The 69265-nt window shown below is 37.9% G+C and overlaps 3 protein-coding genes across 3 annotated transcripts; 1 reads left to right on the plus strand and 2 right to left on the minus strand.

Moving 5' to 3' along the window:
• The first annotated feature begins 10660 nt into the window (after positions 1-10660).
• On the plus strand, positions 10661-14744 carry LOC133817197 (uncharacterized). Its single transcript, XM_062249637.1, has 2 exons — positions 10661-12172; positions 12257-14744. The coding sequence occupies exons 1-2, from the start codon at positions 11919-11921 to the stop codon at positions 12417-12419; spliced, it is 417 nt and encodes a 138-aa protein (XP_062105621.1). The 5' UTR covers positions 10661-11918; the 3' UTR covers positions 12420-14744.
• LOC133820914 (uncharacterized) lies at positions 14609-16287 on the minus strand. The gene is made up of 3 exons (XM_062253480.1): positions 15888-16287; positions 15192-15700; positions 14609-15076 (listed from the first exon to the last, which is right to left on the minus strand). The coding sequence occupies exons 1-3, from the start codon at positions 16285-16287 to the stop codon at positions 14609-14611; spliced, it is 1377 nt and encodes a 458-aa protein (XP_062109464.1).
• A 17498-nt stretch (positions 16288-33785) lies between these two features.
• On the minus strand, positions 33786-34742 carry LOC133820935 (uncharacterized). The gene is made up of 2 exons (XM_062253498.1): positions 34482-34742; positions 33786-34361 (listed from the first exon to the last, which is right to left on the minus strand). The coding sequence occupies exons 1-2, from the start codon at positions 34740-34742 to the stop codon at positions 33786-33788; spliced, it is 837 nt and encodes a 278-aa protein (XP_062109482.1).
• Between the last annotated feature and the right edge of the window lie 34523 nt (positions 34743-69265).

The following is a 69265-nucleotide window of genomic DNA, read 5'->3' on the forward strand; positions in this document are numbered from 1 at the left end:
AAGTGTTTTAAGGATAAAATACAATGAGGGGTAAAACGGTATTTTAGTCCTATCTCATTGTAGACCGTCTATAGAGGATTGAATGAAAATTATGGTTGTAACAATGGATAATTAATAGCGTATCTATATTTGTTATAGAGCGTTCTATGAATTCAAGAGTGCAATTCCGAGTCTATAGTGGAGTCACGAGGAATTAATAAGTTAGTAAATTTATTTGTTAGATTTATGATAACTTATTGGAGCTTGATTTCATAGGCCCATGGTCCCCATTGTACCTTGGATAAAATCATCTAGATAGTCTCAATTAATTGATTTAATTATCAATTAGAATTATCAAAGTTGACCAGGTCAATTTTGGATAGTTTCACAGAGTTGTGTAATTTTGAGAAGAAAAGAGAAATTATGGCAGATTTATTAATTAAGATAAATTGGTATCTAAATTAATAAATAAATTTAAATCAAGGTTCAAATTATAAATAATTAATTTGATAAAGGATTTAAATAATTATTTAATTAATTAAATCAATAGATTATAATACAGGCCTTGATTTTAAGTCCAATGGGCTTATAATCAAATGGGAAATTTCACGGGCCTATAGCCCATGATAATTTTGACCTAGGGCTTCAAAATGGCTGTTATTTTATTGATTTTTTTAATTAAATTAAATGACCTAATTGTGTCTATAAAAGGAGTGCTTAGAGAGAAGATTTAAGAGACGACAGATAAGTCACAAGTCAGATTTTCTGATAGTTTTATATTCTCTCTAAACACAAGTCCTTTTCTAAACCTCTTTGTTATTTTCTTTTCTTCTCTCTATATCTATCTCATGTGTTGAGAATTGCCCACACTAGTCTAGGTGGTTCTAAGGATACATTGGAAGATCGTGAAGAAAGTAGAAGATCGGTTCAGTTTCTTGATAATACTCTGCGACAGAAAGGATACAAGAGTTAGAGAAACTGAAGGAAGGATTCTTAATTCCGCTGCGTATACTGTAAGTATTATATTATTTGTTTCTCATTGAATTCAATTTTAGAAACATGTTTTAGGTTATCTCGTATTAATTTGTTTAATATTAGATATACATGAAAATAAATAAAGATCCTGTATAAGTTTTTCCAACAGTCTGGGGATTCAAAGAGGAACTAGGGTCGAACCCTAATTTTGCCACTTAGGTCGGCCTATTTCATTCTTTTGAATTGTAAATGACCTTTTAATGTTTATTTTGGGATCCCATGTACGAACTTAAACTTTTTAATGAAATGATTACTTCTTTTGACCAAAACTTTTAATCCTAACTTGTTAATTACCTTAGGTTACACATTTATGACCAAATGACTCGATTAGCGAGTCGATCACTATTTAAAGTACACAGTGTAACGGTCTTGGCTATCAAGGGAGTTTCATTAAGATTCATAATATATTCCCTAATTAATTAGAATAATTATTTAGATAAAATAATCAAGTTATGAATAATACATAAATAATTTTTGTGGTTAACATGGGAAAGCATGAAACTGAGACAATGCTCAATCTATAACAGTTTTTAATGATCTTTGGACGACCACACTAGGAGCACTCTTAGTGATGGCCTATTATGTTGCTGCATGATTGTTCTTATGAATTAAGTAAAGCCTAAAACATAATGTAATGAACCATATAATTTTAATAATTAGGGAGTAGCTACATCATCTTTAATTATATAAAATTATATATTAACCTGATTAGGATCACATAATGGACATAAATTGTGATTGGTTATATAGATCTAATAATCTTACCCCATAAGGATTTTATTATGTTTATATAATTAATTAGGATATTATATTAAATTTATTTTTCTTAATCTACCCACATGAATTATGATAATTAATTTAATAGTTTTATCATAAAGTTTTTTTAGATAGAAATATCAAACATTAAGTTTTTCCATTGTTTGATCAATTTATCATAATGTACATTCAATCTTATTAAATTAAAATTTTAGCCCACATGCAATTTTTGTTTAATTAGATTTCATATTCAGCATGTTTATACATTGGTAAAAACATGGTTTCATTCAGCCTAAATTCTTTAGATTCTTAAGTTTGTAATCATATTCATGCAGTTTCTCAATCCGCCTCTAGTTTTGCTGCTATCCTAACTGAAGTTCCCGAGCTTAAGGGTGACAATTTCAAAATATGGAAGGAGAGAGTTATATTCCATTTAGGATGCACGGACATGGACTATGCGATCACGAATGATGAACTCGCTGCAATCAAGGAGACCAAAATAAATGATGAGATCGCACTGCGTAACAAATTGGAGTGATCCAACTGTCTGAGTATCTTGTTCATCATGATGAAGGTTCCTATAGGAATGCGTGGATCGGTGGAGCAGCATGAAAAGGTCAAAGACTTGATTAAGGCCATCGACGAGCAGTATCACACATTTGACAAGCCCCTTTGCAACACTCTCATTATGCAGTTCTCATCATCAAGGTTCACTTGAATTAAAGGCGTACGTGAGCACATCACCAAGATGGGAGACATCATTGGATAGCTGAAGAAGTTTGAAGTGGTGATAGCTGACTCATTTCTGGTTCTTTACATCCTTAACAATCTTCCCTCCCAATACACACCTTTCAAAATTTACTATAACACATAAGGACAATTGGAGTATCAATGAATTGATGAACATGTGTGTACAAGAAGAAGGAAGGTTGCTGATGGAGCAAGGAGAAAGCAGTCACATGGAAATTCAGAGAAAGCACAAAGGTCCATCCAAGAATGACAAGGGAGAAAATAAGAAAATACCTCCCCAAGCTAACGTAAAGAAGGATTCCAACAAGTGTTTTTTTTGTAAAAAGAAAGGACATGTGAAGAAGGAATGCGTCAAGTTTAAGCAGTGGATGGAGAAGAAAGGTAATCCAATTTATTTTGTATGTTATGAATCTAATATGGCTAATGTCAATATTATCACATGGTGGATTGGTTGTGGATCAACAATTCACATTTCAAATTCCTTTCAGGGTTTACAAAACCTAAGGAAGCCAGTGGGAAGTGAGCAAAGCATCTTATCTAGAGACAAGATGGGCTCGCATGTGGAGGTTGTAGGAACGCGTAATTTAGTTTTAAGTAGTAGTTTTATTTTAAAGCTAGAAAAGACCTTTTATGTTCCAAGTTTTTCTATAAACTTGATTTCAGTTTCAAGGCTTGTACCTTTTGGTTATTCCTTTAAATTTTCAGACAAATCTTTTAATTTATTATATAAATTTGAATGTGTTGGAAATTATATCTTGTCTGATGGTTTTTACTGCATTAATTTACAAAATAATACCACCCTTAATGTTATGCATGCTCACAGAGCTAATAAAAGATGTGTTATTAATGAGGGTTCCTCTACATTATAGCACCAAAGATTGAGACATATCTCCATTGTTAGGATTAAGAGGTTAGTAAAGGATGGGGTACTTAATACCTTAGATTTGACTGACTTTGATACTTGTGTGGATTGAATTAAGGGAAAGCATACCAACAAGTCTAAGAAAAGTGGTGTCCATAGGAGTTCTGAGTTATTAGAAATCATACATACAGATATATGTAGTCCAGATATGGACGCATATGGTTAGAAATATTTCATCTCCTTTATAGATGATTACTCATGATACATGTATCTCTACTTACTTCATAACAAACGTGATTCATTGGATGTCTTTAAGACATTTAAAGCTAAATTAGAGAAACAATGCAATAACCAAATTAAGATAGTGATATCAGATAGAGGTGGAGAATATTATGGTAGATGCACTGGGGATGGACAAGTACTTGGTACGTTTGCAAGGTTTCTTGAAGAAAATGAGATCGTTGCCCAATACACCGTGCTTGGTACACCCCAACAACATGGTGTTGTAGAAAGAAGAAACCGAACATTATTGGACATGGTACGGAGTATGCTTAGCAGAAAGTCCAAACTTCCTAGATCCTTGTGGACTTAAGCTCTAAAAATGGTTGTGTACATATTAAACCGTGTCCCAACCAAGGCAGACTCAAAAATTCCCTTTGAATTATGGAAAGGTTGGAAACTGAGTTTGCAACATGTACGTGTTTGGGGATGCCCGTCTGAAATTAGGGTGTATAATCCACAAGAAATACACCTCAGGATCAAGTTGTGGATTGTGACTTGATTAGTGGGAGTGATCGATTAAAGGAATCAAATCTTGAAAAAGATTATTCAGAACCTTCCACCTCAGGATAAAGATTGATAGTGGTTCAAAACATCTCTCAAGTTCAAACGAATTTCGAACAACCACAACAAGTCATTGAAAATTCACAAGTCAATGTTGAAGTTCCAATGGATCAAGTTGTTCACAAATTACCTACAATTAATGAACAACCAGCTAAACCACCTGCTCCCTAAGAGCCTGTTGGTGTAACATTAAGAAGATCCACTAGAACGACAAAAATAGCAATTCCAAGTGACTACATTGTGTATTTGCAAGAATCTGACTACAATATTGGAGCCAAAAATAATCCAGAAACATTTTCACAAACAATGCCATGAATGAAGAAATGAATTCTATGAAAAGCAACGAAGTCTGGGATCTTGTTGGGTTGCCTAATAAGGTGAGGGCCATTGGGTGTAAATGGGTCTTCAAAACAAAGAAAGACTGATTAGGCAACATTAAGAGACATAAACCAAGACTTGTTGCTAAGGGATTCACTTAAAAAGAAGGAATTGATTACACAGAGACCTTTTCTGCTGTTTCTAAAAAAGATTCCCTTAGAGTAATCTTGGCATCAATTGCTCATTTTAATTTAGAGCTACAATAAATGGATGTGAAAAATGCTTTCCTTAATGGTGACCTAGAGGATGAGGTATACATGAAACAACCAGAAGGATTCTCCTATAGTGATGGTGAGTACTTGGTATGAAAGCTTAAGAAGTCCATCTATGGATTAAAACAAGCGTCCCAACAATGGTATTTAAAATTCCATGATGTCATCTCTTCCTTTGGATTTGAAGAGAATGTCATGGATCAATGTACATACCAGAAGGTCAGTGAGAGTAAGATTTGTTTTTTGTTTTATATGTGGACGATATTCTTCTTGCAACCAATGATAAAGGCTTTCTCCATGAGGTGAAACATTTTCTCTCGAAGAACTTTGAGATGAAGGATATGGGTGATGCATCTTATGTCATTGGCATTAAGATCCATTGAGATAGACATTAAGGTATCTTAGGATTATCTCAAGAGGCCTACATCAACAAAGTTTTAGAGAGATTTCAGATGAAGGATTGTTCACCAAGTGTTGCTTCTATTGTTAAGGGTGATAAATTATATTTGAGACAGTGTTCGAAGAATGATTTTGAAATGGAAGAAATGAAGAAAATCCCCTATGCTTCTGCTCTTGGAAGCCTAATGTATGCTCAAGTGTGCACAAGACCTAACATTGCAATTGTTGTCGGAATGTTAGGAAGATACCAGAGTAACCCAGGATTAGACCAATGGAGAGCTGCGAAGAAAGTGATGAGGTACCTCCAAGGTACTAAGGATTACAAACTGATGTTCAAAAGAATCGACAATTGGAAGTAGTTGGATACTCAGATTCAGACTTTTCTGGTTGTGTTGACTCGCGTAAATCAGCATCTGGTTACATGTTTATGGTCGTTGGTGGAGCTGTGTCATGGAGGAGTACCAAACAGACATTGGCTGCTACTTCTACTATGTAGGCCAAGTTTGTTTCATGTTTTGAGGCTACATCGCATGGTGTATGGCTAAAGAGTTTCATTTCAAGCCTTAGAGTTGTAGATTCTATTTCTAGACCATTGAAAATGTTTTGTGACAATTCAGCTGTTGTATTCATGGCTAAGAACAACAAAAGTGGCAATCGAAGCAAGCACATCGACATTAAGTACTTAGCTGTTAAAGAACATGATAAAGAAAATGAAATGGTCATTCAACACATAAGCACTAAGTTGATGATAGTTGATCCTTTGACGAAAGACTTGCCACCTCATAAATTCAATGATCATGTAGTGAACATGGGACTTGGTTCCCTTATGTAATTTTTATTGTACAACTGAAGTTATTATCAATGAAACTCTTATTTTGATGTTTTCTCATATTCATGCACATTTTTAATTTTATTTGAGAAAGATTTATCTTCATAGAACTTGAATAAACATAGGGTTTATTCATTAAGTTGCATCGCCACATAAAGTTTACTGTTGAGTAATAAATATATTGTAATACATGGAAGATAATACTCATCATAAAAGATGACCTATCGCTATGATTCATGTGTTTGTTGCCTAACAAGGATAATCATTGGGCTTAAGTGGTACTTTAGTCTAAATGTAGACCAAGTGGGAGAATGTTCTCATATTTTATTTAATTAATTAGAGTTACCAAAAATCATAATTCTAATTAATTATGATTAAAGTCAATATTTGGATTAATTGACAAATATTCTCAATATGGTCAGCATTTAAGGTAGTGACTCAATATTGAGTTACCCAATATTTCATATCCTATTGATTGTCAAATATTCTGACATTAATTGTGGCATAGACCTTGATGGAAGGTCTCACCTATATAAATATAGGGTTCTGGTCCCCAAGCTCATTGCTCATTCTCATACCACATCTAAAGAGCTAGTGTGAGCTTGGAAGTCCATTACTCCATTACCCTCTCTAATACTATTTTCCTTTTTCTTAAGCATTTAGACCAAGGTTATCAAATTAATGGCTAGAGGTATAATTTATCAATCTCTTTTATTTTGTAACAATCATATACAGTTTTATTCTGTATATTAGGATTGTTAATGCATCTAGATATAAATTATCTAACAGACATCTGATATTGTAAGTACTGTTGCTATTGAAACAACCAATGTTATAATCAAAGATATAGGTGTTGCATTATTTTCCATTATAGTTGATGAATCTTAAGACATCTCAGTTAAGGAGAAAATGTATGTTGTCTTGATAATGGAAATGTAATTGAGCACTACATTGGTATAGAACATGTTGCTAGTACTACAACTTTATCACTCAATGATGCAATTTATAAATAATTTTTCAGTTATAGATTAAGATGGCAAAGTTATGATGGGGCTAGCAGTATATAAGGTGATTTTAATAGTCTTAAACAATGACAAAGATAGGGGGATTGGGTGGCCTTGGCCCCCCTAAGATTTTATCTATATTTTTGTACAATGTATTTTTGAAACAATTTATTATAAATATATGTAAAAATGTATATTGACATCCTCTAAAATTAAAGAAAAAAGTATACATCTATATATTTTGTATATATATATATATATTAGTATAATCTTTGTTAAAAAAAAATCTGGCCCCTCTATTTTAGTCCTACCTCCGTCACTGGTCTTAAAGCACTTGTTTATAAAAGAAAACTCATGTAATTTTTATATTTATTTATTATTTTTCATTAATGTTCGTAATTTGATTGTTGATGATGGATCAAGTTCTAAACAAAGATGTGAAGCACATAATTAATTGAAATAATTGCAATCATTTAATTTTGCATTTATTCTACATCTTTTGAGAACTATCTTAAGTGCGACAAATGAATTGTCAAAGACATTACAAAAGAAAGATCAAGGTATAATAAATGCCTTGAGTTTAGTAAAAATATGCAAACAAAGACTCCAAATGATGATGGAAAATGAATGAGGTTCTTTTTTTGGAACAATTCTATTGCTTTATGCAAAATCACAATATTGATATTCCTAAAATGAATGATATTTTTATATTTCAAGGTCGCTTCAAGCAAAGAACTAAAAAATTGACAAATTTGCATCATCTTCGCATGCAAATGTTCTATGCTATTATTGATATGAAACTTCAAAAGTCAAATGATCATTTTTCTAAGATAAATATTAAGTTACTCTTTTGTGTAGTATGTTTATGCCCACATAATTCGTTTTCTACTTTTGATAAGTGTCAACGAATAATTTAATGAAAAAGAGAGATGTTGCGCAAACTTGAAGAATGATAAATGCATAAATCAACGAGAAGGTTTTTTTAGAGGAATTTACATGAAATATGAGAAAATTTAATAAAATTTGATATATATGGTTTTTTTTTTTGTGTGCATTTTTTATGGTTTTTTTTGTTGTTTTCCTTTTTTATGGGCTTTGTTTTCCCATATTTATCAAAATATTTGTTCTGTATCCCATATTTTTTTGTATAAGTTTATTTATTCTATATGGACATTTTTGTGAGAGAATTTCTGTCTTTATTATTATTATTATTATTTTGGTAAACATTTTTGTAAGAAAATTTTAATTGAGTAGTTGTTTATTATGCATTTATGTGAATTTTTGTGAGGGCTTTTCAGTCATTTTAAGTATTTTTATTATTATATTTTTTTTTTGTAAGAAAATCAATTCCCAGTATGCATGCAGGTACTTGAGTACATATACTCTATCACGTTTTTATCTGCATCACGTTTTCTTCATTATATTAGTATATTTTATTCAGCAATTGACAGTGGTGATATTTGTTCTTTGTTTTCGTTCTGTTTTAGGGTTTATTTGAATTTATCGTTGTGGATTTTGTGCTCTCTGTGTGTGTCTTCGTCTCGGTGAGTACCTGGTTTTAGGTGTATATTTTCTGTTTGCTTCAGTATCACGTTTTTTATATATCGTTTGGTTCGAATTTTTTCTTTCCTTCAGCATTTGATTTTTTGTGTTGATTTCTTCTTTTTGTTCTCTTTTTTAGGATTTTTATAAGTTTCTCGTTGTGGATTTGTGCCTCTTTGTGGTGTTTTCGTATCGGTGAGTACCCAGTTTCAGGGTTTATTTTTTTTATTTTTTTTTAATGTATATTGATTGTTAATTTTGCTTTGTATTATCTATTTTTCTGTCGTGGGTGGTTGTTTTTTAATCTGTGTTAATTGTGGTTTTTATTTTTGGTGCACAATTTTATCATTAGTTTTTTAGTGGGGTTTTTGTCAGTTTTTGATCAGTTTTTTTTTTTGGAAGTTTATGGGTAGTTATTTGTAATTTGTGCTCTATATATATGTATATCTGTTATTCTTTTTTCATTTGTGTTGTTTGTTTTTTTTATGCAATGCATTGTATATTTTAATTTCCGAATTTGTGTGATGGATCACTCTGGTGAAACCGGTGGTGTTTCTGGTTCTGAGAAGAAAATTTCTGGTATAGTAGAGGATGAATCAAAGAATGTAGGGGATGATATTGGCGAGATTCTTCCTCGAAGGAGTAACATTACACATCTGAAGTCTGTTGCAAGGAAGAAGAGTAAATCGCCTTCCTCTGTTGCAAGGAAGACAAGTAAATCCCCTTCCACTGTTAAACAGACAAAGGATTCGTGTGCATCTGGTAGTAAGGATGCTGGAGATGATTCTCATGAGACTAAACATGTTGTGGTATGTGTTTATTTATTTAAGTATAATAATAAAAAAAAATTCATCTGTTTATGTTTCTGTTATTGTGTTTCACATTCGGTGGATTCTGTTTGTTTTATTTTTTTTATGGTTGTGTATCTGGTTTCTTGTAGATTTGTAGTTAATTTGCATAATGTTCAATTATGTTTTGTGTTTGTTTTATTGTTATTGTTGTGTTTTTTTTGTTGTTAAACTGTTTTATGTTTTTTTTGTACCTGGTTACATGTGTACGTGGTTACTTTGCAGATAACAGTGGACGATTTTGCTTAATGAGTTTGTAACTAGTTACCTTAGTGAATGAATTGTTTTTTTTATATATATATGTATATTTCAACCATACAAAGTTAAATACATATAAGTGGTTTTATAAATGTAAAGTACTTATCAATTTTTCATGTTTATATTTTTTGAAACTAGTTACATGTTTAATTGTTTTTTTTTTTTCTGCAGGCTCATTTAAAGATAAACCCCTCCAAGAGGTTTGGTAGTAAGGTTCAACATTTTAATGACAAGAGTGTCATTACTGACTTAAAATATAAGTTGACGAAAAGTCAGAAATCATTGTTTAAGAAGACGCCATTTGGACACTTTTTAGAAGTATGTGATATTCATTTTCAAACTCAACTTGCCCAGCTTGTGTTATTGAGAGAGGTGTCTCATGAGAGGGAGGAAGAGGAAATGTGGTTTAAGCTTGGTCGTAGAGTTTGTAGGTTTTATGTTGAAGAGTTTGCTCTAGTTACAGGTCTTAGATGTGATGGTGATTTTGATTTAAGTCGTTTTCAAGAAAAGAAAGTTTTGTTTAAGAAAAAAATATTTGGCCGTTTTGTTGGTAAGGTGTCAAAGTCTGAATTACGAAATGCTTTTATTAGTAAGGATTTAGTTGATGATGAGGATGTTGTCAAATTGGGTATAGTTCATATCTTAGTTAACTATTTGTACGGCTATACTAGTGAGAAGTTGGTTGATGATTTCTTTTTTGAGATGGTTGATCGAGATTTTTCTGAATTAGCAAATATTAGGTTTGGCAAGTTTGTATGGGATATGAGTTTTCATTATTTAAAAACTGCTTTGAAGGGTGGGAATAACATCTTTGATGGACTTTTCGTTGATGGGAAGGTTGGCCTTCACCCTTACAAACTTCTTGGGTTTCCAATTTCTTTTCTTGTATGGATATATGAATGTATATCTGAGTTGAGTCCTGAGTTTTCTCAACGGGTTGGGAAAAAATTTCCACGTTTGTTGAATTGGAAGAGTACTGATAATGCCTTCTATTCAAACTTGGTGGGAAATGTTTTCAACAATCAGAAGGTATAATATTTTTGTTTTGTAATTGGTTTCTTGCTAAATTTGTTTTATTCATTTTTGGATTTGTGTTTGTGTACCTGGTTTCAGTTGATGGTAACCAGTTTCTTGATTTTTTATATATATATTTTTAATTTATTCAGTTGACTATCCTGAATGTCTATCCGTCTTCTGAGGAGAGGAAGAATTTGGCAGTGAAGAAGTTTAAGTTTGAGCCTCTATACTTGCCGAAGGTGTGTGCTGAAGATGGAGACAGTAGTTCGGGTACCCAGGTACTGGTTAGTTTTGTTGTTTGTTTTAGTTAAAAAAATATTATTTTGTTTTGAAATTTATAGGTTTCTTTTTATGTTTTTTTTTTTGGCTGTTTTGTAAAGTATTTTATTTTGTTTTTTTAGGTTGATAGTGAAAAGTTGAGATTGATTTGTGAATCAATCTCATCAATAAAAGCAAGCCAAGAAACTATTATTAGTGACATTGCAGTTATGAGATCTGAGTTCATGGGGAAACTCAGTGATTTGTCTGCAATAATTGCACAATTTGTTGCAAAAAATTATGAAAAAGTTGCAAATACAAGTGATGAAAGTGCTGGTTTTAATGAAGGGGAAAAGCCAGCTGATTTTGATAATGTTTCCAGTCCTATTTCTGATGATTCTAAGGTAACTTGTTTGTTTTTATGCTTTATTGTTTTTTTTTAACCATTTTTAGTTGTAACCAGATTGTTTTTTTTTTTTCTTGGGCTAGGATTGTGGAATTGATTCAGCTGAAGAGTTTGATGGTAGTAAGGTAACTGATTTATGTTTCTTAATAGTATGTTGTGTTTTTGTAGTTGATTAGTGTAACTAGTTGCTATTGTAACCAGTTTCATTATTTATTTTAAGGTGTCGAGAAGGATTTAAATGAAAATTTTGATGCTGTTTATTCTGGGTTGGAGTTGTCAAATGTTGTGGGTGGAGATAAGGTTTTGTAATTTATTTTTGTTTTTGTTTCTTGTATTATTTTATTTAAAATTGAATTTGTTGTAATCGATTTTATTTTTATTCATTATAGGATTTTTCAAAGAAGCCTGAGTTCAGTTCAGTTAGTTTAAGTTTTGAAGAAGTATATGTGGATCCAGAGATTTTGAATGTTATTGATAAAACTGTTAAGTATGCAAAAGGAAAAAAGAGATTTAGTGGGAGTAAGGATGATTGGAAAGTTGTGATGGTTGGTGATGATGATGAAGTTCCTGTTGCTATGGAAAAGAGGGAGTCTAAACCTAGTACTCATGTCAAATCTCATTTTGTTACTGAGTTTGGTTCTTCTGAAGTAAAAGAAACTGTGAAGAGGAAGGGAGAGGAAGTGGTGATTGTTAGAGGATTGCTTCCATTTGAAGATGAAATTGGACAGAATGTTTCAAAAAATGAATGCCTGGATTATATTTCTTGGATTGAGGATAAAATGAATTTTAAGAATAAGTATGTTTTTTTATATTTTGTTTAATATTATTATTCTTGATATTTAATTGTTTGTTAATATATATATTTTTTATTATTTTGAAGGAAGAAGAAATTTTCTGATGTCAATAACATTATCAATCCACCAATGGATTATTCTTTTGTTAAAATTTCTGAGAAGATGTGGTTTTACAAGCTTCAAACTTGTGGAGAGGACCTTATGGACACTGTAAGTAACCAGGTTCTTGGTATAATGTTTATTAATTAGTATTTGTTTGTTTAGATGTTTTTTTTTTTTTGTTGATCATGTTTAAGACAAGTAACCAGGTTCCTTTTAGTACTGTGTGTAAATTGTTTTTAAATTTTGGGTAGTAACCAGGTTCTTGTAGCATTGTGTGTGACTTGTTTTTTTTATTATATATTGGCTAGTTTCTAGGTTCTTGGTATAATGTTTATTAATTAGCATTTGTTTGTTTAGATGTTTTGTTTTTTTTTTTTTTGTTGATCATGGTTAAGACAAGTAAGCAGGTTCCTTTTAGTACTGTGTGTAAATTGTTTTTATTATTTATGGGTAGTAACCAGGTTCTTGTAGCATTGTGTGTAACTTGTTTTTTTTATTATATATTGGCTAGTATCCAGGTTCTTAACTTTTGTATGTTTATTTATTTTTTGTAGCATATCAATGTATGTTTTTATTACTTGAGGAAGAAGATTAAGTTGATTGATGGTTTGAACAAGAGGGTTACAACTACAGACTCTTGGTTTGATGCAACTATCAAGAGTTTGTATGATAACTTTGTGGCAGCCAAATGTGATTCAAGCAGCGTTCGTTTTGATAACCTCATTTCAGATTACATTATTGGTGAATATTTGTTTTGTAACACTCCTTAGGTGTATGTGGATCATGTTCTTTTTCCTGTGCATGTGAAGTTTCAGTTGCATTGGGTTATTAATCACTTTTCCATTAAGAGTAGGATGTTAACTGTCTACAATTCTTTGACGGGGAAGAAGAATGAGAGTATTGCTTTGCCATATGTGAAGGCTTATTCTGTTGTTTTACCATATTTTCTAGATTTTCTTGATTTTTATTGTTCTAGGAAAGATTTGGACTTGAATGTTGGTCCATATTCTGTTGGGAAGAAGGATCCAATTGATTTTAACTTTGCCAAAGACTTGCCGTTTCAAGAGGATAAGTAAGTAACTAGTTTTTGTATATTGTTGTTTATTTTTCTATTTTGTTTGTTTTTAAATTATTTCATATGTTGTTTTTTGTGTTTTTTTTGCAGTGATTGTGGAGTATTTGTTATCAAGTATGCTGATTTGTTTATCCATGGGAAGATTGATGACATCCCGAAGAACATGGCTGCCAAAATTGCTACCTATCGTGATTATCTTGCCATTAACTTGTATAGTCATGCAAAAAAGAAGCAGATTGGTGGGTACAAGACAGAAGATGATGCTCCATCAAAGAAATCAAAGAGGAGGAGGAATTATAAGTAGAGATGTTGGAGTTTTTTTTTTAGCTGTATTAACGACCATGTCTTTTTTTTTTCTTTGTTTAATAGTGAAGTTGTGGTTTGTAACTGGATACTGTTTTAGTACCGGACTTATGTATGGTTTTTTTTTTTTTTGGTCAATGTAAAGAATTGGTTTCTACTTTTGGCTTAATATAAAGTTTTTTTTAATGTATTTTATTTTTATGTGTATGTTTTTTTTTTCAATAGAGTTGGTGATTTTTTTTTTAAAAGTGTGAAGATATTGTTATGTACATGTTTTTTTTTTCATATAGGTTTCGATTATTATTGTATGAAGATGGTGTAACCGATTTCTTCTATGTTAGATAGTAAAAGCTATATGTTTCAGGTAACTGGTTACTGTTTCTTTAGTTTTTATTTCTATTTTTTTAATTATTTTTTGATTTATTTATGTTTCTTGTTTTTTTTTTGTGTGAACGATTTGTGATTATATAACTAGGTTTTTTAAGTAGTTGGTTTCATTAATATATAGTCGTTTGTTAAATTTACTTATAGTATCTGCTTTTTTTTCTATTTTATGTGTTGTAACCAGGTCCTTAAATCTTCAGATTTTGAATATCTTGTGTTGGAACCTAGAAGTTGAGTATCAAGTTTATAATATTTATGTTTTTTTGTTTTTTGTGAAAGATTTGTGGTTATATAATTAGGTTTTTAAATAGTTGGTTACATGTATATGTAATCGTTTGTTAAATTTATTTATAGTATCTGTTTTTTTTCTTTCTATAATATGTGTTGTAACCAGGTACTTGAGTCTTCAGATTTTGAATATCTTTGTGTTTGGAACCATGAAGTTGAGTATCAAGTTTTTAAAATGAAAATGTTTAAAAAGTTTGTACTTTTATTGAAGTAGAAAACATTAGGATACAATTTTATTACATCAAATGAAAATATTGAAATTGTAGTATATCTATTCTTTAGAAAATTATTTGTCTATTTTCTTTGACTTTGTTGGGTTTCGCTGCTTTCGGATTGGTTCATTCCTGCATGTTTTTCTATTATGTCCTGGCTGCGTGCATCTTCCACATTTTATTTGCACCTTCGGTTCTCCTCTAGATCTGATTCTTTTCCTTCTAGGGCGGCCTGGTGGTTTTCTTGATTTTGGTGGTAGGACAATTTTGTTTAAAGTCTCTGGCAGTGTCCATTCGCTTTCATTTGGCAATGGATGAACAGTTGAGTCATATGTTGCTTTCATAGTTGTAGTTTTGTAGTAATCAGCAACATAATCATATGTTTTCAGTCGTGTTTTGGCGAATACTACTATTGCATGTGCACACGGTATTTCGTCTTGTTGGAACTTTTTGCATTCACATGTTTTCTCCATTAGGTTGACCAAAAAATTTCCTTTCTGTTCAACCACAACTTGGTACAGTATAGTGTTTACTGGGAAGACCTATTTATTTTAGTAGAGGAATACATGTTAGAAACTGGATACTGTGATATTTTTGAGTAACTGGTTATTAAAAGTTTTGGTAAATAATATTCAGTACTCAATATATATCAGGTACCTGAAATTTAATGGTGCGAATAAAGTTTTCTCTAAGCACAGTTTCAGTATCTGTTGTTACTTGTGTGAATGTTCTGTTTGCTTCGTTACCATTTTTCCATACCCATTTTTGAACTAAACTTCGAAGGCCCTCCATCATTGTAGTGATTGGCAGCGTTCTTGCAACTTTCAATGCAGCATTTATTGATTCAGCTATATTTGATGTCAACATTGTATATCTTCTTGTTGGAGCATGGCATCTAGACCAAGTTGAATATCCAATTTTTTGTAAATACGGTCTTATGCGTGTGTCAATCTTGTCTATTTCATGCGTGTAGTGCTCAAATGATTGTACCCTGTATGCCTTTGCTGCTTTGACAAAGTTTAGGTTTAGGTCCTCCCCATGGACACCAAAATTGACTTTGATGTTGTTTAACAGGTGGAATATGCATGCTCCATGGAAAGCTTTTGGGTATACATCATCTATAGCATTTTCTATGCTTTTATGCCTCTCTGAAATGATTGCCATACCTGTTTGCAAAATCACAATGGAGTAACTGGTTATTCTGTCTTAACTGAGTAACTGGTTTCATTAATTTATATGACTGCTATTTTTTTTTTTACACTGTTTTCATTATTTTATTGCTGGATTATTATTAAACTGATAATTTTATGAGTTCAGTTTGTTTCAATAAGAATATAAAGAAGAAAACAGTACCTTCTCTTTCTCCATATGTCTCCTTTAGCTTTGTGAAAAACCATAACCATGATGAATCATTTTCAGAGTCTCCTATTCCAAAGGCTAATGGGAATATGTTGTTGTTAGCATCAATTGTTGAAGCAGTGAATAAAGTTCCCCCAAATGATGTCTTCAAGTAAGTTACATCTATCACAATGACTGGCCTACAGTGTTTCCATCCTTTGATGGAATTTGCAAATGCTAGGTACATATATTTGAAGTGATCTGTATTGTCTGCAGCCAGGTGTGTAATTGTACCTGGGTTTGAGACTTTTAGCATGTGAAGGTAGATGTGAAGTTTTTGGTATGAATCATCTTGGTTTCCCCTTGCCAATTCTAAAGCTTTTTCTCTTGCTCTCCAGGCTTTTTGGTACCCCATTGAAACACCAAAAATCATCTAGCATGTCGTTGATTATGTCATGTGGTGTGTGTACTCTCTTTATTGACATGTATTTTGATTTTATTAGTTCCCCAATGACATTGCAATTAGCCTGCCTGTGGTCTTCCATAATGATATCCAAGGAGCAGGTGTGAGTTTTTACATACTTTCTGATTTTAAATGTTTCTGTTTTCCTGAACTTTGAAGCTCTAAGTAACCAGTTACAATTGTCATCCACACAGGTTACCAGGTACTCTCTTGGTTCAGATATTTTTGTCTTGAATTGGAAGTTGTGGATCGTAGCATAATAACATAGAGCAGATTTCAAGAGCTTTTTGTCCTTATAAATCTGGCCTTCTTCAACTTTGAAAATTTTATGATCAGTTATAATTTATGTTTCTTCTTTTCTTTTTCTTTTGTTTTCTTCTGTTCTCTCTATGATAAATTCTGCTACATCATCAACTATGTCTGTAATATTTGGGAAGGTTTGTACCTGGTTATTTCTCGTGTAGGTTGCTTCGTTATATTGTAATTTTGTAGCTGATTGTTCGTTGTTTAGTTGAAGAACTAGCTTTTCTAAATCTGTGTTCTGTTTTTGTGTTTCTTCTTCATATGTAGTGTGTTGAACAGTTTCAGCTATTGTTTGATCAACAGTGGTGATGCATAGTGGTAGCTCAGTTACTTCACTTTGCTTCTTTTTCAGCTCAATGTAGAATAGAACTGAATTGTCAGTGAGTAATTTCATTGGTGGCATACCTGGTGATAACTGGTAACTCAGCTCAATATTTTGAATATTGCATTTTATCTTAGTTTTCACTAAATGAACCAAATTGTTGGTATTATCAGTCCAGTCATGGTGTAGTCATCATACTGATATCTATCTGTCCATTTACCTCCAAAACGAATCAATGTCATTATGGTCTCCATATCTGCAATATAGCACAACATAATTTTTAGTGATGTTTAAAATGTATCTGGTTATGTTAGTGAATGACTACTATTAATGTTGAAATTATTTTAGTAACTGGTTTCTTTTACTGAATCGAGAACTATTTTCCAGGTTCCATAATTATTTATGTTGCATTAAATTCTGTTTTTGTGTGTGTAACTGGTTACTTTAGTGAATGTGTTGTCATTTTTTTTATTTTTCAAATATGCAAAGTTAAAATTATATTGTGTAACTGGTTTCATAAACGTAAATCAGTTTCTATTTTTACATTTTTCATGATAATTTATTATGCAGAATGTTATTATTATTATTATTTTTCGTATGTAACTGGTTACTGTATTTATTTTGTTGTTATTTTTATATTATTTTGTAATATTTGAATTATGTAATGTTGAACTTTTTTGTGATGTAACTGGTTTCATGTGTGTAATTAAAAAAGTTTTGAAACAAGTAGTTTGAGTCAAGAATTTTATCAGGAAGTAATTTGCAGATTCTTTGTGTAAATATTTTGCATGTCGTATATTTGAAAAAATATTTGCTTACCTGTTTGAGAAATCAGAGAAATTGATGGTTTTCTGCTTTTGCTGATGTGAACGAACGTAAAAGCAGGGGATGTAATCGGAGAAGAAGATCTGTTTATTGGAGAAGAAGAAGAAGAAGAAGATCTGCCGGAGAAGAAGAACTGCCGGAGAAGAAGAAGAAGAAGAAGATCTGAAATTGAATTGAATGTTGATGACTGGAGAAAGATGATGTTACTGTCGTGATATTTACCAAGATGAGACGATGATGAGAGTAGCAGCCACCAATTCTTGATCGGATTTTGATCGGAAACAATGGAGAATATGAGGCTGTAATCAGAAAAAATAGTCGAAGAATTGTTGTACGCGAACAAAAAATTTCTTGATTGGCAATGGGTGAAATTTTTTTCTTGATCGAAAATTATGAGAATCTAGTTTGTTAGTTTATGGAAATTCTATATTTATATTTTTGTATTAACCGTGTATTACCATATTTGGCTTAATTATTTTTTTGTCCATATATATTTAAAGTTTAGTTAAGATTCTCATATTTATGTTAAGTTCTCTTTTTTTTTATTGGTTTGGCCTAATAAAGGACCTATATCCACTTAGCTATTTTATTACTTTCGACTCTCAGAGGCCGAAGATCAAGTGAACCTAAATCACTTGAGTTTCTTAAGGTAGTTTAGTTTTAATTATAATGGAGTAAATGTTCTCTGGTATAATGGAGTCTCTAACCTTGGTTTGATCTTTGTTCTCGTATTTATAGTGGGAATTCGAGGGACATTAGGTGCATCGCCACTCATTACTAATTGTAGCTAAATCTCGGGAAATTCAGGTGTAGACCTGACAAATTACCAACTAAAAGAAGAAAATTCATGAGTACACGTTATCTGCCTAGTCTATGAACATATGTTAACTAGAGTTCCTACAGGCAATCAGTGAGGCATCGACCAACTAGCTTCAGTAGGTGAGCAACTTATTCTCTAATTCCTAGTCAGCATAGTTTTGCCACATCACTATGTCAAAAATGAGTATAATAATAAGAAAAAGTTAATGTACTTTACTGAGCATTCTCCCGATGTTTTTTCAACAGCCTAGCTCATGACACTTGATGACCAACTCGAAACGTACATTATTGATATCTGGTCAAGCAAAGAGTTTGTAGGATTAAAAGATCTTAGTGATTTTACAAAAATGATGATAGTGACAAGAAAAAAAAAGTACCCATTAGTTTACATACTTAGTATTTTGGCATTGATTCTTCTGGCTGCTATTGCTACAGTCTATTACGATTAATGGAGGAATGATAGTCTAGTTGCATATATTATAATTGATATTGAAAGAGACCCATTATGAAATGTTTTCAAACAACTCGTAGAGAAGACTTATAGGGTATTATAACAATATTATAATATTTCATATACATTATCATGTTATTTTTTTATGGTTAGTTAGGTCTTGCACCCACTAAATTATAATCCTAGATTTGATGCTGCCTACCAAACACTCATTTTCACTTTCTCTTAAATTTTATTTCCTCTCACTTTCCCACTTTACTAAACATAACTTTTATTACAATTGGAAACTAAATTATGGAATTAGTTTCTCTAAATCCTAACTAATACTAGTCATAACAGTATAACTAACTTGGTCTTCACTTGCTCGGGTTAAGAAAGAAACTCAAGAACAGAGAAAAAGGAGAGAGAGAGAGAGTTGTTAGCTGGGATTTGGGTTATGTATTGAGTATCACAACTGTTAGAAAGTGACTACTCAGGGGAGAGTGTGAGGAAGAAATACACTTGTTATAGAGAGGAATATCTGATGAAGATTCAGCTGTATTGATGTACTCATTTGTTTCGGATTTGAGCTAATAAAGGATAAAGATAAGTGTTCCTAAAATTGGATTAGGAATAAGATCAATTTGATCTTATTCTGAACCAGTAAATGTGATTGTGTTCTTTGCCATTTTATTTCATTTTCTGTACTTATTTTATGTTCTTATTGATATTATATATACTGAGTTACTATTGTGTTTAATCAAACTAACATTTTGTTTGCATTATTGGGATCTTGAAGCTGAAATCAATACAGATTTCCTACAAAATCAGAGCCAGGTTTGACAATCTAAAGCAATCAAAATCCTAGTACTTCCACATCAAGATTAACCAATAACAACATCACGCTAAGAACATGCCGACAATAGAAAAGTTTGAACTTGAAAATTTTGATGGTTCTACTAATTTTGCATTATGGCGTGAAAGTTTGAAGGGCATTCTTGTTCACCAAAAGGTTGCTAAGGTGCTAGGAGACAAGAAATTGTTGGAGAGTAAGAAGGCAGAAGAAGTAGCTGAAATGGAGGAGATGGCATACTATAAAATCATCATGCACCTTTCCAATGGAGTAAGGAGAAAGTTGACTAGAGAAACTACAGCAAATGGCATTTGGGATAAGCTTGAACAACTATACTTGACACCCTCAATTTTGTGCAAGATCAACCTTCTTCAAAGACTATACGAGTTTAGAATGAATTATTCCTTTTCTTTAGATGATAATATTGATAAGCTTAATGAAATTATTGTTGGACTTGCTAACATTGATCATAAGGTAGATGAAGAAAGCCAAGCCATTATTCTACTAAGATCAATACCAATAACTTATCAAGAAGTTAAAGCTACCATCAAATATGACAGGGATGTTATTGTTGGAAAAACAACCAGAATGCGCAGGGAAATTGTACGGTGGGCCCCGTTGATTAGCAACAAAAACAATTTCCCACTGCTCATATAAACAATTTATACGCTAAAAAATACATGCAGGAACCATTAATATACAATATTATTAATCATGCAATATATATATACACGCCCATACATGTATATATATACATAGATATACACGCATACATGTATATACACACAACTATATATATTATTGTTGGAAAAAAAATCAGAGTGTGCAGCGAAATGGGTGTGGTGGGCCCAGTGTATATACACACAAAAAATTCCATCTCTCATATAAACAGTTTATATGTTCAAGAAAAACATCCAAACAGAAACATTAATATATAATATTATTAATCATGCAACATATATATAAATATACACATATTTATATATAAATCATATACACATATACACAAATATTCAAGAACAAAAGTATTTACCTCTTCAAGCCTATCAAGTGTCCTTGAGTCTTTTTGTATATATATCGATCTTCCTATCCAATGCTTTGAGTACTCAAACCATGATCTTCTGGAGTGTTCTCTACACCGCAAGATGTGTGTGGGCACATAGAGAACATGAGTTTGTAATTTAGGAATCACAAGTATATCTCAACACATGAGAACTTGGATTATGGCCTGAGAAATGTTAGAGGAAGAAGAAGAATAAGAAGAAAAAGAAGAAGAAGAAAAATATAAACTTTGTTTGACAAATTATGAAACTTTTCTGAATTCTCACTAACTTTTATATATTTTTTCTTCTTGTTATTCTATGACATATTGTTGACCCAGATTTTGGTCAACTGACACGGAGTCAGAATATGCTTGATGTGAATGAATGTGTTGACAAGAATCGAATGGCAAAAAGTAATAAGAACACGATATTTTATAGTGGTTCGGCCCCAGGATCTGGTAATGACCTACGTCCACTTAGATTATTATTGATATGAGAATCAAAGGAGTGATCAAAGAACAAGGGTTCAATGAGTTTCACTAACCTCTGAAGAACAATACAATATTCCAAGGAGAATTATTCTAGTCTCAAATAATTCAAAAGTCAAAAGTCCCTTCCTTGAGCTATCTTTTTCTATTTATAGGCTCAAGGGGGATTACACAAGATTGTTACAGATATTCTCTCCTGAATAATCGGATACTCAGGAAATTGTGTGAGTTAAATTCGGGATTTACAAAGATCTTTATAGTAATATTACGTTTCATGCGGAACTATCGACCAGACTGGTTGCAGGTAAGACTGGGCAGCTTACTGCTTCTAATACGTCTTCTGGTCGATACACTAGCAGAGCTCTTCCAGGTGTCAGCCACGTGTCCAGGGATTACTTGCCATGTCATCAATGCCAATTTTTTGGATAAAATTTGCCCCCAAGTTTATTTATTACGAGCAATAAATAAACTTTTGAGCGAACGACCCTTCGGTAACCCCACCATACGTGTCAGAACCCTTCGTGTGTTCTTGGAAAAAGCAACCTACTCCTGTCTAATCATGACTTTTCGGTTCCCCAGTAATAATTCGACGGCTATTCCTCTTCCCCATACTTCGAAAAAGGGAAACTGATGATTACACCTTTTTTATGCCACAGACAAACTTATATAACATCTCCAAACTTCCCCTTTTCTTTTTACGCACGCCATTGTCTTCTTAAGAAACCCTAAAAACCAGAGCTTTAATCTTCTCCGGAGACCGTTCTTCTGCAATTTCAAGACTCAGTCCGAGAGCACCCCGACTCCCGAAGACTCTTTACCATTCTCAATGATCTTCTTTCCGGTAAGTCTTCGAATCTTTATGTTTCAAATTTTCATGATGCATGCTTCTGTATGTTGCCTGTTTGAGTTCATCTGCTTCTAGTTTGAGATGCTTGTGAGTAGAATGTCTTGTAGGCGAAAAAGGTTACGAGTTAGCTTAATAGTCGGGATCACACTTTTAGGACGCAAAATCGAAGTAAAAATTCGATCTTTAGGCTAGTTGGAAAATAGGTTTTTCCCGCCCTAAGGGGAGTTGAAAAAGCTTTTTTGAAAACCTTTTTACTTTCACCCTTTGATCTGTTTCTCAAACTGTTCTTGTGGAAAAATTTAGCTTTTTGTTAGAATGCTGTTGTATAAAAGCTTGACTTTTATACTCGATCAGTGCCATTCTAAAAAGCCTTTAAAAATTCTCTATCCTCACCTCCCCATTTTTTTGTTTGCAAACTTTGATGCCAGATTTGTGGGGAGGTGAACGACCCATCGACGACGACCTTCTCGCCCAGCTGCTCAAAGGCGAAGAACAACCGGCCGACCGAATCCACGAGATTCCTTTTTCTCGATCCTCGTCCAGACCTCGTCCTTCTCCTCCTCAAATGGCTTGTTCCAAATCTTTAGGCAAGAGAAGACCCGACTCCGATGATAGTCCAAACCATCCTGCCCAGCCTGATTCACAGGCTAGGGTTCCTTCGACCAGCGGTCGAGACAATCCTATTCCTGACCCTAACATCCAAATTAGAGCACGCCCTCGCCATCAGAATCTGCCTGATGTCGAGTGGTATATCTCCCCGACCAGCCTAGTGACTCCTCGGATGGTTGCCAACTATTTCAGGAAGTATCCTCTCACAGGGGTTACCATTAAAATTCCTGCCGCAGACCAAAGGGCTAACCTCCCCGGAGGTATATACAGCGCCTGGTCTCGGTATCACATAGAGGCGGGGGCTTTCCTCCCTCTACATCCTTTTTATCAGGGAGTGGCCGATTATTTTGATGTCGCCCCCTTCCAGATTACTCCAAATGGATATAGAATGCTGGCCGCACTCTATATCCTGTACAAACTTAAAAATTAGCCAGAGCCTACCCCCCATGAGGTCAATTATCTCTTTGACCTTAAGTCCAACCCGCAACAGTATGGGACGGGCTTCTTCCATCTTTGTCACCAGAAGACAAATCGAACGTTCCTGAGTGCCACCACGCACATATCCAACGTGGGGCAGTACAACAAGGAGTACTTCCTTACGCCGGACCTGACCAGCAATAACCTGGCCTTCGCTCGAGGAGGTAAGTGCTGTTTTACTGGTCGATACTTTTCAATCATCGAAATTTCCTTCATCTTTCTTAAAGTATACTTTGTTTTTCAGGCCCATGGTTACGTCCAACCCCAACACCAGACATGGTGTTGAGGTCCAATGCATTGGCCAGGATGACAGACGCTGAAAAAAGCATCAAGTCCCTGGTTACTGATAAAAACTTGAGGCTGTTTAGCCTCCTGGCTCCTCGCCATGAAACAAGAGGACCCGTGGTAGCCGATGCCACTGCCGAGGGGGTTCTCGAGTAGCAACCTCCTGCGTCTCCTCCATGAAGGAGGCCGACGGGGGTTACAATCAGGGAGCCCACGGGCAATCCTTCCGCAGAAAGGCCTTCTGCTCCCCAAGGCAAGGGGAAACAAAAGGCCAAAGAGCCGGTTGTGGACTTGGGGGAATCCTCTGATGAGAACGGTAAAGTTATTTTGCTTTTAAATAGCTTGCCAATTCCCTGTCACTTCTTTGACGGGGAGGGCAACTTTATATATACTCCAAATCTAGGGCCAGACTTCTTCACGCCAGATAATGAGTGTATGACTAATATAGTCAATAGTATAGCGACCAATAGTTGTAGCTCGGGTATTAACTTTGTGACCTTCTTTTCTGTTTGATAAAGAGTCTTCATCTGCCTTTATCTTACCCTTTGCATGTGTTTACTTGTATGCAGATATGGCCACTCCCAACGTCTTCGACCTATACCAGGCTGAGGAGGAAGAGGAAGTTCCTCAGCTCCGGCGAAAGTCATCAAGGAGACACAATGGCGAAACAAGCCAGGGACCTGCCAAAAAGAGTCGAACAGAAGACCCTCCCAAGGATGTGCCAACTGGGCAAACTTCTGCTCATCCTCCGGCTCCTACTGAGAAGCAGACTCCTCCTGCCCCGTCAAACTCTCCGGCTGCGCCCACCAGGGAACAAAACAAGCGGCTGAGGAAACTGCTGCTGTAACTGCTGCTCGTACCCGCACCCAAGCCACCCAAGCCACCATAGTCTTTGCAACAGGTTCTAACTTTATCTTCTGTCCTCAAGCTTTGCTTTCTGCAACTGCTGCTCGTACCCGCACCCAAGCCACCATCGAACAGGCTTGGGAAAAGGCTATCGAGAGGCATCAGGTGAAAGCGGCTGAGGAACTTTCGGCTGCAGAGGCCAGGCATTCAAAGGAGTTGGAGGCGATGGTTCAGCAGAGGGATGCCGCGGTGACAAAGCTATCGGAGGCTGAAGCTTCGAAGGCTGCTATAATAAAGCAGAGGGAGGAGTATCAGGAGGCCAGCCGAGTCCAGTATCGCGAAGTCAAGAGACTGGGCGAGGAGCTTAAGTCCAAGGACGAGGCCATCGCCATTCTTGAGAGCCAAGTGGAGCAGCTGAAGCTTGACAACTCCAAGAATCTGGAAAGGTATAAGAAGATGACGCTCCGGTGTTTTTACAACTTCTGGAAAAACAATCAGGGCGCCAACTTCAGTTATCTTTCAGAAGATGTTAGGACTGCTGAGCTGGCTCGCTGCACTGCTCAACTGGCTGAAGAGGAGGCCAGAGCAAGGATCCCTGCTTCCCCAAGCCTCGCTGGTGCAGAAGAAGAAGGAATCATTGAGGACGCGACCAATCAGAATGCTGATAAAGACCCTCCTGCTCCCAATGCCTCTTGAGCTTTTTTATTATTTTTCTTTCTTTTGATTACACGAGCCACGGGTCGTGATGTAAAGACAATACCCCTTTTTTTTTAATTTGCTGCATGGGCAGCAAACTTTTCTTTTATTTGAACAGTTACATCCAAGCAGTGATGCTTGCGGTGTAAAAGATTGCATCATGATGCTATAATATTTTCATTTATTATAACATTTGTCCGTATGACCGAACTTAGCATAGTACTTTGGCTTGATTTAACAAAATATAAATTTTGAAAAATACTCTAAGTACCTTAGCATGCTTTCACTCATTTTGTTCATGTGTTTACATACCTCATGGTACGCTTTGCTATCGATGTGCCTTATATGCCCCTCAAGTGATCGAGGAGCTTTAGGTCCTTGGTCACTTGCCTTGACCATGACCTGTTCGAACATTTCTGCTCGGGTGAAAAAGTAATACTTGTAATACAGCAAAACAACACACGTAATGAACAAATACTTGTAAATATAAATTTACAAAGGTTGGCAAGAGTGACTGGCTGCGCACATTCCCTTATAATCTCGTATTAAAAATGGACTAAACATGTCTTTACCAGTGATTCTAAAATAGAATCTTACATATACGAGCGATTAGCCATACAACGTGGCTAACCCTCTTTGCAAAACTTGTAAAAAGTAAAATTTAATACAAGCCAGTCCTTTAAAAAGGACTGTTCACTGATAATACTTGTGCAGGTGTTCTCCATTCCAATAACGTGGAACGAGATCTCCATTTAGGCGTGCAAGTTTGTAGGTGCCCGGATGAAGGACTTCTTCGATCTGGTAAGGTCCTTCCCAATTAGGTCCGAGTACTCCAGCAGTGGGGTCGCGAGTATTTAAGAAAACTCGTCATAGCACCAAGTCACCGACGTTGAATTTTCTTTCTTTAACTTTGGAGTTAAAGTACCGGGCGACTTTTTGCTGGTAAGCAGCAACTCGGAGTTGGGCCTTCTCCCGTATCTCGTCAATTGAGTCTAGGGACTCCATCATTAGTTGGTTGTTCTGGTCCTGGTCGTATGTTAGGCGTCGATGTGAGGGGGGATCTAACTCGACAGGTAACATAGCTTCATATCCGTAGGCCAAGGAAAATGGGGTATGACCTGTCACTGTTCGGTGAGATGTTCTATACGACCAAAGGACTTTAGGCAGCTGCTCTGGCCATGCCCCTTTAGCATCTTCAAGCCTCCTCTTCAGGGTATCTTTAAGAGTCTTATTCACGGCCTCGACCTGCCCGTTTGCTTGGGGATGCGCAACTGAAGAAAAGCTTTTAATAATTCCATGCCTTTCGCAGAAGTCGGCGAATAAGTCACTGTCAAATTGGGTTCCGTTGTCTGAAACTATCTTTCGAGGCAAACCATAGCGGCAAACAATGTTCTTGATGACAAAGTCAAGAACTTTCTTGGTTGTTATGGTGGCGAGTGGTTCAGCTTCGGCCCATTTAGTGAAGTAATCGACTGCCACGACTGCGTACTTTACTCCTTTCCCCGTAGGTAGGGATCCAATCAAATCTATTCCCCACACCGTAAAAGGCCACGGGCTTTGCATCTGTTTCAATTCGTTTGGAGCTGCTCGTGGAATCTTGGAAAATCTTTGACATTTATCACATCTTCATACAAAATCCATTGAATCCTCGTTCATAGTTGGCCAGAAGTAGCCTTGTCGCAGAATCTTCTTCGCCAAACTCTGCCCCCCAGCAGATCTCCGCAGAAGCCTTCATGCACCTCTTTCATGAGTTCCTTAGATTTTTCTGGCGTAACGCATCTGAGTAGTGGCATTGAATATCCTCTTCGATACATAATACCATCGACCAATATGTATCTAGTAGCTTGCCTTTGTAGAGTTCTGTCTTTGTTTCTATCGGCTGGTAGCACACCGTTTGTCAGATACTCCAGGTAAGGTGCCATCCACGTATCCTCCATTCGAATCTCCATATTGATCTCAACCGCTTGTATGCTTGGCTCACTCAGTCTTTCTACTGGCACAATGTTCAAGGTGTCAGCATCTTTTGAGCTCACAAGTTTTGCTAAGGCGTCTGCGTTTGAATTTTGATCCCGCAGTATTTGCTGAAGGGTGTATTCCGTGAACTGGGCTAGCAGGTCTTTTGTTTTATTAAAGTAGGCCACCATTTTTAAGCCTCGCGCTTGATATTCTCCTAGAACTTGATTCACCACCAGCTGTGAATCACTGTAAATATCAAGCGTCTTTATGCTCATATCTTTTGCCATTCTCAATCCAGCGAGGAGTGCTTCGTATTCGGCTTCATTATTTGACGCGGTGAAGTCGAACCTGATGGCGCAGTGAAATCGATGCCCTTCAGGCGTTATCAATATCACTCCCGCTCCTGCGTGGGATTCGTTGGATGACCCATCCGTGAATAACTTCCACGAAGGAGCTTTCTCTTGAGGCTCAGGCGCACTAGGCAATTCGCATTGCTCGCTGTTTGGAAGTTTTGTGAATTCTGCAATAAGATCGGCCAAGACTTGTCCCTTGAATGCTGCTCGCGGCGAATAGGTTATATCGAACTGCCCTAGTTCGACTGCCCATTTTAATAATCGTCCAGCCGCTTCTGGTTTTTGGAGGACTTGCCGAAGGGGTTGGTCAGTTAAAACTGTGATAGGATGGGCTTGAAAGTAGGGGCGTAACTTTCTAGAGGCCAGGATTAAGCAATATGCTAACCTCTCAATTGGTGGATATCTCAATTCTGCCTCGATCAGTCTTTTGCTTACATAGTAGACCACTTTCTGTACGCCTTCGTCTTTTCGCACCAGCACCGCGCTAGCAGCGACTTCAGTGATTGCCAGGTAAATAAACAAAGTTTCTCCTTCGATTGGCTTTGATAAGATGGGAGGCTGTGCCATATGAGCTTTCAAGGCTTGGAATTCCTGTTCCCAGTCTCCTATCCATTCAAACTTCTTATTTTCCCTAAGTAGATTGAAGAAAGGGACGCACTTGTCTGTTGACTTTGAAATAAATCTACTTAGGGCTGCGATTCTCCCGGTTAAACTTTGTACATCTTTGACCCTTTCTGGCGATTTCATGTCGATCAGGGCCTTTATCTTGTCGGGGTTGGCCTCGATTCCTCTTGAATTTACAATGAACCCGAAAAACTTCCCTGATCCAACTCCGAAGGAACATTTGAGGGGATTTAACTTCATTTGGTATTTGTTCAATACATCAAAGCACTCTTGTAAATCCCTTACATGTCCTTCTGCCTTTTTAGACTTTACCAGCATGTCGTCCACGTATACCTCCATGTTTACTCTGATCAGCTCCTTAAACATGTGGTTGACTAGCCGTTGGTAAGTTGCACCTGCATTTTTCAGTCGGAACGGCATTACTTTGTAGCAGTATAAGCCCGTATCGGTCCGAAAGCTGGTGTGATCCTCGTCGGGGGGATGCATGCTAATCTGGTTGTAGCCCGAATATGCATCCATGAACGAGAGGATCTCGTGCCCTGCAGTTGCATCGACCAGCTGGTCGATTCTTGGGAGTGGGAAGCAGTCCTTTGGGCAGGCTTTATTGAGGTCTGTAAAATCCACGCAGGTTCGCCATTTGCCGTTAGGCTTGGGAACCAGCACTGGATTGGAGACCCACGATGGATAAAATGCCACCCTGATGAACCCATTCTCCTTTAATCTTTCAACTTCTTCTTTTAAGGCTCACGATCTATCCTTATCGAGCAGCCTTCTCTTTTGTTGCATGGGTGGAAAAGTCTTGTCTATATTCAGGACATGGCTGATAACTGTAGGATCTATCCCAGCCATGTCTTTGTGCGACCAGGCAAAAACCTCCTGGTTCTTCCGCAAAAATTCCACTAGCGCGTGCTTCGTGGTGGGCTCTAGGCTCTTCCCGACCTTTACGACTCTGGTCGGGTCTTTTTCGTCGAGTTGGACCTCTTCCAGGTCCTCGACGGGTCCAACGTTTTCTTCAAAATCCCCAAAGCGATGATCTAAGTCTCTATCCTCACTTTGGGCAACACCCTATTTGGTGACTTCATCACCCGATTGGGTTTGTGTATCAACCGCCATCTGCAACCTATCTGAGGTAGGGCTCTTTGATGTTCCTTTTTTCGCCTTTGTTACTGAGGCGTTATAGCACTCCCTGGCTTCCCTCTGGTTTCCCAACACGCGTCCTACTCCTGCGTCCGTTGGGAACTTCATGGCTAAGTGCCACATAGAGATGACGACCTGTAGATCAACTAGTATAGGCCTCCCAATGACGGAATTGTACGCCGAAGGACAATCGACCACTACGAAAGTGGTGAGTAATGTCCTTGTAGTAGGCACTGTACCCGTCGTCACTGGTAGTTTGATCAATTCGGCAGGGGCGAGTCCTTCTCCAGAGAAGCCATATATCGTTTGGTTGCAGGGCTCCAGGTCCTTAACGAACTGCTACATGCGTTCCAGCAAAGACTTATACAGGATATTCACCGAACTTCCTGTATCGACCAGCACTCTTTTCACCCATCATGTTGGCCATTTGGATGTCCACGACCAGCGGATCGAAATTTGGGAACTGGACGTGTTGGGCATCGCCATCAGAGAAGGTTATTTCGCCTTCGTCTGGCCGAGCCTTTTTTGATGCACGGTCCTCAACAGTCATCATCTCGATGTCCTGGTCGTGGCACAAGGTCCGAGCATATCGTTCCCTGGCCTTTCTGCTATTTCCCGCGAGGTGCGGGCCTCCACAGATGGTTAAGAGTGTGCCAGTCATGGGGCCAGGCTGTAAGGGTGGCGAGCGTTGGCGCGTGGGAGCCTGCTCGTTGCTACCCGGAGCTTCTCGTTGGGAATTTCTTGAGGCCCGTACGTATCTCCTCAAGTGTCCTTGTCTAATAAGGAACTCGATTTCGTCTTTCAGCTGGTTGCATTCGTTGGTATCATGTCCGTAGTCGTTATGGTAACGACAGAACTTGGTAGTGTCCCTCTTCAAAATATCCTTTCGAATGGGGCCAGTTTTTTTATAAGGCACGCTAGAGCTTGTGGCCTGATAAACCTCTCCCTGAGACTCAACGAGGGCAGTGTAGTTAGTGAACCGAGGCTCATAACGGTTACCCTTTGCTCGTTTATTGTCGGAGGTGGAAGGCTCGTTATACGGCCGTTTTCCACCATTCTTGCCATTGCCGTTCCCGTTGCCTTTGCCGTTGCTGTTAGGTTTGGACCCATTGGTGGCTTTGGCAGGCTCGGCTGCTTTCTTATCCTTGCCAGAAGGCTTTCCATCGTCGGCAATGGCATCTTCGAGCTTGATGTAACGATCATCCCAGTCTAGGAATTCCTGGGTAGTTCTCACTCCTTCCTTTCGGAGGCTTTTCCAAAGAGGGGAGTGACGCCTAACCCCTGCGGTTATGGCCATCATTTTTCCTTCGCCTCCCACCGTTTTTGCTCCAGCTGCTGCTCGCATAAAGCGCTGGATGTAGTCCTTCACTGATTCTCCATCCTGCTGGCGAATTTCAACTAGCTGGTTTGCTTCGGTCGGATGCACACGACCTGCATAGAACTGTCCGTAAAACTCCCTTACGAACATTTCCCAGGAAACTATGCTTGCGGGCGGGAACTTAAAAAACCATTCCTGCGCGACTTCAGAAAGTGTTGCAGGGAAGATCCTGCACCGAGCGTCTTCAGACACTTTCTGAATGTCCATTTGTATTTCAAACTTATTGACATGGGATACTGGGTCTCCGTACCCGTCAAAGTTTGGAAGTGTAGGCATTTTGAATTTTCTTGGAGTTTCTGCATTAGCTATCCTCTGTACGAAAGGAGTGCCTTTCCTCCTATCGTGGTCGATATAAGATGTCCTTCCCCCGACCAGCTGTTGCACTGCCTGGTTGAGGGCATCTATTTGGGCCTGTACAGTGGCAGGAATCGTTGTAGCCTCTATTGCTGGGGGGACGTTCTCGCCATGTCGCTCGCAGCGATCATTGAGTACATCTCTCAAATCCTCGTCTCTTCTCTGCTGCTCGCTACCCCTGAGCCGGTTGAAGACATTATTTTGCCTGGGCTTCCCCCCAGCATCCCGTCTATTGGGTTGGTCATCTTGAGGTACCTGGCTTCCGCCTCTACCTCTTTCTTCATTCCTTCGGCCAACATTTCCCTTGCCTGAGTCGGCCTCATTATATCCATGGCCATCTCTGAACCTCGATTGGCTAGGGTGGGATTGACTGTTCCCTCGATTTCCATCCCTAGCTGAAGCGTCCCGAGCGTTAGAGGGCGGCCTGCGCTGGTCGTTGTGTCCCCATGCATTATCATGCCGTGGGGGACCCCGGACCGCAGAGCCTAACTCTGAGTCCCTCCTGTTACCAGGAAGGTATTGACCTCTGTTCGGTAGGTTTTGCTCATCACCCCTACGGCGTCTAGGACTGCGAGGCTGACGCTCGGCCCTATTCTACCTCTGTTGCGGGGGATCACCTTGAGCAGCTAGGGATGGTGGCTGTGCCCCAGGGTCCAGTGGAACATCGTCATGGGGCACCTGAGGCTGCTCGGGCCTTTGCGGACTTGAGGGCTGGATTGGTGGGCTAGGATTGGGACCCCTCTGGGGCGGCCCATTGACAGGTTGGTCAGGCTGCGAGACAGGCGCGGCCTGATTCCTAGCCAGTTGCAAGGCTGCCTCGAGGGCTGCCATGGCTTCGCTCTGGCGGCGGTCCATCTCCGCCTGCTTTTCGCTTAACTTCGCGCGCTGCCGTTCAATCTCCTGCTGCTGCCGTGCCATAACCTCGGTAGCTATCTCTTGACTAGCTTTCAGATTAGCCAGCTCTTCTTGCAGCGCTCCCAGAGTACTCTTCAGCGTCGCATCATCCATTTCTTCTTCCTCAAAATATAAATGTGGCTCATCCTCAGCCACGCTTGCAGGAGGAGGAGAAGGTGGCGGGTTCGACGGTGCCGCGGCGGCCGCCTGTCCAATTTTCCTTGCAGTTTTTGCCATTGATTTTCTCAACAATGATAAATCAAGCTCTCAATGAAAGCACCAGAATGTTGACCCAGATTTTGGTCAACTGACACGGAGTCAGAATATGCTTGATGTGAATGAATGTGTTGACAAGACTCGAATGGCAAAAAGTAATAAGAACACGATATTTTATAGTGGTTCGGCCCCAGGATCTGGTAATGACCTACGTCCACTTAGATTATTATTGATATGAGAATCAAATGAGTGATCAAAGAACAAGGGTTCAATGAGTTTCACTAACCTCTGAAGAACAATACAATATTCCAAGGAGAATTATTCTAGTCTCAAATAATTCAAAAGCCAAAAGTACCTTCCTTGAGCTATCTTTTTCTATTTATAGGCTCAAGGGGGATTACACAAGATTGTTACAGATATTCTCTCCTGAATAATCGGATACTCAGGAGATTGTGTGAGTTAAATTCGGGATTTACAAAGATATTTATAGTAATATTACGTTTCATGCGGAACTATCGACCAGACTGGTCACAGGTAAGACTGGGCAGCTTACTGCTTCTAATACGTCTTCTGGTTGATACACTAGCAGAGCTCTTCCAGGTGTCAGCCACGTGTCCAGGAATTACTTGCCACGTCATCAATGCCAATTTTTTGGATAACACATATATATAGAGATTATGTATTACCTTATTATTCCTAATAATAATAGTAATATAATAATATCATAATGATGATAGGAATTGATTTAGGTAGATATCTAACTTACCAAATTTGAAAATATCTATTTTCAAATTATTAGTTAATTAAATAAATAAAATAAAAACAACACAAATACATTATCTGTATACTGCTACACGCATGGCACAGTCCCTGGACTATGTCATGCGTGAATAGCAGTATTCCCTTTTCAGGGATATTGTATTTTTCTTTTATTTATTTAGTTAACAAAAATCAATCCTTCCACAAAATATGGTATTATATTTTTAAGGAGAAAGATCACAACCATATTTCAAAATTTAAATTTTAAATTCAAAATTTAAAATTCAAATTGATGATCATCATTTAAAATTCAATAAATCAAAAATTATCTTTGACTTACCAATTTTATTTTCTCTCACTCAAATAAAATAATTAATTTATATATATTTCGAAATTATATATTTAAATTAATAAACACATTTTCAAAAAATTTATAATTAATTTCAAATTAATTATTCAATCTCAATTATCATATAATTGTGAACTTGACCCGAAGAATAAAATTCTTCTCAAATTTATAAATTACAGTTTTACCCTTATATCAATTCTTACCTTGATATGGTGTTGATAGAGCCACCCTGGGGACCTATGGACCTATAATTTCAAGCTCCAATAAATATTAGATTATTAATCAAAGCTCTTTGATTAGATAATTATATTTATTAATCTCATGATTATTCCACTATAAATATGAGATTGAACTCTTGATAATTATAAACATATATTTACAAAGTACTCTATTAAAGAATAAAGTGTCAATTGGTATAATCATTACATACAACATTAATCATTTATTAATGATTCATAATTAAAAAGGAATAAAACTACAGTTTTACCCTTTTAACTATTTCTTTTTTTTTTTTATCAAAAGAAAGGATATTCATTGATCAACCAAACTGAGTCATACAAAAGGGAGAAGTTGACAACCCTCAGAACTTACAAAGATTTTACAAACTCAATCATTTGCCTTTCTCTAGTAGACAGGTGCCTAGAATTTACATTAAGAACTCTAGCTTTGACTGCTTGCCTAATCAGATGATCTATTTTAAAGTCAGTTAAACAACTATCACTAAAACAGCAGGCATTTCTATTATACCAGATAAAATAAATACAAGCAGCAAGAGAAGCAGCCACTATAAAATGCATCCAGTCCGACTTCCAGGTGGACAGCCATGCGATCCAGTCCTCAAATTTTCCAGGCCAAGTAACCCCTCCAAGCCAACCAGAAACCAGCAGTAAGACCTTTCTAGAGAAGATGCAATCAAAGAAAAGATGGCCATGACTTTCCTCAACAAGATCACAAACTGGACATCTTAAATTTACTACTGGTATGTGATGAGCAGCAAGTAAGTCCCGAGTGAGCAAATGGTGGTTAACAGCCTGCCACAGAATAAATCTGTGTTTAGGCACCGAGAGCTTACACCAAACAGGTCTAGCATAAGCAACTCGCTCATTCATTAGACGCTGAGTATAAAAAGAGCCCAGCTGTAACTTTCCTTTGATTACTCCAGCCTACAATTCAGATCTCGAGATGGATTGACAGAAGGATATCATTTTCCTCCAGTACTAGCTGGAATCAGCCTTAGGACTATAGCCCCAGATACTAACTCCTTTCAGATATACACAGTTTACCCACTTAACCCAAAGTTGGTCTTTTTTAGATTCAATTGCCCAAATATACTTAGCAAGTTTCAGCTTATTCCAAATAGCCCCCTCATGAAATCCTAAACCTCCAAAAGGCTTAGGCCGACAAACTTGCTCCCAAGAAGTGAAATGTAATTTACTTCGGGAACCACTCTCACCCCAAAGAAATTGACGGAAAACTTTATCAATATTCTTCACAACACTCTGAGGAAGCATGAATATACTCATCCAATAAGTCTGAATACCCATTAGAACCGAATGAATAAGTTGGACTCTACAAGCATAAGAGAGATGGTGGCTGGACCAAACATTGAGCTGCAACTGAATCTTTTTAAAAATAACATCGCAATCTGCTAATTTCCATTTGGTTGGTCCAAGGGAACCCCAAGATACTTCAGAGGAAAAGTACCATCAACAAGCTGCGAATAATCCAAAATTCTCGATTTAACTTCAGCTGAAACACCTCCAAAGTATGTATGAGATTTTGAGTAATTATTCTTTAGACCCGAGGAGTCACCAAACTCAGCAAAAGCCTCACTAAGAACTTGAACAGAGGAAATAATTCCTTTGCAAAAGATATTGAGATCGTCAGCAAAACAGAGATTAGTAAGATTCAAAGACTTGCACATAAGGTGAAACCTGAACCGATTGTCCTTGGAAGCCTTGATCAGAATGCGAGTAAGATACTCTATCACTATGACAAATAATAAAGGAGATATGGGGTCTCCCTATCGAAGCCCCTTCCCACCCTTGAATTTCCCTTGAATCCTTCCATTTAGAACCAGAGAATAAGATGATCCCCTCAAGCATACCATAATCCAATAGATGAATCGACTCAGAAAACAAAACATATTGAGTAAATTTTCCAAGAAATCCCAATCAATAGTATCATAAGCCTTGCTCAAATCTAACTTCATAGCACATCTAGGCGAGCTATTCTTCCTATTTTATCCTTTAATCAGATCTTGTAAGATGAGTACATTGTAAGCCAAGGATCTCTGTTTGATAAATGCTCCCTGGTTTAGATTAATCAGAGAAGGGAGAACCGCTGCCAGCCGGTTGCAAAGCATTTTCAAAATGCATTTGTAAATAGTGTTGCAGCAAGCAATAGGTCTGTATTCAGTAGCGTTTGATGGCTGATCTACTTTCGAGATGAGTGATAGGATAGTGTCATTGAGTACCAAAGGAATTCTGCCAGAGATGAAGAAATCTAAAACAGCCACAGAGATTTCCTTGCCTATATCTTTCCAAAGAAATTTGAAGAATCTCGCTCCATAACCATCCGGGCCAGGACTTTTGACTGAATTGATGCTAAACATGGCTGAGTGAACTTCATGGTAAGTAAAAGGTTTTATTAAGTGCAGGTGGTCATCCAAACTCAGAACAGGGCCATTATTAATACATTCAGGATCAATTTGACCCGTAGCCCGGCTAGAATTGCCCAAATGATTCTTAAAGTGGTGAAAATAATAATCAACAACCTTAGCATAATTATCCACAAAACATCCATTAGCATCAATATAAGAAATAATATGATTGGATAACTGTCTCTTTTTAAAACTAGCATGAAAAAACGATGAATTTTCATCACCAAACCTGAGCCAAGTTATCTTGCTTTTTTGACGAAGATAACTCGAATAAATCTTCTCATGCGTGAGTAAATATGTTGCGCATCCTTTTCTTTTGACAGTAAATCTACATTTAAAGGATCATAACAGAGAGCACTTTGGGCCAGCTGGTATTTAGATTTTCTCTCCTTGTAATTACAAGCAACATCACCCATAGTTCTCCAATTGAACTTTTTGAGAACATGCTTAAGTCTTGTGAGTTTTCCAACAAGGCGAAACAACCCTTGCCCCTCAAAAGGAACAGACCAATTATGAAGAACAACTTCCCTGAATTTGTCATGACATGTCCACATGTTGAAAAACCAAAATGGCTTCACTCCCATACTACAGAAATCCCCCTGTTTAATCAACAAATAGCAATGGTCAGAAACCACATCCCATTGATCATATGTTACAGCTAACGGGAAGCTATCAATCCAGCTATCATTTGTGAACACTCTATCCAATTTGGAAAAAATCTGAGCTTCTCCATCTTGTTTATTAGTCCAAGTGTATTTAGGGCCCAAAGTCTTCATTTCTGTAGTCTCTCCCAAAGCCAACCATTGACGAGCATCCTCCATCTCTTTAATAGAAATAGACCTTCCACCAATACGATCATCAACATAGAAGACAACATTAAAGTCTCCCATAATAATCCAAGGGGTAACCGATCTCTAAACATTAGCTAAGTCAGACCATAAAAATTTCCTTGTCTCTAGTTGATTAGAACCATAGACAACTGATAGGCAATAAGCCAATTTCACACCAATTAAAGTAACTCTACAATGAAGCAACTTAGTAGTTTCCTGAATAATTTCTATCTTCATCATGTGGGCTTTCCAGATGAGCAATATACTCCCCTCCACCATAGAACTACTATAAAACTTCCAACCAGCAAATGATGAATTCATAAGATCTCTTTTTCTGTCCCCTTTTAATTTTGTTTCAATCAGAGCTCCAAGACCAACTTTATTCTTCCTCCAAACATCAAGAATTGCTTGCTGTTTATTCTTATTATTTAAACCCCTAACGTTCCAACTCAATATATTGTTGATGTCCATTCAGATCAATGGGAAGGGGTATATCAGCTGCTTGTTGCTGGTTTGCCTGTAAAATGTTGAAAGTGTTCCTATGCATATCAGGTTGTGGTTAATCAACAAGTTTCTTCATCCCAGCCTTTCGAGGGGTAACCCATTTAGATCCACTAGGATTTGTTAGAACTTCATTCTGCTTAGGGACCTCAAGAGGTTCTTGTTTATTTTGGGATCTGTTATTTTGAATATCAGCAGCAGATTCACCTGCTGTCTTAACGAATGGGTTAGCCTGGTTTGAAGTCTCTGTATTCTTCTTTATAGCAGTTGGGGCATGCTTACAGACAGCAACAGAATGACCCAACTTCTTACAACTAGAACACTTAGTGGGTAGCCACTCATACTCAATGGGTTGCTCCAAAATCTGACCTCTCTCATTTAGATAATGGATATGCATTGGGAGATGTTCTGCAATTTCCATATCAACTAAGATTCTAGCAAATTTGATCATAGTTCTAGCTTTTGTGACCTTATCCACCATAATAGGAGTGCCAATCATGCTAACTAGAGCACTCAAACAATTAACACCCCAATATTGCAGCCCAAGACCAAGTAATCAAATCCAAACAGGGAAAGATTTTACTGACCTTATAGACTCAACATCTGATGACCAAGGTATGAGTATTACTGGCTTCTTGTCAAAATGAATAACTCCAGATTCAAGCACCATATCCCTAGTTGCCTCATCTCGAAACTGAACCATTGTGAATCCAGAATTCATCCGGGCCACACGATCAATGCCAAGGTTACCCCAAATTCTTCTAATAAATCCTTCAAAAATAGCCAAAGGCGGATTTGCCCCAATAACCATGCAAATCAAGGCAGATTTCCAGAAAGATGCCTCTACTTTAATCTCATCAATATCCAATTGAGCCACCAGCTTACCATCTCGTTGGATCGGGTCCTGAAAATGAAGCTTCGTATATCCAAAATTAGGAAGGGATTCCTTAAACTTAGACCAGTTTTCTTTAGTCGAATCTTGGAAAGACTGCCCTTCTACTTCAGCTGCCCAGGAGGCAGAGATTTCTCAGCAATATCAACGTGAGTCTCTGGATCCAAGGGCAATGGATTCTCACTCTTCGCCTCAGACACTTTTACCTCTAATTCCGATCTTTCATCCTCTACACTTTGAGCATTGGATGAAGGGAGCTCTGGATCAATCACTCTAGCAAGGTTCTGCACAAATTTCTTCCTTCTCGCCATGGAGAGAGAGAGGCTGTGACCACGCTTTTCTTTTAACTATTTCTTGTTCCTAGAGTACCATTGACTTTACTAGTGAAGGTTGTGTCACAACAAGTTTGCGACGTGAGCGCTCATAACCTTTTCAGTCCCAAAAGTCAACCCAATAGGGAACCATTATTCAATCTATAAGAAGGTATAGATTTCATATCTGTTAAACTATGTCCACAACCATATATATCATTGAGTCCCCAAAATAATTGTTCTTAGCCTGATCATTCTGACAAAACATAACACATGAATCAAAGGATCAGATGACATATATAGGAGTTCATAGTAACCTCAAGATTAAGATCATCATGTATATGATAATTACTTGATGTGTTTGATTCATTATATGAAACGGTGTTTAAACAAGTATTAACAAATCACATCTGGTCCAGTTCTATATATCACTATATATAAAGTACATTCACTAAAGTGTCCTACTACACTAGTGACCCGGATCTAGGTCACTTGTATTCATAATACTAGTGAACCGTACTAGCAGTAATTAATCTAAAGATTCCATAATTTTATTTTACTGCGAATTGCTTCAAGTTCATTATCTCAATGTCATTCCTCTCATACCAATATGAGATTAAGACCACGTAGATGAACTTTTAAATTTTATGATATTTACTTAATATTATCAACATAATGTCGGACATAGTCTATATATAATAATTCAATTCAATTATTTATTTCATTTAAAACATTTGTCAACTACAATTGCTTTAAGGACAATATTCCCAACAATCTCCCCCTTGCCCTAAAGCAAATTGAGGCATCTCTCTCAATGTGTCACTCACATTATCCTGAACGAATTTGTCTAACAAAATCTTTGTAAACAGTTTTGTAAGAAACAAAACTGTTTTGAAGCTATCTTCAAGATCATTACATCAATTATGTAATATTGTCTCAAATTATATGATACCTAATTTCATGTGCTTTCCCCTCTTATGATTTCTCAGTTCTTCTAGAATAGTTATGTCTCCATTGCTTTCGCAATAAGGTACTAGTAGCTTATTCAAGTTTGAAACCCTTTCCAGAACAGTAAAGAACTTATCTAAATCAAATAGCCTATTCAACTACTCAGTAGTTGTTACATTTCAGCTTTTATGGTGTAATTTATAATTCTAAAATGTCCAACACATTTCTAGATTAATGCATTTCCTCTACAATTATAGAAACTGATTCTGATATCAATCTTTGAAGATTTCCATCTGATTCAAAATCAGTTCATCCTTTGAGATTTTAGGTCACTGCCTAAATACACAAACATATAATCTCTATTATATTCAAGATACTCAGAAAATCAAGTCCTTATAATTATTCAACAACTCAATCCAAAATTGGATTGACAACTACTGACTATTCCCACTGTTTAACAAATGTTAATTTGAACACATAACATTCGATACATTAAACAGCCCATCACTAAGATGTAGGAATATTGTCTCATGTCCTTATTTTCTTGTAAAAGAATAAATGGACATTATTCTTTAGATAATACATCCTCCTGACCAGGAAGGCCAAAAGTCTTTCTTGGATTTTTGCAAACTAAAGTATTCAAGCTTCTTATCTATATAAGTTGCTTGAGGCTGTGCCAAAATATTGTTCTTTCAATCTCTAAAGATTTGAATGTATAGAATATATTTGGCTTTTCCAAATCTAATATTTAGAAATATTCAGCAAACCATTTCTTTACTTTTGATCATTTCTCTACATCATTCTCAATGATCAAAATGTTATCAACATGACGAATAAGAATAACAACATAATCTTTGATTAAATAAAAAATATTTAAGATCTGATGACTTGTTAAAATCTAAAGGTGGATTTAAGAAGCCTTGCAAAAAACTTTGCTTTTGATCTTTTATTTCGAATCTTTCTGGTTGAAATCTTCAAACGGTTTTGTCATGTCAGCCATTCAGAAAAGACTATTTAGACATCCATTTTAATAAATCTCATAATCCATACAAAAATCAATGGATAAGAGTATGTGAACAGATTCAAGCTTGGTTACAGTAGAAGGTATTTATTCGAGTAATAAATTTCTTCTTTCTGTTTATAGCCTTAGGCTATTAACCTTACTTTGAATAGTCTATACTTTTATTTGCTCTCCTTTTCATCTTGAATATCCTGTTGCAAACTGAAGTTTAATGAACTTTAGTTGGATGTTCAAGAATCCAAATGTCATGGGAATTCCAAATTCCATTTCTAGATTCATGGTGTTTCAACCATTGTTCTCAGTTAAAATCTTTCATTGCATACTAGTATGTGAATGAAACGTAGTTAGATTGTGTTAGACACAACCAAATGAACTTTATGTTTGTAACGGAGTAGTTACTAACTAACGCTCCCACTATAATAAAGCTTTACAGAATTTGTGACATTCTTTGGTTTTATCATTGTTAATTATAAGTAACTCGCTTAATTGACTTATAATCATTATTTCTAGTTAACTAGAAATATAGTGATTATAATAATCATGCTTCATTAAAGTAGCATTTAAGAGATACAAACACTTTTGCAATCTCTATATGATTATTAAATTATTTCACTAAATGATTTCATGGAAAACTTTTAATTGTTCACATAACAACTTGTGAATCCCAACTTTTAAGTCTTTAATGATGTAAAATCAAACATGTACAAAGTATAATAAGTGTCAAAATTATAGAAATAATAAAGACGATAATGATCACTCGTTATCTATTTAATCTTATCTAATATAATTATATTTTATTTCCAAAATACTAATGTTGCTTAGCATTCTAGTTGTATGTGAGTTGGGTTTGAATTCCAATTTCACATGCAAATTACTTGAATTCCAAATTCGAGTTTAGACTTCCTTTTGATCAGAACAAACATGTCTTAAGTGACTTCACTTTGAATGTTGCATGCAAATTTCTAGAAATTTCTTTTGCATTCAACAAAGGTAAACATATTTTAAATAAATGTCAATCAATATTGACTTAATATTCATTATCTCTTTTAGTTTTGAACATTAAAAAAAAGTTTAACATACATCTCAATGTATTAGCTAAACAGTTATGTGATTTTTGAAGCTTTATTAGAGAAAGATCTTTTTGGTTAACTTTAATTAATAGACTATATAAACAAGGAGAGAACTAATGAACGGTTCTAATAAAAGACTGTCTGTTATTTGTTTTATGTGTCTATTTAATTATAAGTCAATCTCAAAAATAATTCACTTATATGTTTCACTTAATTGTTGTTGGAATAATATGTCTTATTTATTAAATCTATGATTTGCACAATAATGAATAGTTCATAATTATAAATATACTCGTTGATGAAATAGGTGGAACAAATATATTTCAAAAATAACAACTAAATTTATTATTTAAAAGAAATATTAAACTTGTTCACTCATCAATAAAGGAATCTAAAATAAAGTTTCTAGAAAAAATTCTAGAACCAATTTATAGAAAGAGACTTAATAGAAAGTTGAAAATGAAAACTAAATTACATGCCAGTCATTCCTTGGTCTACCAATATGCAATCATCTTCTTATTTCTTTACCACAGTTATTTCTTTTCTTGAATAATGTGTTCCTGAAAAAAAAAAAGATTAAAAAATATGGTTTGTGGCATACAAATTTGAATCAACTATTTAAATATATTAAAAAGAGATGAGTAAATCATATTTACCATTTCTTCTTGCAAACTTCTCAAGTGGTCAATAAAGTCTCTTTTGATCCTTATCCCATATCTCGTATGTGGAATCGAGGTTTACATATCTCGATTTAATATCGTCAGGCATAATCTTCAGTATGCAATGACGAGCCAGATAATCAGTTCTCATCCAATCCACATATTTTTTATGATCATCATACACTTTTTGTTTACTCATAACTACATGTATGCCTCTGTACCAATCATCTAGATTGCTGAAGTCTAAATGAAAAGTACTTAGGTATTCATCATAAGGATTCACTGGTTCTTTCACGTTTTGAGGTCTTTGGTTAGGATTAAGAGAATTAAACATTGTTGCTGGAAATAAATATATAAAATATAATGAATTAAAACATATAATAAATACCAGATATTATTCGGAAAAGTAAACATGATGCATGAATGCAACATATAAAAACACATAAAAATAAATAAATACTAATCGACGATAAATTAATTTGAAAATTAATGGACCAACCTTGGGGTAGGTCAGACTAACTCCAAATTAATTTTGAGACGAATCTCAATTTCATAAGTGAAAACTTAAAAACACATTTTTCTCTTTTGACTTATGAACTACCACTAGTTTGGTCAAGATGTACTAGTCATGCTCGAAAGCCTAGATACACCTTCAGAGTGTAACCCATTATTTTTCGATTAATGACTTAACTCAAGAGTGTGCCTTAGGGTCAGTCAAACTTGAAATACATCATTAATTTTATTCTCATAAGAGAAGTCAACCTTCAGATAAAATAAACATATTCGGAAGCCTTTCCTTAGGGAGGCTGCAAACAGAGGCGACACGAGGCCCTTCCTATGCCTCTCGGTGTTCAACCAATAATAGAGACCATGTGACTTATTGTCATAACTCCCTCTCCCACTCACTATTTTGGAAAAATGTGTTTTTCACAAAATCTATATTTTTTAATTTAGTTCTAAAAATAAATTTAATTATTTTTACCAAATGATATTATAATAATTACTAATCCAATTAAACAAAAAATAAAATGAATAAATTGTGCCCTTAATTCTATTTTAATTTTGCTTTAATTGAAAGAATATCACTTTTATTTTAATAAAATATTTTTCATTAAAATAATAAATTATACGACTTTAATTTTAATTTTCCATCTTAACTAATTAAGACTAAATTTATTATTATATGAGTTATCATATATAAACATATAATAAAACATAGGGCGTTCCTTATAGCATGTTTCTACACGAATGTAATGCATGCTAATTGCATACTATGTGAATATATGAATAGCATGTTATAATGCATGACAAAACATTAAACACGTTAAGCATATTCAAACATCTATAATAAATAAATAAATGCGTGTTGGTAACTTTTGGGTATTTCTAGAAAAAATTACAACACTTGCAAAATATAGATGAAAATGTAACCTATACTAGTTAAGGCCTAATGATGACCGCCTTGATCTCGAGCCTTGAGATGTAGTCTTATTGAGCAGATGCCACCCTTTTCCATATCTATTTTGAATTATACAACTTTTAATTATTGTTGACGGTGAGAACTCGTCAACGAAGTTAAGTTGGAAAAATTATCAAATTAAAATCGCTAATTGGAAAGCTATGAAAACTTGAACAATAACTCAAGAACAATGGTATAACAACAATGGAGAATTCAGTATCTCATTCACACTAATGCCTCTGCTACAGTCAAATTTTCAACCCCCTTTCAGGTGGCCTTGGAGTTCCTTTTATAGTAGGCTCTAATGGCCTTAGGTACATAGTGGTCTAGGGGACCAAGTGGTACATACGTACTGTACTAGGGGAGTGGCTTCAGAGGTTGTGGTTGTACATCCTGTACAGGAGCAGGTGTCAGGAGGATGTCTCCACTACTCATCTGTACCCGTATCTGATGCATGGTGGCAGGCGTAGTGGCGCAGGAGGTAGTGGTGTCGGCTCTGACCCATGGCCGTACACGTACGGACCATGATTCTTACCCCAGCAATCTCACTGGCACTGGTATCCGTACTCAGTACTAGGTCGTACAAGTATGTCCCCATTCGACCCGTACTGGATCTCCTAAGCATAGGGGTCTCCAGGTGTAAGGGATAGGAACCTTGGTGGTGCGGCTCACTTGGTGCATGGTTCCGCTCGCGTGGCTACCAGGTGGCGTGTCTCCTACTCCTTCGTGAGGCCCCCTTGGAAGGCCTACTGACGATGCGGCTTCCTAGTTGCTCACAAAGCCTTCTTCCTCTCACGTGGCCATGCAAAAGCGTGGTTCACTAGGGGCGTGAGGCTGAACATCTGCTGAGGTGCGATGCTACGGTGCCGAGGTGTGACACCAAGGGAGATTCAGCGAGGCCGCGCGCACATCAGGGGCCTCGCTCGGACGCGAGGGGGGGCGCGCGCACATCAGGGGCCTCGCTCGGACGCGAGGCGGGGTGCGCAGCAGGGGCCTCGCTCGGACGCGAGGCGGAACGAACCAAGGGCCTCGCTCGGACGCGAGGTGGGGTGCGCGCACATCAGGGGCCTCGCTCGGACGCGAGGCGGGGCGCGCAGCAGGGGCCTCGCTCGGACACGAGGCGGAGCGAACCAAGGGCCTCGCTCGGACGCGAGGCGGGGTGCGCGCACATCAGGGGCCTCGCTTGGACGCGAGGCGGGGCGCGCAGCAGGGGCCTCGCTCGGACGCTAGGCGGAGCGAACCAAGGGCCTCGCTCGGACGTGAGGTGGGGTGCGCGCACATCAGGGGCCTCGCTCGGACGCGAGGCGGGGCGCGCAGCAGGGGCCTCGCTCGGACGCGAGGCGGGGCGCGCAGCAGGGGCCTCGCTCTGACGCGAGGCGGGGTATGCACCAGGAGGAGGTGGGGCCTCGCTCGGACGCGAGGCCGATGCTGTTGGGCTGTGAGCTCGGGCACTCGGGGCCGTCCCGCGATGCTTGGTTCTTTTATGGGCGCGGAATACTGAGCGTCTACACTTGCCCCCTAGTCTAGGAGGGGACCTTTAGGTGCTCTTGTAGACTATTCACCTTGATCCCTATAAATAGGCCCTCATGCATGGCGTGATATTTTCATCTTACTCCCTTGGCTTAGTGGTGCATAGACCCTTATTCCTTTCAAGAGGTAAAGGGTTCGATCCCCCACAACCTCACTCTCACCATAATTCCTTTCATTTGTTTTGTATATATTTTTTATTTTATTTTATTTTATTTTTATTTATTATTTTTTTTTATGGCTAATTTCTTGGTGTGTATATTTAATGTCTAACACACTTTCCTGGTTAATTCTTGCAGGCGCGCGCTTTCGACTCTGTGGTGCTTTTCGCTCCCTGACCTTCTTTGGATCCCGCCTTCGCTTTCTTAATCGCTTGAGGTATATTTTCTTTCCTTGTCCCGTTTATTTACTTATTTTATCGGATCCAGACCAGCAACACTTGGGATGGGGTACATTAATTCGAGCTTGTAGTGAGTTTGACCATATGCACGCCCTTCCTCTTTTTTTTTTTTTTTTATATATACCCTGTAGTAGTCCATTTAGGGCGTTTGCATATAGAGGTATTAAGCCTATGCCTTTGTGTTTTGTAGCCTTCCCCTCGTTTATACGTGAGCCCCTTTTTGCTGTTGGGACGTGGTTTCATGGCCAGTGAGGGCCCGTCCGATATACCCCCAAGGGCTGAGTTTATCGACCTGTCTTCAGACTCAGAGTCCCCTGAGGGCAATCCTTACCAGGATTATGATTCTTTGAGGCAAGCCCGCATTCGCCACCTCGAGTGCATGGCTGATCTTAGGCATAAAATTTGGGTGGTAGAGAGCGAAGTTGACTCGGTGTCGAGGGGAGATGGAGGACCTTCACCCCTGGGCCTTAGTGATCATATAGCGCGTCTTAGGACGACCCTTTTTGAATTGCGGTGGGAGTTAGAGTTTATGGAGGGACACATTCTGCCAGAACCTCCCACTCCTCCTTCGCCTGATGACGGCCATGGGGCTATTAGCTCCTCTCCTCAGCCTTTAGTCTCAGTTGATCCTATCTTAGCGCTTCCGCCATCGCTCCCTCGATGGAAAACCCTTGCTAGAAAGAAAAAATGGAGGATCAAGTGTTCTGCCTCTTCCTCACATGTTTCTTTTGATTTTGCAGATATGTCAAAGGCACGCAGACAGGTGTCCGTCCAGGAAGAGGACGACACCCCCCTATTGGCGTCCAGCCTAGTGTCCCACGTGTCTCCGAATAAATTGAAGGCAATCGTGAAACATTACCGAGCTCCTCAAGAATATGCCATGCACGCTCCTCAAGAGACTTGCCGGGCTGACCGCCCTAAACGGGGCTTTGTGGCTTTGAGCGAACAGATTCTGAAGGCGGGTGGCACCATTCCTCTGCATCCATTCTTCGTGGCAGTTCTCAACTATTTTGATTTGGCCCCTCTCCAACTGTCGCCCAACAGTTGGTTGACCTTAAGTTGCCTCTTCATCTGGTTTAAGGACAATGAGAAACGTGCCCCGACGGCGCAGGAGGTGCATACTTTGTATAACCTTATAGCATTGCCCAGGTCCAAAGGTTTCTACTACTTGCAAAAGGCTAACAGTGAGCTCCCCTTAATAGAGGGCTCGGTGTCCAATACCGGGCCTTGGAAGCAAGATTTTTTTTGGGTAGAGGGGCCTCTCTCGGTTCGTGAAAGCTTCCGTGCCAATCCTAGTAAGTATCCTGATCCTTCATTCTTTCTTGCTAGAACTTACTGTTTTGCACTCTCGCTTGTATTGACATTGATGCGGTTCTTGTAGGGTACTTTGCGGATCCTTCGGTCATTGGGTCTGAGGCGGAGGCCATAGGCAAACTCATTGCTGCAGATTCCGCTCAGAAGAAGGCGACGGTCCTTTTTGCGGTGGAAAATCTCACCCGCCACCAATTGTCCCCGGTCACTAACTCCAAGTTCCTGTGGTCGATCACCGGGTCTAAGAAGGTTGTGGCTACGCCGGCTGGGCCATCGCTGCACGAGGATGAGGCTGAGGTGGAGATGGAGGATGCCCCCCTGTCCCCAGGGGGACGTCCTCCTCATGACCCCCACGACCAGGACACGGCCTTTCACCCTCTAGACCTGCATGCCGCGGCAGGATGCTACGCCTCTCCTGGCCACGGTGGCGGCGATGCCTTCCCTCCGATCCCTCATGATCTCGGCGTATCGGATGCTGATTTCGTCGGGCTCGTGGAGCTCCCTGCTGATGCACCAGAGTCTCAATTTTTCTCTTCTGCTGCGCCTCCTCCTGCCTCGGCGAGTGGGTCGTCTGTCCCGGTCCAACCAGATGCTCCTAGCATGGAGGCAGAGGTTTGGGTGACCAGGATGGCCTCAGTTTATGGGCAGCGTTTCGTTCCAATAGCTGCGAGTCTCCCTGTCTCCGACTGGAGGGGCCTGGGGAACGTGACTCAATCAGACCTCGGGGAGATGCTAAGGCGTGCCGCGGCCTGGGTGAGGCTTTGCACCTTGCGTTGATTAGCATTATGCATAGATGCACCTGTGTTCTTCTTTTTGTTACTTATTGCTGATGCCATTGATTTTCTTGTGCAGGTCTATATCGTGTCTCTTCGACATGCTGACTCGACTGGCATCCTTTCCGCATCTACCACTGAGAGGGACGACCTCATAGTCCAGGTCCAGGAGCTCGAAAATGAGCTTAGCGCAACCAAGGTCCAATTGTCAAAAGCCCAGACTAAGTATGCCAAGTCGGACTCGAGGAATGGTAAGCTGAAGACTAAGATCAAGGAGCTGAGGGGCAAGGCCAAATGCTTGGAGCGCGAGCTCAAGGGGGCCAAGGCCGCTGCATCCGGGTCGCATGAGATGGTTATCCAAATGGGGACTGAAGTTGAGGCCCTTAGGGCTGAACTACAGTCGGCTCAGGAGAAGGTCGCTTCCTTGGAGGCGGAGAAGGCTTCCTGGGAAGCGGAGAGGGTCATAACCGAGCGCAAGTCTATAGACCAGGCTCTTTACAATGTGTGGAGGCAGGATCCCAACTTTGACTTCTCCTCTTTCGGCGAGCAAGCTGTTGCCCGAGCAGCCTGGTGGAGTGCCCACTACAGGAGGCCTTGAAATAGTCTCGCTCCTTTTTTGTTTTTTATTCTGTAAGGTCATCACTAGTGCTACTTTTTTGTTAGTAACCCTTGTATTATCTTGAGAACTTCTTTTTTCTTCTAATGTATGAATACATACGATGTTGCTGTTTATTTTTTGTTCTATTGCATTCGAGGCCCTTTTATGCCTGTATGATGGGGTTTGGTTGGTTCCCCTCTTTTATTTATCAGGCTGGAGGTCCTTTGGAGCCCATGTGCAAGGGTTCACTGGGACCTCTTTTGGTGCCTCTTGGTTGCTTTCATAAGGATATTTTGACCCCTTGGGTCTTAGTTATCCTTTCATGTTTTTCTTGCGCGCGCTTATTATTTCTTTGCGAGAAGCGTCCTTCTCGTCGTTATTCATAGTACTATTTTTGCAAGGGTCTCCTTTGGGACCCTTTTTGGCTAGGCGGCTTGGTGGCCGCTCTAGACTTATTATTGTCGTCACCATATAATGGCTAGACTTATTATTGGCTAGACGGCTTGGTGGCCGCTCTAGACTTATTATCATCGATACCATATATATATTTTTTTGTGAGTCCCTAAGGCCTCCTTGATATTCACACGGGTAGTTAATCCTTGTGATCTCAGGAGTTGCCTTGTAAAGACTTCGCTTAAGGCCCTCATATAGGGGGTCCCCTTGGGATCCCTGTTGAAGGGGTCCTTTTTGGGGTCCTCCTGATGGAGGGTCCTTTTTGAGGATCCTCTTGGTAGAGGATCTCCCTTAGGATTCAGGAAGGCAAGGGGTCCTTTTTAGGATCCTCCGTTAGAGGGTCCCTTTTTAGGAGTTAGGAGGGCAAGGGGTCCTTTTTAGGATCCTCCGTTAGAGGGTCCTTTTTTAGGAGTCCTTTTGCTGGCTACATGTTCTTGCCCTCCTGTCCTGCCCCCCAAGTGCTTGGTGAAATTTATTTTGGCAGGCACTTTGGCTGATGCTCGTGCAACGAAGAAAATAAACACAGGAAGTAGCAAACGGTTTCATTCATAGAACGCGGTTTACATCTAACTTTGAAAATAAAGGGGGGGGGGGGGGGTTACATCTGACTAGGAGGCTACCTAGGGCAGCCTCTTTGATTCTTACTAAAATAACGAAGAACAAGCTAAACATAGGTTCTTTTGGCATTAAGAGCCGAAGCCTTGCTGGTTGCACTTCTCGAAAGGCTCCGTAGCCTGTCCCATCTTGTGCGGATCTAACTTGTGTGAGTCGCTCCTTCATGCACAGCCATCGTCATTGACATGGATGGTTTGGTGGCTGCGCGGAGGGACATGTTATAGCATTCCCTCGCTTCCTTCTGCTCCCCTTTCACACATGCTACTCCCCCAGGGGTAGGGAATTTCATGGCCAGGTGATACACTGAAGTTATCGCCTTCAATTCTCTCAGGGAGGGTCTCCCTAATACCGCATTGAAGGCTGAGGTGCAATCTACCACGACAAAGTTAGTCATTATGGTGGTTTGCCTGGGTTGCTCCCCCATGGTGAGGGCCAATTCGATTGTCCCCAGGGGTTGCATCGAATCTCCCGTGAACCCATACAAAGTCGTAGTGCAAGGCTTTAGGTGACGGAGGCTCAACCCCATCTTTTCCAACGCCTGTCGATACAAGATGTCCACGGAGCTCCCGTTATCCACCATGACCCGATGTACCCTCATGTTAGCTAGCTGGGCGGTTAGCACCAGGGGGTCATTATGAGGAAAGTGCACCCCCTGCGCATCTTCTTCAGTGAAAGTTATTGAGTCATTCTCGCCCTTGAAGCTCTTCGGGGGGCGTTGTTCCAAGCTTAAAACGCAATGTGGTGGACTTCGTCGGGCCTCCTTGGCATACCTGTCTCGCCCCTTCCTAGAATCGCCTCCGAATCCTGGTCCTCCAAAGATGGTCCTGACCTCTCCTTGCACTTCCGGGGCCACCTCACGTGCCCGCAGCGGGGACACTCCTCCTTCTGGCCTCTGGTTATCCTTGCGCACATACCTGCCCAAATGTCCCCTGCGAATGAGTTCCTCGATTTCTTCCTTCAAATGGATACACTCTGCCGTGGTATGACCGGTATCCTTGTGGTACCGACAGTATCTGCTTGGGTCCCTTTTGGACCGGTCCTTTCTCATTGGTGGGGGCCTCTTGAAAGGAACTCGATCTTCATTGGTGAGGTAAATGTGCTCCCTGGTATCTGTGAGGTCTGTGTAGTAAGTATAGGCTGTTGGCCTATGATCACCCCCTCTCTTGGTCTTCCTCTGCTGGTCATCCCTCGGCCCATCGTACGTCCTTTTCTTCTCTGCGTGGCCATCCTCCACACGGATGTACTTCTGTGCTCTTTCATAGAAGTCATCCAGGTCAGTGACTTCCCTCTTTAACATGTTGTCCCACAATTTTCTTCCTGGGAGCACTCCAGCAGTAATGGCCATTTTTAACTCCCGGCGCGTTAGGCTCCCCACTTTTGCGGCCTCCATATTGAACCGGTGAATGTAGCTCTTCAGGCTTTCCTTCTCCCCTTGCTTCACGTTGGCCAAGCTGGTACCTAGCATCGTGTAGTCCCGCACGGCATGGTGCTGTTGGAGGAACTCGTCAGAGAACTGCTGCCAGGACCTGATGGACCCTGGCCTTAGCCTTTTGAACCATTTGTAGGCGGGTCCTTTCAGAGTAACAGCGAAGCAATGGCACCTGGCACCACTTCCGATCCCCCTCAATTTCATCAGATCATTAAACGCATCCAGGTGGTATTTTGGATCCGTGTTCCCTTCGTAAGGGGTCATATTGGGCTCCTTAAAATTGGCAGGGAGCCGGATTGCCTGAATTTCCCGCACAAAAGGCGACTCATGGTCGAAGTCTTCCTCAAAGGCCTGGCCACCCGACGCGGTGACAATCTTGCTCCGCAAGCTCCGCATCTCCATGTCTAAGTCCTGCCTCCTTTTGCTGAGGGAGTCTCTTAGAGTGGATGGGCTAAGATCTGCCTTTCTCTTGCCTTCTCGAGGCGCCTCAGGGGGTGTGGTCCCTTTGCCTGCCCTCTTCTTATTGAGCTCCTCCCGCAAGTCTGGGGGCGTTCTTTTGGAGGTGACCTCATCCTCACGTCGAGGGGCAGCGGTGGTTCTCGGCGCTGGCCTTTGGGCCTGCTTAGGCGGTTCGGGGTGATCATGTTGCTTCGCGCGGGGGGTGTTGCTAGTTGAATGTCGGGTTCTTCCATCATCTACTGGCACAGTGGTCTCCACCCCACCTTTGCCTTTTTCCTTTCCCTTAGGCAAGGTTATGCTTGACTTACCCTGCAGTAGGCCGTTAAGGACCTCTTGCATGTTTTCCAAGGTAGTTTCTAACCTTTGGTTTTTACGGTGGAGCTCACGTATCTCCTCTTCGTAAAATCGGGACTTTGAACTCGAGCTCACGGAGTGGACCCGGGGGTGTTTGTCCGGCCTATGGGTAGAAGGGCCTGGGTCTTGCCGGCCGGAGTTCGGTGCCCGCGGCGGTTTTGGAGGAGGGAACTCATCAGCGTGCACCGGTGGTGCTCTGGGAGGACTCCCTCCAGGTGGAGCGGCCGACGATGAGGCCACCCTGTCTCCTCCGTGAACCTCAGGGTCTTTCGGGGGCTCCACGTCCCTGGGTGGAGGAGCGTCCTTCATGGAGGCCTTCAGCTGGACTCCGTTTAGGTGAACCTCTACCTCCCGCGTCTCCCTCAGTCGTTTCGAGCGTCTTGGCATCTTCTTCTTGTCGGAAACAATGGTGGAACAGTAGCTTGGAACTAACGTTCCCACAGACGGCGCCAAACTGTTGACGGTGAGAACTCGTCAACGAAGTTAAGTTGGAAAAATTATCAAATTAAAATCGCTAATTGGAAAGCTATGAAAACTTGAACAATAACTCAAGAACAATGGTATAACAACAATGGAGAATTCAGTATCTCATTCACACTAATGCCTCTGCTACAGTCAAATTTTCAACCCCCTTTCAGGTGGCCTTGGAGTTCCTTTTATAGTAGGCTCTAATGGCCTTAGGTACATAGTGGTCCAGGGGACCAAGTGGTGCATACGTACTGTACTAGGGGAGTGGCTTCAGAGGTTGTGGTTGTACATCCTGTACAGGAGCAGGTGTCAGGAGGATGTCTCCACTACTCATATGTACCCGTATCTGATGCATGGTGGCAGGCGTAGTGGCGCAGGAGGTAGTGGTGTCGGCTCTGACCCATGGCCGTAGACGTACGGACCATGATTCTTACCCCAGCAATCTCACTGGCACTGGTATCCGTACTCAGTACTAGGTCGTACAAGTATGTCCCCATTCGACCCGTACTGGATCTCCTAAGCATAGGGGTCTCCAGGTGTAAGGGATAGGAAACTTGGTGGTGCGGCTCACTTGGTGCATGGTTCCGCTCGCGTGGCTACCAGGTGGCGTGTCTCCTACTCCTTCGTGAGGCCCCCTTGGAAGGCCTACTGACGATGCGGCTTCCTAGTTGCTCACAAAGCCTTCTTCCTCTCACGTGGCCATGCAAAAGCGTGGTTCACTAGGGGCGTGAGGCTGAACATCTGCTGAGGTGCGATGCTACGGTGCCGAGGTGTGACACCAAGGGAGATTCAGCGAGGCCGCGTGCACATCAGGGGCCTCGCTCGGACGCGAGGCGGGGCGCGCAGCAGGGGCCTCGCTCGGACGCGAGGCGGAACGAACCAAGGGCCTCGCTCGGACGTGAGGCGGGGTGCGCGCACATCAGGGGCCTCGCTCGGACGCGAGGCGGGGCGCGCAGCAGGGGCCTCGCTCGGACGCGAGGCGGAGCGAACCAAGGGCCTCGCTCGGACGCGAGGCGGGGTGCGCGCACATCAGGGGCCTCGCTTGGACGCGAGGCGGGGCGCGCAGCAGGGACCTCGCTCGGACGCTAGGCGGAGCGAACCAAGGGCCTCGCTCGGACGCGAGGCGGGGTGCGCGCACATCAGGGGCCTCGCTCGGACACGAGGCGGGGCGCGCAGCATGGGCCTCGCTCGGACGCGAGGCAGAGCGAACCAAGGGCCTCGCTCAGACGCGAGGCGGGGTGCGCGCACATCAGGGGCCTCGCTCGGACGCGAGGCGGGGCGCGCAGTAGGGGCCTCGCTCTGACGCGAAGCGGGGTATGCACCAGGAGGAGGTGGGGCCTCGCTCAGACGCGAGGCCGATGCTGTTGGGCTGTGAGCTCGGGCACTCGGGGCCGTCCCGCGATGCTTGGTTCTTTTATGGGCGCGGAATACTGAGCGTCTACAATTATTTTAAACAATCTTTTTAAAATAATTAAACTTTGGGTATTAACACCCAAATAGTTTCTAAAGCCCAATTTGAATTTGGATTATTTAATTCAAAAAATAAATTATACAATTTAATTTTATTTGGATATTTTAATTAAAACAATTTTAATTATACAAGAGAATAATTAAAATATTTGTAATTAAGGAAAATAATCAAAACTATTTTAATTATAGAAACTACCAAATTAAAACCATTTTAATTCAATTTCAAATTTTTAATTAAATAAATAATTAAAATATTTTAGGTAACAACACATTAAGGTTTGCATGACACAAACCCTAGGTGTGTCATCAAGAAGGGGTGGTGGCAAGGGGGAACAACGGCAAGGAGGAGCTCGGTCGGCCACGGTGGTGGCGAGCACACAAGTGGCGGTGACGGGTGGAGCCGTACGGTCATGCTGTATGGATCCATACGGTGTATGGAAGGCGACCGTACAGACGGGGGCACCTCGGGGTGCATGCCACGGTGGTCAACAGTGGTGGTGATGTTGTCTTGATCTTTGTGCCAAACTCCGTTTAATTCAATTACAACAATTTTATAATTTACATTTCCAAAAATAAAATTACAAAATTCCTATGCCCCTATAATGGCTTAAATTTTTCATCTAGAAATATTAAGAACAATTCCTAAACCCAAAAGCACTATTATAAACGACCCTAAGAATCTATCATCATCAATATAAAACATTCATCCATTCAAATATGTATCACATATAATATAAAAATTCACATTATCTCACACACTAATTAACAATATGCAAGGATTAATGACTGCTCTTGATACCAATTGTTGGAAAAACATCCAGAGTGCACAGGGAAATTGCACGGTGGGCCCTGTTGAATAACAAAAAAAAAATTACCACTGCTCATATAAACAGTTTATACGTTCAAGAATACATGCAGGAACCATTAATATACAATATTATTAATCATGCAACATGTATATACACGTCCATACATGTATACATATACATAGATATACACGCATATATATACACACAATTATATATTTTACAAGCACACGTAGACAAATATTTAAGGACGGAAATATTGTAGCGCACAATTTTTTTTTTTTATTAATTTTTTGGTTTGTGTATTTTATAATTGTTAAGTGTTGAAAATTATTTTAATTGTTTAGTAGGAATTATATGAATTTAATTGTTAGTTGTTTTATTTATTTATTAATTTAATTAGTAAGAAAATGAGTTTTGGTTTAATGCACTAAGGTGCATGGTAGGTAGTGATGCACCTTAGCAATTTGGTGTGTGCATGTGCATGGTGAGCATGCAATAGATTTTCTACACATTATTTCCTTTTATTTTATTTATTTTATTTTATTAAAAGAACTAAAAAGAAAATAAAAGAAGAGGAAAGGAAAGGAGGGGTAGGTGTAATGCCCTAGATAACCAAGACTGTTACACTGTGTGTTTAAAATAGTGCTTAACTTGCTAAACAAGTCATTTGAACTTAAGTGTGTAATTAAAGGCTAAGACATGGTCAAGTATTAAAAGACTTGGTCAACAAAATGATTATTTTTCATTAAAATGTTAAGATTTTACATGGGATCCCAAAATTATTTTACAGACTTATAAAAGACAAATAGAATACAACTTAGCCGTCATAAGTGGCAAAACAGGGTTTAACCCTAGTTCCTCCCAAGCTACCTCGGCCGTGATGGTCGAGCAAGCTGCATATGTACACACTACCCTTGAAGCTCTCCAACTCATGGTTGGTCCAGCTATCCTTTTCTCTTACCTGCACCACGTAGCACCTGTGAGCCAAGGCTCAGCAAGAAAACTTAAACCAGCATGCACAACTAGGCAACAAAATAAAAGTAGTAAATATAAATTATCAAACTCAATTAATAATAGGATACAAATAACCAACCAACAGTATTATTCAACTCAGTCAAATATGAAAGCCAAACTCATCAATCAATAAAAATGATTAAGTGTGAACCACACTTCTATTTATGGTATAATACCCAGGCCCGACACCCTTAGATCGAGTCCTCTGATCTCTTAGCCGACCCCGCGCCCTTAGGCCGGGCTGCGTTCCGTACGCTTGCTATCGGCCCTCGACACCCTCAGGCAGGCCTGCAAACATATATATTCATAAATACACAATGCATGGCACATAATCAATGGCAGCGTATACAAGCATGTCCATCCATATATTCCCAAATACAGGTATATTCATATTCAAAACATATTCAAATAAGTGGTTTAAGCCCCAATCACAACTAGGGTGCAGTTTTCTTACCTCAGTTATAATTTGATCTCAAAACTAAACATGAACAAATACTGGCCTCAGGTCCCTCAATTCCACAGCTTCCACCTCAAAATTCCCAAGAGCCCCCCAAGTACTCCAAAAGGAAAGAAAGAACCAAATAGAGAGAGGAGGAGAGGCTGAAAGTATATTGAATGTTCTAAAGGTTTTTCTTGGTTCTACTATTCAAATTGGCTGAGTGTATCATCCCTTTAGGCAATAAATGACGGAAATTCCCCTGCCCCTTAACTTACCCTCTAATGCCCTCAAGGGTGAATCAGTCTTTTGCCATAATTCCCACTAATTCCTCGAGTAGTCCTACAAAATCCCAATTAATCTCGACATGCCCAATTGATCACCAAATACTTACTAATTACTCGATAAATCCCAAGTATATGTTAAATTTCCCAGAATACCCCTAGGCTCACCCCGAGCCGGGTATTAAATCCCATTGTGACTATCCCGCTAATCGGCTCACTAGGATCGCCTCGAGCCGCATACCGCAAATATATCCACATAATAATGTGGTCTCAATCATCTACACACATATAATCACATTTATGCCCGCAATGGGCCAATATTACAATTATGCCCTTAGTATCAAGAATGGGCCCACATGCATATTTAATACACATAAACATGCATTTAATTCCATATTATCATATAAATCATGTATGTCACGTAGTCACACATTTAACCAATTAATCACACATACATCCAATTATGCCCTTCAGGTACTGTAATCCAGGCACTTAGCCTTAACAACAAATTTGGGTCGTTACAACTATCCCCTCCTTATTGAAATTTTGTCCTCGAAATTTATTCAGTCATCTTGGGATACCAATCCCGCAAATCTAACTATAGCCACAGAGTCTAGTCCTCTACCTTTTTATCTCTTAGTAACACTCTCACTAGAGTGACACTCTTATTCCATAAGACTTTACCTCATTTATCCCAAATTCCATTAGCTTTTCCTTGTGCAATAACTCCCACTGAAATCCTAGGGTCTCCTCACCCCGTCAGCGGTAATATCTTACACTTATTTCCTTGACATTAGCACCAGTAACACTTTATGAGCCACCACCCATACTAGGGTAAAGCTAATCTCTAGGCGTCTGGCCTAGTCCTTGGTAAAATCTCATAAGTCTATTAAATCGAGAGTTAGAACTCCTCTTTTTTTCCCAACATACCTTATCGTTTCAGTCCACAATACTCAAAGAAATACAACATCTCCCATCCTGGAACTTCGTGTTCCCATGCTTGAAATTTGCGAACTCTTACGTCCTTTCAGATAGGTAAATACTTCTGCCCTAACAATCCTAATAACTTCATTGGTCCCCTGGGCCAATTCTGAACCACCATACTTCTTGTCTCTCATTTCATCTCTTGGAACAAGTACTTCTCTCTCCCTATCTCACTGTATTTTATTCAGGGTCATCCTAGTCGTTGACCGACATTCACCACTATGATTATTCAATCAAGAGACCGTACTTATCTCAATGCCTCAAACACTTACACATTCGATATACAATTCTCACAATATGAGTTAATCCTTCAGATTGTCAGTTTATCTGAAGGTAACCAATAATTTCCTAAGTTTCAATCTTATACTCTTTGTCCTCTACAACCTTTTCCCGAAAAGGGGCTCAGCCCTACAATCTTATACTCGGTGTCCCACGAAGTCATAAGGACTCTCATTGCCCATACACATTATTATGATACCCTTTCACGCGAACTGAGGTGTATTAACTCAATCTGTTGAGTCACAACCTTTCATATCCAATCATCTTACTTGCAGTCTAATGTAGTCCACTCTTACGGTCCACCACTATACCCTTTTACTTTCCAATATACAAATTTTAGACCTTAACATCCATTCAAACTTCCTAGTTACAATATTCATAAGGAGGTAGTACAATACTCATCTAGAATCTCCACCTCAACACCAGGATCCGTCGGATCACTCATCCGATCTTCATATCTTAACCCATTCATACTAAAATAGTAGGATTCTTAACCATTCCCAAAAAATCTTCTCTCTATATTTCATTGTTCACGGAGGTATATCTGCCAACTATCAACTGCATATAGTATACCAATCTTGGCCGTTACCTCATCTGATTTTATCATAATTTGTGGCATCCTATCCAACTGGCACAGATCTTTCCAACTTAGGATGTCAGTTTCCATGTTAATTCTCTTTACACAATCAAGGGTTTCCAATGTGAATAACCCATTAATTCCCACTAGGGCCTTAATCTTAAGGTTATCCCTTTGTGGGGTGATCAAACGCTTTAATTCTTTATGCTAGTGCACGCACTACTATTCAATAGGTGACGTCATCGCACCCTAACCGTGGCTATCTGGCATTACCGTCAACCTAACTCCCCGAGTAGAACCCTTGTATTCTTATCCCTTCATCTACTGTGAAGCGCGAACAATCATTCCTTTCAGTCTGTACACGGGCGCACCCTAGTCTTCGATGCACCACCCTATAGTTCCATGTCTTCAGCAAGGACAGTATCCATCATGTTGTCCTCTTGTATTGTGTTTAAAAATCCTCTATAGGTGACAAGGTTTTCTTGCAAGAGTGTTCTTGATTCAACAATAAAGAGAGGTAATGGTTTTTCTTAGCCTATATATTGGTTTTAATGGGTTTATCTTTGAGGTTGTTGCTGGTGATGTTAATGGTTTGATTATTGTAGGATTGATGATTATGATTTGTATTTTTAAAGGGAATATGTTTTTTTTTAAAAGAGCTCATGGGAATGATTGAGAAAATGGATTTGATAGGGTTTATATGAGGTTATATTTTATGTTTATATTGCTATGGTTATTTTTAAATCTTTGATTTATGTAAAATGGCAAAAATGTTGATAGATGCATACTAGATTTTATGTGAAGGTAGATGGGAATTTTGTGATGTTTTATGGTATATCTTAAATGTTTAGGCCTAGGGGTAAAAAGTTCAATCATGTGTATTTTCTTGTGTGTTTTGAAAAAATAATGATTTTAGAAATATGATAAGATATATGTGATTTTTGTACCAATGAATCATGATATGCATAAAAGGAGAAATGATAGAAATATGTTAGGGTTATTATAAAGGCATGTATGAAATATGGTGTTTATGAATTAATGTATGTTATTGCCATTGTTATTTTGTTGGATTTCATGTGTAGATTCAATGGAATAGAAAAAATGGATTTTATAAGATTGCATGTGAATATGTTAGTAATATTCTTAGAATTATGTATATAATAAGAGCATGATGAGATTTTGGACATATATGATTTTATGTGAAATTTTTGGGATAAAAGATGAATTTCATGAGAAATTAAGCTTGCTGATTTTTGTAAATAATTGGGTAAAAGTTTGATAAAAAAAAAATGATTTGCATGCATAAGTAATGTCCTTGATCTTATGTTAATTTTATGAAATTAAAAAAGGTATTTTAAGTCCCAATAAAATGATATTTTACTCAAATAAATACCTACAAATTTTTTATTGTATTTTTAGAAAAATATGAGATATTAAATTGAATATGGTGATTTTTAAAGATAAAAATGGTTGCTGGAATTTTTGTAAAAAAAATGTGAAGTGTGTTTCACTAAAATAAATTTGATGAGTTTTTTGAAATAAAATTAATACCCTGAATTATGGTAATATTAAAAGTGGTATTTTAATATGGTATGAATGCATATTTTGATAAGTTATGATTTTTCTTTATTTTGATTGATAAAATATTTAGATTCAATTTATTTGTGATTTTTAAAGAAATTAAATAGTGGATGAAAGTTTGGTTTAAAAAGTTTAAAAATGATTATTTAATTGTCACATATGGATTTATGTTGCATAAAACTAAGTCTTAAATAATTTAAATAAAATATATTTTTCCCACACTTAAATATATATTTTTCTCACATCATTTATGTAACACAATTAACCAACATCAAATTTGATTTTTCTAAAGAAACATATTAATCATAGGTATTTTAATTAAATTCCAAGCTTTTGTTATTTCTTTGTAAATTGAGAATAATAAAGGAAATTGTCACATATTTTTTTTAAAGCTAAATCAAATTATTTTATAAAATAAAATAATGTTTTGAGAAATTTAATCAACCTAGAAATTTTAAGAAAAATAAAGCATGTTATATGTCTATTAATTTTAAAAGGATAAAAGTAAGAAATGTAGAATTATCGTTTTTAAAACGTCTCAATTACGTAATGTTCCCACGTATGCATGTTACATGCAAATCTACTTTTACGTCCAAAATTATGTTTATTATTCAACTATGTTGTTTTTATAGAAGGATCATGAATGTAAAATAGGTAAAATGAGCATTATTCTTTTATGGCTTTATGTGTAGTTAAGAATAATTGCATGTGTGTAACTCTTATTATGTGTGCATGGCCCATGCACACATGAGTTGTATGAAAGGGCAATATAGTAATTTTTATGAACCTAAGAAATGTTGTTTTGGTTATGGTATAGGCTCGTTGAGAGGTTGTGAAATTTCTTAGCTCGGACCTGAGGTAAGGAAGTTAGATAGATTCTATGATTTTATGCTATGAATGGTAAGACTATTGTATGAATGAATTGTTATGAATTATGAATGCCATATTGTGATGATGTGTGGCTTGTATGTTATGATATGTTTATGGGTGTTAGCGTGATGAACGCGACACATCAAACGAGTTGCTAAGGATATAAAGACGTAACTCCTAGGGCGGACGCGCCGAGGTTATTTAAGGACCAGAGACTCTTGTTTACCTCATAGGGTGACATGGACAACTAGCGGGCCATGCTCATCATGTATGCTGTATCAATGTGATATATGATGATATGTTACGATTACGTTATGATATGCTATGATGATATGTTACGAAAACGTTATGATATGCTATGATGATATGTTACGATAATGTTACGATATGCCATGATGTGTTAGATGAACATTAGTGTTCGTATTTGTTGTATCCTTACTTGCTTATTGTTTGTACTTCCTTAATGGGCTTTTAGCTCACCCGCTTACTTTCCTTCCAGGTAGCAAATATGATTTCTTTATGGCACGCGTGGTGACGTGAGGAGTTCTATCGTCGTGGGGTGTATGGCGTGGGGCATCCTATGGACGGAAAAACAATCATCTTAGGACGCCATTTAAATTATGTTATGTTTTAAGAGACTTTCCAAATTATCAGTGGGACTTAGTTATTTAATTTTTGTTTCTTTTGAACTTTGCATAAAAATTCATGTTTTCTTTTAAAACTAATGGCGCCAACTTGCATGGTTTTAAGCAAGTCCCCATTGAGACCTTGATAATGAGTGGTATTCTTTTATAAACAATGTTATGTGAATGTTTTATAAGTATTAGTTTAGGTCGTTCTTTACAAAACTAAAAGCGGATCTATCCAACCCATCAAATTCATCGACATAATCTGTCATTGTCTTACCATTATGAACCGAGTTCATAAACTCATTAGTTTTTGCAGTTCAAACTGCATTACAGTAGTCTCTTTCGTCGAACCACTGTCTGAATTCCTACCAACCCATCGTTACAACATTCCAGGTATGGGGTACTACTTCCCACCACGTTCGGGCATCCTCTTGCCGCATACGCGTGGCGCAACCACTCTATCACGCCTATCTACAGCTCAGTTCTGAACAAACCCAAACCTCCCTCGAAGACTGGAGGATGATGCTTCTAAAGTTTTTCATACGATAACTCTTATTTGTTTCCACCCTCAAGTTGAACCAACATTGGTTCCCTTACTGTCAATATATACGAAGCAATGTTTCCCCCGAGGAAACTCGCTGTCTCAACCATATAGTCTCCTCATCCCAATCCAGCAGTCTTACTCACATACCAGTAAACATCTGCTGCGAATTCCAAGGGCAAATGGAGGGTTCTAACCCTAACTATCATCTGCAACCCCCATACTAACAATACTATGTCCAGTTTACTATCTTGAATGCATAATTTATGAATCAGTCTACAGTCAATGACTCAACCCCTCAGCCCTGATATTCATATCAAGAATCAATCCATAGGCAGGTCTAAGCAATCACAATAATCACACACATAACATACATATCAAAACACAAATCTACTATTCATGCATCAATTATCATATCCAATTTCGATCAAATACATTCATACACATGCTCTCTATACTGGCATGCAGATAAGGCACATAGGTTCAATTTAAACAATTAACCACTTAATCATGTCATTAAATACCTAACCGTGAGTCGAGCTTATCTTTAGTGGCGAGTGTACAAGCCCAGCTAGTCTTCAAGAACCCTTAAAGCTAGACTGCTCTGATACCAAGTTGTAACGCCATGGATAATAAAGACCATTATACTGTGTGTTTAAAATAGTGCTTAACTTGCTAAGCAAGTCGTTTAAACTTAAATGTGTAATTAAAGACTAAGACACGGTCAAGTATTAAAAGACTTGGTCAACAAAATGATTACTTTTCATTAAAATGTTAAGTTTTTACATGGGATCCCAAAATCAATTTGTAGACTTGTAAAAGACAAATAGAATACATCTTAGCCGTCCTAAGCGGCAAAACAGGGTTTAACACTAGTTCCTCCTAAGCTACCCCGACCATGGCGGTTGAGCAGGCTGCATATGTACACACCGCCCTTAAAGCTCTCCAACTCATGGCTGGTCCAGCTATCCCTTTCTCTTACTTGCACCACGTAGCACCCGTGAGCCAAGGCTCATCAAGAAAACTTAAACCAGCATGCACAACTAGGCAATAGAATAAAAGTAGTAAATATAAATCATCAAACTCAATTAACAATAGGATACAAATAATTAACCAACAGTATTATTCAACTCAGTCAAATATAAAAACCAAACTCATCAACAATAAAAATGATTAAGAGTGAACCACACTTCTGTTTATCGTATAATACCCATGCCCGATGCCTTTTATGCCAAGTCCCTTGGTCTTTTAGCCGACCCCGACGCCCTTAGGTCGGGTTGCGTTCTGCACACTTGCTATCAGCCCCCGGCACCCTTAGGCTGACCTGTAAACATATATATTCACAAATACACAATGCATGGCACATAATCAATGACAGCGTATACAAGCATGTCCATCCATATATTCCCAGATACAGGTATATTCATATTCAAAAAATATTCATATAAGAGGTTTAAGCCCCAATCACAACTAGGGTGCAGTTTTCTTACCTCAGTTATAATTTGATCTCCAAACTAAACCTGAACAAATCCTGGCCTCAGGTCCCTCAACTCCACAGCTTCCACCTCAAAATTCCCAAGAGCCCCCCAAGTACTCCAAAAGGAAAGAAAGAACCGAATAGAGAAAGGAGGAGAGGCTGAAAGTATACTGAATGTTCTATAGGATTTTCTTGGTTCTACTATTCAAATTGGCTGAGTGTATCATCACTTTAGGCAATAAATGACGGAAATTCCCCTGCCCCTTAACTTACTCTCTAATGCCCTCAAGGGTGAATCAGTCTTTTGCCATAATTCCCACTAATTCCTCGAGTAGTCCTACAAAATCCCAATTAATCCCGACATGCCCAATTGATCGCCAAATACTTACTCACTACTCGATAAATCCCAAGTATATGTTAAATTTCCCAGAATACCCCCTGGGTTCACCCCGAGTCGGGTATTAAACCCCGTTGTGACTATTCCGCTAATCGACTCACTAGGATTGCCTCGAGCCACATACCATAAATATATCCACATAATAATGTGGTCTCAATCATCTACACACATATAATCACATTTATGCCCGCAACGGGCCAATATTACAATTATGCCCTTATTATCAAGAATTGGCCCACATGCATATTTAATACACATAAACATGCATTTAATTCCATATTATCATATAAATCATGTATGTCATGTAGTCACACATTTAACTAATTAATCACACATACATCCAATTATGCCCTCCAGACACTGTAATCCAAGCACTTAGCCTTAACAGCAAATTCGGGTTGTTACAGTAGGCGTGCAAGGCAAGTGGGAAAGGGGTGATCTTCTTTTCCTAAATGGTTTGGGTTTAATTTGGATTGAATTGATGATGGATAGACAAATGGGAAGGAGGATGGTTGTCATCTTCATTATTTTCCTTTTATTTAAGCAATCAAATAAAATAAAGAAAGAAAAAGATGAAACTTACCCATTTCCCATTAGGACTAGTTATTTCTCTAGGTTAGATAAAAAGGAAAAATAGAGAGCTTTTCTCACACATGCTTGTGTGACCGTCAACCATAGAGAAATAAAGAGAGAGAGAGAGTGTGAGGAGCTAGAGAGAGAAGGAGAGAAAAGAAGAAAGAAAGAAAGAAAGAAAGAAGAGAAGAGAAAGAAGAAGGGTTTTGAAAACCTAGGTTGGCGTTCTTGATCTTTAAGAGGTTTAAATCCTCTAATCTATATCCTCATATTCTTGATTTCTAAGTTTTCATGTTGATGTTTTTGTTCTTTCTTTGTTGGGGGTTTCGAAAACCCTAGATAAACTCCAAGTTACGATGTTAGTTACATCAAACAAGTTACGATGTTTGATACATCAAACAAGTTACGATGTTAGATACATCAAACAAGTTACGATGTTAGATACATCGAACGAGTTACTATAGCTAAAGACGTAACTCCTAGGGCGGACGCGCCGAGGTTATTCAAGGACCAGAAATCTCCTGTTTACCTCATAGGGTGACATGGACAACTAGCGATCCATGCTCATCATGTATGTTGTATGTTTGTGATATGATGATATGTTACGATTATGTTATGATATGATGATATGTTACGATTATGTTATGATATACCATGATGTTTTAGATGAACGTTAGTGTTTGTATTTGTTGTATTCTTACTTGCTTATTTGTTTGTACTTCCTTACTGGGCTTTTAGGTCACCCCCCTTACTTTCCTTCCAGGTAGCAAATAGGATTTCTTTATGGCACGCGTGGTGATGTGATGAGTTCTTTCATCATGGGGTGTATGGCGTGGGGTAATCCTATGAACGGAAAAACGATCATCGTAGAACGCCATTTAAAAATTATGTTTTGTTTTTAAGAGACTTTTCCTAAATTATCAGTGGGACTCAGTTATTTAATTTTTGTTTCTTTGAACTTTGCAAAAAAATTTATGTTTTCTTTTAAAACTTATGGCGCCAACTTGCATGGTTTTTAAGCAAGTCCCCACTGAGACTTTGATAATAAGTGGTATTCTTTTACAAACTATGTTATGCGAATGTTTTATAAGTATTAGCTTAGGGCGTTCTTTACATCGTAACTTGTTTGATGTATCTAACATCGTAACTTGTCCGCCCTAGGGTATCTAACATCGTAACTTGTTTGATGTATCTAACATCGTAACTTGTCCGCCCTAGGGTTTCGAAAACCCTAGAAAAACCCAAAAGGGGGTGATCATTTTTCTTCTTTGAGTGTTGATTTCGACCAAGGAGGTAATGGAAATCTCAAACCCTATGGTTATTTAAATGTTTTCTATGATTTTGGTATGTGTTTGTTGAAATCATGGTGGTGTGTGGAGACTTCATTATTTTTGCTATCCTTTGATATTATTGTGTTTGATCCTTGTTGAAGGAAAGGTCATGAAGAATATGTTGTGTGGTTATTATGATTATGATTATTTTGTTAAATAGAGAAGATCTATGATTAAGTGATGACAAGGGTTTTGGTTTTGATCTACTAAAATATGATGATGATTATCTTAGGAACCTAAACATGAAAAGATTTGTTGATTTTGGGTTATGAGGGTTTCGGCCTAGGGGAGATGTTCATAGCATGCTTGATTCATTTTTATGATTTTGATGTCACTTGTGATTTTAGAAACATGTTAGGTTGTTTTAAGATTTTAAATGAGTATGTGTTCCTTTAAAGATGTTAATATAATTTTGTGTGTATAGAGGTTAGGTTCTTGATCCTTGGATAGTTTTGCTTCTTGGAATACTTGAATGGTAGAAACATGTTAGGTGTTATATTTAAAACATGATTAAAAGTGGTTTTTCTTTTATTTGTCCTTGCTGATTTTTTTTTTATTATCTTGGGATGGTAATGGTAAATAAATGTTTTTGATATGCTTAAGTAATGCCTTAAAATGATGTATGAGTTTATGTAAACAAAAAAGTATTTTATTTCACATATAAATGGTGTTTTTATCAAATTAACACATGCATATTTTTGTGTATATTTTATGAAAAAAATATGATTTTTAATTCAAGTTTGTGATTTTGAATGAATTAATTGGTTACTGGATTTTTTTAATTAAAAATAAGAAATGTCTTTTAAATAAGATAAATAATGTTAGTGCACTAAATAAATTATACCCTAAGTTATGTATATACAAAGGTGATATTTAAAAATGTAAACATGAATTTTTCACATTGTTATTTAGGTGCAGTTTTTTTTTTTTTTAAAATGGGAAAAGATTTTGGTTTAAATTCACTTATGATTTTTTTTAAAACAAAATAAATAGTTTCTGAAACTTTAAATTATTAAGCTAACATTATTATAATTTTTGAATTAATGAGTCTTACACCTAAATAATTCAAGTCTAAAATAATATAAGTGAACATACATTTTTCCCACACTTTAAATTATAAATTTTCACATTTAAACATGTAATTTTTTTTTTAATCTAGAAAAGTTATTTTCTAAATGAGACAAGAAATTTATGAAGTATTTCTAAATGGCTACAAAGTTTGTCATTTTTCTATGCTATTTAAAATAATAAATGGAATTATTATTTTATGAGAAATTATAAAAGGCTAAATGGTTATTTTATAAAGTAAATATAATGAATTAAATGGTTTAATCAAACTTTGGGATTTAAAGAAACAAATAATGGTAATTTAATTATGTTGCTGGATTTTATTTGAAAAAGCAAGAAATAAGCATGTAAGAATTATCGCTTTAAAACGTTAGAGTTTAACAATGTCCCAACGTATGCATGTCGCATACAAATGTATTTTTACGTTCAAATATATCCCTATTGTTCAAACATATGGTTTTTACTTTGTAACCATGAAGGGTTAATAGGTAGAATTATCATTATTCTTTTATGATTTTATGTGAAAATGTGTATGTTTGGAATTATTGGGCAACTTGTACCACGTGTGCATGACCCATGCACACATGGGGTATATGTGTTGGGCATGAGTAGTTATGTGATTCTAAGAGATGACATTTAGTTATGATTATAGGCTCGTTGTGAAGTTTTCCCATTTTTGCTTTGCTCGGACCGGAGGTAAAGAGCTTAGATAGAATTTCTTGTTTATGCTATGAAAGGGTAAGATTGGTTTTTTATGAGGAAAATGATGTGCTATGTATGATAATAGACCATGTAATATGAAAATTGTGTTCTATCTTGGAATGTTATGATAAGTATGATGCAACATGTGTTTCCTTTGTTTGGATGTGAAATGGATTACATGTGTGTGTATGATGTATGAAAAGCAAAGGGTAGTTAGCGTGATGAACGTGACACAACAAATGAGTTACTAAGGATATGATGTAGCTGTACACGCCGAGGTTTATTCAAGAACCTGAGATCCTGTTTACCTCACAGAGGAGATCTTTCCAGTTTTATGATTTTGCTGGTTACCTCAAGATGTGACATGGACAATAGCGTCGCCATGTTCACAAAGAGTATGATTATGATTATGAAGGTGATACGATATGATAATGAAATGAATATGATATGACTATGGTATGATATGAAATGAAGCCTATCAAGTGTCCTTAAGTCTTTTTGTATAAATAACGATCTTCCTATCCAACGCTTTAAGTACTCAGACCACGATCTTCCGGAGTGTTCTCTACACCTCAAGATGTGGGTGGGCACATAGAGAACAAATGTTGTAATTTAGAATTATCAAGTTTATCTCAATACATGAGTACTTAGATTATGGCTTGAGAAATGTTGAAATAATAAGAGAAGAAGATGAAGAATTTGTTGTCAGACAATTTTTCTGAATCATTCTGTTTCTCTTATTATCATATAATATATATAGGTTGTATATTACATCATTATTATTATTATTGATTTAGGTACTATCTAACTTACTAAATTTGAAAAATCTAATTAAAATTATTAATTAAATAAAAAATATGAGGAAAAAAATACAATACTGATACTTTATCAGTATCACTCACACGCATGACACAGTATGTGTGTAACATTATTCTCATCCAGGGAATGTTGCATTTTTCGTATTTTCTATTATTTATTTAAATAAATCCCTGCCATAAAATATGGTATCATCTTTTTAAGGAAAATATCACAACCATAATTCAAATTTAAAGTCAACATTCAAATTAATGATCACCATTATCATCATCTTTTTTAAAAAAAAATTAATAAATCAAAACTATTTTGACTTGCCATTTTTATTTTCTCTCACTCAAATAAAATAATTAATTTATTATTATATATTTCAAAATTTTAATATTTAAATAAATATTTTTTCAAATTTTAATAATTAATTATTCAACATCAATTATCATATAATTGTATATATGACCCGAAGAATAAAATTTTTCTCAAATTTCCAAATTACAGTTTTACCCTTGTATCAACTCTTACATTAATATGGTGTTGTTAGAGCCATGGTGACCTATGGACCTATAATTTCAAGCTCCAATAAATATTGGATTATTAATCAAAGCTCTTTGATTAAATAATTATATTTATTAATCTCATGATTATTCCACTATAAATATGAGATTGAACTCTTGATAATTATAGACATATATTTATAGAGTACTTTATTAAAGAATAAAGTGTCAATTGATGTAATCATTACATACAACGTTAGTCCTCCATTAATGACTCATAATTAAAAAAAATTATTTTTTTACCCTTTTAACTATGTCTAGTTCCTAGTGTACCATTGACTTTACTAGTGAAGGTTGTGTCACAACAAGTTTGTGACGTGAGCGCTCATAACATTTTCAGTCACAAAATTCAACCCAATAGGGAACCATTATTCAATCTATAAGAAGGTATAGATTTCATATCTGTTAAACTATGTCCACAACCATATATATCATTGAGTCCCCAAAATAATTGTTCTTAGCCTGATCATTCTGACAAAACATAACACATGAATCAAAGGATCAGATGACATATATAGGAGTTCATAGTAACCTCAAGATTAAGATCATCATGTATATGATAATTACTTGATGTGTTTGATTCATTATATGAAACGGTGTTTAAACAAGTATTAACAAATCACATCTGGTCCAGTTCTATATATCACTATATATAAAGTACATTCACTAAAGTGTCCTACTACACTAGTGACCCGGATCTAGGTCACTTGTATTCATAATACTAGTGAACCGTACTAGCAGTAATTAATCTAAAGATTCCATAATTTTATTTTACTGCGAATTGCTTCAAGTTCATTGTCTCAATCTTGATCCTCTCATACCAATATGAGATTAAGACCACATAGATGAACTTTGGAATTTTCTGATATTTACTTAATATTATAAACATAATATCAGACATAATCTATATATATAATAATTCAATTCAATTATTTATTTCA

The sequence above is a fragment of the Humulus lupulus genome, chromosome 1 (assembly GCF_963169125.1).
Source record: "Humulus lupulus chromosome 1, drHumLupu1.1, whole genome shotgun sequence".
NCBI lineage: Eukaryota > Viridiplantae > Streptophyta > Magnoliopsida > Rosales > Cannabaceae > Humulus > Humulus lupulus.

Excerpts from the sequence above, each read along its gene's own strand:
- LOC133820914 (XM_062253480.1), bottom strand. The coding sequence starts at position 16,287 with ATGGGGTACCAAAAAGCCTGGAGAGCAAGAGAAAAAGCTTTAGAATTG. Across the intron at positions 15,701-15,887 it reads GACATATGGAGAAAGAGAAG|GTATGGCAATCATTTCAGAG; the intron begins GTACTGTTTTCT and ends TTTTGCAAACAG. Across the intron at positions 15,077-15,191 it reads TTCGCACCATTAAATTTCAG|GTCTTCCCAGTAAACACTAT; the intron begins GTACCTGATATA and ends TAAAATAAATAG.
- LOC133820935 (XM_062253498.1), bottom strand. The coding sequence starts at position 34,742 with ATGGGTATTCAGACTTATTGGATGAGTATATTCATGCTTCCTCAGAGT. Across the intron at positions 34,362-34,481 it reads ACCAACTTTGGGTTAAGTGG|GCTGGAGTAATCAAAGGAAA; the intron begins GTAAACTGTGTA and ends TCTGAATTGTAG.
- LOC133817197 (XM_062249637.1), top strand. The coding sequence starts at position 11,919 with ATGGTTGGTGATGATGATGAAGTTCCTGTTGCTATGGAAAAGAGGGAG. Across the intron at positions 12,173-12,256 it reads AAAATGAATTTTAAGAATAA|GAAGAAGAAATTTTCTGATG; the intron begins GTATGTTTTTTT and ends ATTATTTTGAAG.